At 40.1% G+C, this 72089-nt stretch overlaps 1 protein-coding gene across 2 annotated transcripts; it reads left to right on the forward strand.

The window, feature by feature from the left end:
- Positions 1-12238: 12238 nt before the first annotated feature.
- Positions 12239-29697, forward strand: LOC124711617 (TLC domain-containing protein 3A). 2 transcript variants are annotated; one of them, XM_047241783.1, is made up of 6 exons: positions 12239-12604; positions 12699-12964; positions 13394-13700; positions 26933-27034; positions 27115-27243; positions 27359-29697. In XM_047241783.1, the coding sequence occupies exons 1-6, from the start codon at positions 12569-12571 to the stop codon at positions 27476-27478; spliced, it is 960 nt and encodes a 319-aa protein (XP_047097739.1). In that variant the 5' UTR covers positions 12239-12568; the 3' UTR covers positions 27479-29697. The 2 variants fall into 2 exon arrangements, with proteins under 2 accessions (XP_047097739.1, XP_047097740.1); XM_047241784.1 differs by having other exon boundaries at positions 12702-12964.
- Positions 29698-72089: the final 42392 nt, after the last annotated feature.

Here is a 72089-nt window from a genome sequence, read left to right on the forward strand (position 1 = left end):
TGACACTGGAAGGCTTTGGCTGCCGCCGTTGCTGATGATTTTTATTCAATGTTTAATCAGTGGCAGGGTTTGAAACCAGTACTGAGGACGTTTCGATTACTAGTCAACGACGCTACCACAAGACCACAGATGCAGACTACCTCAGAATAATTATTTATTTTGCTGATTGCAACAGCAAAATATCACTTGACAACTGAAAAACAGAGAACTTGATCAAGAACAGGCTCACAAAGAATAAACGAGTAAACACTAGTCAGGCAACTAGCCAAAGAATAATTAAGTCTCTTCACTCATTGACCGAAACTGATGCTTCCCGCACAGCACCCGAATGGTAGAGCTCCCAGAATGTGTGGAAACTTGTGCAGTACTCATCGACCTGCCCTAACATAAGTCTCTAGCCTTTCTTGCTTCTTTTGTGCCCTCGTTTATCATGCTAAAGGCGGCGCTGCTCCTCTTTGTTCAATCTACATGTCAGGAGGAGTTGAATTCGCCGATGTAGCAGTCACATTTTTTTGCTGTTGAATAGGTATCTCTGTAGTCAGCACATACGCTGGTTTCTCCCACTCCCATGACACTGTTAGAGACCGGTCGTTGTACGCTATTTGGGAAAGTATGCACGCTACATTTTAATATGTCGAAAGGCCCTGCGTATAGTGGTTGTAACAGTATGTTGTACAGTGTCCGTCTGCAACATCATGTGGGAGCTTGTTTCAATCTCTTTATGTATAAACTCTTTATGAACCCTGTGTTGTGATGCTGGGCATGGGCACAGCCTGGAGCTTCGCCTGTGCTGTATATACAGCAGTTACAGTTCCGTAGACATCAGCTGTGTCGAAAATAACTCCGACGCCAGACGCAGTTTTTCCCTGTAAGACGTCTTGGCAAATGCCCCAGTGTCCAGGTTAACTGCTGTACAAAGTCGTAACGAGACTAACCGTAGAGCAACTGTCCAGCAACTGTCGTGGCAGGTAAGTCTAGCATTTAGTGTTTTATGTCATTCCTCCACTGTTCCATTGCTTGAGGGAGGATAGTAGGGGAGTGGTGGTATTGAAACAACATAATTTAGGTAGCTGGTGAAACAATGTTGACTCAAATTGTCTTCCTTGGTCGATGGTGACATGAGTGGTACATCCTAAGTGCGAAATTCTTGTGTTGAGGAATGCCATTTCCATTGTCTCTGCTGATATATCCCCAACAGGAGTTGCTTCTGCACTGCTTGTATATCTGTCCACTGCCATAAACAAACAGCAATATCCCTCCTGTGATGAGAGTGGGCCTATGAGGTCTATAAACACATGAGAGAATCATCTTGTTGTCTCAGGAAAGTCTTCCACTGGCTGCCAACTATGCACGAACGACAGGCCAAATACACCGTCGCCCACACGCAGCAGTCTTTCTTAGTACATGGATATACAAATTTCACAATAATCAGCTTGACAGTGGTGTTCATGCCAGGATGCGTGAGGTTGTGGATGCTGTGAGAAATTGACTATTGCTGTAATTGAATTGCAAATGATATATGCTGGGTCTTGGACACATCACACCAAACTAGGTATTTCCTGCTTAATAGTCGCAATTGCTCAAGCTTAAGAGATGTTGAGCTGTTTGGCAGTAACTTTAGTAGCTGTTCGTCTGTGGCTTGTTCTGTTCTCGTAATTTATCGTGGCGGATATTGCGCCAATCCCTGACAAAAATATGTCTCATATCGGTTTTAAATTGCCCAGTAAACTCCAGTTGATGGAACTGCCAAGAACACCCCTCTTACATTCTTTGAAAAGTTCGCACGACCGGCTTATGATCAGTGTAGATCGTAAACGGCCGACCTTCGTCATACACTCCTGGAAATGGAAAAAAGAACACATTGACACCGGTGTGTCAGACCCACCATACTTGCTCCGGACACTGCGAGAGGGCTGTACAAGCAATGATCACACGCACGGCACAGTGGACACACCAGGAACCGCGGTGTTGGCCGTCGAATGGCGCTAGCTGCGCAGCATTTGTGCACCGCCGCCGTCAGTGTCAGCCAGTTTGCCGTGACATACGGAGCTCCATCGCAGTCTTTAACACTGGTAGCATGCCGCGAAGGCGTGGACGTGAACCGTATGTGCAGTTGACGGACTTTGAGCGAGGGCGTATAGTGGGCATGCGGGAGGCCGGGTGGACGTACCGCCGAATTGCTCAACACGTGGGGCGTGAGGTCTCCACAGTACATCGATGTTGTCGCCAGTGGTCGGCGGAAGGTGCACGTGCCCGTCGACCTGGGACCGGACCGCAGCGACGCACAGATGCACGCCAAGACCGTAGGATCCTACGCAGTGCCGTAGGGGACCGCACCGCCACTTCCCAGCAAATTAGGGACACTGTTGCTCCTGGGGTATCGGCGAGGACCATTCGCAACCGTCTCCATGAAGCTGGGCTACGGTCCCGCACACCGTTAGGCCGTCTTCCGCTCACGCCCCAACATCGTGCAGCCCGCCTCCAGTGGTGTCGCGACAGCGTGAATGGAGGGACGAATGGAGACGTGTCGTCTTCAGCGATGAGAGTCGCTTCTGCCTTGGTGCCAATGATGGTCGTATGCATGTTTGGCGCCGTGCAGGTGAGCGCCACAATCAGGACTGCATACGACCGAGGCACACAGGGCCAACACCCGGCATCATGGTGTGGGGAGCGATCTCCTACACTGGCCGTACACCACTGGTGATCGTCGAGGGGACACTGAATAGTGCACGGTACATCCAAACCATCATCGAACCCATCGTTCTACCATTCCTAGACCGGCAAGGGAACTTGCTGTTCCAACAGGACAATGCACGTCCGCATGTATCCCGTGCCACCCAACGTGCTCTAGAAGGTGTAAGTCAACTACCCTGGCCAGCAAGATCTCCGGATCTGTCCCTCATTGAGCATGTTTGGGACTGGATGAAGCGTCGTCTCACGCGGTCTGCACGTCCAGCACGAACGCTGGTCCAACTGAGGCGCCAGGTGGAAATGGCATGGCAAGCCGTTCCACAGGACTACATCCAGCATCTCTACGATCGTCTCCATGGGAGAATAGCAGCCTGCATTGCTGCGAAAGGTGGATATACACTGTACTAGTGCCGACATTGTGCATGCTCTGTTGCCTGTGTCTATGTGCCTGTGGTTCTGTCAGTGTGATCATGTGATGTATCTGACCCCAGGAATGTGTCAATAAAGTTTCCCCTTCCTGGGACAATGATTTCACGGTGTTCTTATTTCAATTTCCAGGAGTGTATGTCCAGAATTGTTGTATGGCTTTATGAATGGCCAGTAATTCCCAATCACATGCACTCCACGTTGACTGTGCTTGTGATAGTTTTTAGGAGAAAAACCCTAGGACCTTCCAGCTGCCCTTTAAGTTTTGATGGATTGCTGCACGAAGAACCAATTGGCTGGCATCTACAACAATCATCAATGACTCGTTACAAACTGGGTTGGATACAGTACTGCTCTTCATAAATTAGTTCTTACCTTTTCGAAAACCTGCTGCTGGAGTGGTATCCACAGTATGGGCTGCTTGCTCGTTATATTGGTATCTGCTAGTGCCTCCATCAGCAGTGCCATCTCTGCTGCCCCAGTAGATGGCGTCTATAAAAGTTGACGATTCCAAGAGATCTTTGTAACTGCTGATAACTGGTCAGACTAGGAATGTTCCGTAAACCTTGCACTTCTCCTTGAGTGGATTGATACGAGCTGCTGATACCACATGACCAAAAAACGCCACTTGGCTCTGGTGGAGAACACTGCTTCATTCACCATGGGCCTAAAATTCTTCATCCTATCAAATACTGATTCAAGGTGTCCATCATGTGACTCAGCTGCCCGTCAAAATATTAAAATATCATTCAGATGTATGAAGCTGAAATCCAGGTCCCACAACACTTCATCTGCAAATCTTTGCCAGGTCTGGGCTGCATTTTTCAATCCAAATGGCATACAGAGATGTTCAAGTAATCTGAAAGATGTTATCACAGCCACCTTGTGAATGTATTCTTCAGCTGCCGCCGGCCGGTGTGGCCATGTGGTTCTAGTCGCTTCAGTCTGGAACCGCGTGACCGCTATGGTCGCAGGTTCGAATCCTGCCTCGGGCATGGATGTGTGTGATGTCCTTAGGTTCGTTAGATTTAAGTAGTTCTAAGTTCTAGGGGACTGATGACCGCAGATGTTAAGTCCTATAGTGCTCAGAGCCATTCTCCAGCTGCCACAATCTAGTTGTATGCTTCTTTACAATCTATCAAGCTGAAGATCATAGCCTCAGCTAAACCATTTGTAGAATCTTACAATTTTGGTATGGTATATCAGTCAGGTACTGTTGTGCATTCAGAATGCTGTAATACCAAAAGGGCCTCCATGTGCCAACTCTCTCCCTAAAAAGTGAATTGGCGATACCCGTGGTCTATCCCATCTTCTTACAATACCTGTATGCAACATCCTGCCTCTGTGAACCAGTTGGGCGCTAGTGTTCTCAGTCGTCAGGAGACTGGTTGGCCTCTGGTAGTCGTGATGTGGTGCACCATCGTATGCAATATCTTGCGCCCTGTTTCGGGTAAAGAAACAGTGTTCCTATTGTGCCTTGCCTGTTACTATCTCATTTCTCCACCTAACTTGTACAGCGCTCAGCTGTAACCCCAGTTCATGGTGGTGGATGAAATCTGCAGCAAGAGTCGGCTCATGCACATCAGCCAGTACAAGCTTCTATTTAAAAAACTTGCCGAAACCTACGTCCATGCTGGCCACAGTGATCGAGCGGTTCTAGGCGCTACAGTCTGGAACCGCGCGACCGCTACGGTCGCAGGTTCGAATCCTGCCTCGGGCATGGGTGTGTGTGATGTCCTTCACTGCCTCTTCCGTTTCTGATTCAATGACAGTATGCTAACACCCGAGCGCGAGTCGACCAGGTAATTCGATTAGCCTTTCCGTCTGTTCCATACAAGCAGCACAATATGAATGGGCAAGCTGGCTTAGATGTCTGCATATGCATTGAAGGAGTGTCTCAAATAACCAGGCTGTCTGTGGACATAATGTCTAACCGCTTTGAATCCACTCTAGCACTCTTGTGAAGTTACGTGGCCTGCTGCATCTACTGTAAGATGCTGGGGACATTTGTGAATGCACAGAGAACTGTGAGTCTTGTGACCTGCACTCCAAACATTTTGTAGTACCAACACACTCTACCATCATGTCTGCTCGTCGACTGACTTCCTTGGCTCCGGTAGTACAGCAGTGGCTTCTGTTGTGTTGTAGTTGTTGTCTACCTGTGTTATTCCTGAGGCGCTCGCTTGCCCCACTGCCACATGTAGTTTGTCAGCGATAGACAAAACAGAACTAATGTTGTCCTTCCATAAGAGACTAACTGCTGTTTTCACTAACAGTGGCAGCTGCATGCGCCACATATTCCAACGTGTCTCGTCCGACATTGCTGCTTCCTCCACAGCGCTCTGGAGAAGCAGTCAGAATCTGGATGGCATCCTGTCGCCAGTACGTTCGATCTGTAGGACCTGCTGCATTCATTGGTCTAAACATCACCATATCTCTGAAATGTTCAAACGTTTCAGAATGAGATCGGACAGCTTCTCCACTGTTCTAGCATCTAGACTATTAAGTGCCAGCGCTAATTTTGTATAATCGTTCGTGATGTTTTCGTGCGTAAACGCTGGCTCTAACATCACAAACCAAAGCAGGGGTTCTCCAGTACGAACTTTGGAACTTGTGTTTTCATCGTCGGCTTGACGGACGTGTTAAATCCGCAGTTCCTTCGTCTGCTATATATACTGATTGTAGACGCAAGTCTCCCTATCAAAGAGATGCATCTTGCATCTGCAGGTCCCTAACATGAACCATGAACCATGGACCTTGCCGTTGGTGGGGAGGCTTGTGTGCCTCAGCCATACAGATGGCCGTACCCTAGGTACAACCACAACGGAGAGGTATCTGTTGAGAGGCCAGACAAACGTGTGGTTCCTGAAGAGGGGCAGCAGGCTTTTCAGTACTTGCAGGGGCAACAGTCTGGATGATTGACTGATCTGGCCTTGTAACACTAACCAAAGCGGCCTTGCTGTGCTGGTACTGCGAACGGCTGAAAGCAAGGGGAAACTCAGTCATAACTTTTCCCGAGGGCATGCAGCTTTACTGTATAGTTAAATGATGATGGCATCCTCTTGGGTAAAATTTTCCGGAGGTAAAATAGTCCCCCATTCGGATCTCTGGGCGGGGACTACTCACGAGGACGTCATTATCAGGAAAAAGAAAACTGGCGTTCTACGGATGGGAGCGTGGAATATCAGGTCCCTCAATCGGGCAGGTAGGTTAGAAAATTTAAAAAGAGAAATGGATAGGTTAAAGTTAGATATAGTGGGAATTAGTGAAGTTCGGTGGCAGGAGGAACAAGACTTTTGGTCAGGTGAATACAGAGTTATAAATACAAAATCAAATAGAGGTAATGCAGGAGTAGGTTTAATAATGGATAAAAAAATAGGAGTGCGGGTAAGCTACTACAAACAGCATAGTGAACGCATTATTTTGGCCAAGATAGACACGAAGACCACGCCTACTACAGTAGTACAAGTTTATATGACAACTAGCTCTGCAGATAATGAAGAAATTGATGAAATGTATGAGATAAAAGAAATTATTCAGGTAGTGAAGGCGGACGAAAATTTAATAGTCATGGGTGACTGGAATTCGAGAGTAGGAAATGGGAGAGAAGGAAACATAGTAGGTGAATATGGATTGGGGCTAAGAAATGAAAGAGGAAGCCGCCTGGTAGAGTTTTGCACAGAGCATAACTTAATCATAGCTAACACTTGGTTCAAGAATCATGAAAAAATCCTGGAGATACTACACTCCTGGAAATTGAAATAAGAACACCGTGAATTCATTGTCCCAGGAAGGGGAAACTTTATTGACACATTCCTGGGGTCAGATACATCACATGATCACACTGACAGAACCACAGGCACATAGACACAGGCAACAGAGCATGCACAATGTCGGCACTAGTACAGTGTATATCCACCTTTCGCAGCAATGCAGGCTGCTATTCTCCCATGGAGACGATCGTAGAGATGCTGGATGTAGTCCTGTGGAACGGCTTGCCATGCCATTTCCACCTGGCGCCTCAGTTGGACCAGCGTTCGTGCTGGACGTGCAGACCGCGTGAGACGACGCTTCATCCAGTCCCAAACATGCTCAATGGGGGACAGATCCGGAGATCTTGCTGGCCAGGGTAGTTGACTTACACCTTCTAGAGCACGTTGGGTGGCACGGGATACATGCGGACGTGCATTGTCCTGTTGGAACAGCAAGTTCCCTTGCCGGTCTAGGAATGGTAGAACGATGGGTTCGATGACGGTTTGGATGTACCGTGCACTATTCAGTGTCCCCTCGCCGATCACCAGTGGTGTACGGCCAGTGTAGGAGATCGCTCCCCACACCATGATGCCGGGTGTTGGCCCTGTGTGCCTCGGTCGTATGCAGTCCTGATTGTGGCGCTCACCTGCACGGCGCCAAACACGCATACGACCATCATTGGCATCAAGGCAGAAGCGACTCTCATCGCTGAAGACGACACGTCTCCATTCGTCCCTCCATTCACGCCAGTCGCGACACCACTGGAGGCGGGCTGCACGATGTTGGGGCGTGAGCGGAAGACGGCCTAACGGTGTGCGGGACCGTAGCCCAGCTTCATGGAGACGGTTGCGAATGGTCCTCGCCGATACCCCAGGAGCAACAGTGTCCCTAATTTGCTGGGAAGTGGCGGTGCAGTCACCTACGGCACTGCGTAGGATCCTACGGTCTTGGCGTGCATCCGTGCGTCGCTGCGGTCCGGTCCCAGGTCGACGGGCACGTGCACCTTCCGCCGACCACTGGCGACAACATCGATGTACCGTGGAGACCTCACGCCCCACGTGTTGAGCAATTCGGCGGTACGTCCACCCGGCCTCCCGCATGCCCACTATACGCCCTCGCTCAAAGTCCGTCAACTGCACATACGGTTCACGTCCACGCTGTCGCGGCATGCTACCAGTGTTAAAGACTGCGATGGAGCTCCGTATGCCACGGCAAACTGGCTGACACTGACGGCGGCGGTGCACAAATGCTGCGCAGCTAGCGCCATTCGACGGCCAACACCGCGGTTCCTGGTGTGTCCGCTGTGCCGTGCGTGTGATCATTGCTTGTACAGCCCTCTCGCAGTGTCCGGAGCAAGTGTGGTGGGTCTGACACACCGGTGTCAATGTGTTCTTTTTTCCATTTCCAGGAGTGTAGAAGGTATCAGATAGATTATATAATGGTAAGACAGAGATTTATGAACCAGGTTTTAAATTGTAAGACATTTCCAGGGACAGATGTGGACTCTGACCACAGTCTATTGGTTATGAACTGTAGGTTGAAACTGAAGAAACTGCAAAAAGGTGGGAATTTAAGGAGATGGGACCTCGATAAACTGACTAAACCAGAGGTGGTACAGAGTTTCAGGGAGAGCATAAGGAGACAATTGACAGGAATGGGGGAAAGAAGTACAGTAGATGAAGAATGGGTAGCTCTGAGGGATGAAGTAATGAATGCAGCAGAGGATCAAGTAGGTAAAAAGACGAGGGATAGTAGGAATCCTTGGGTAACAGAAGAAATATTGAATTTAATTGATGAAATGAGAAAATATAAAAATGCAGTAAATGAAGCAGGCAAAAAGGAATACAAACGTCTCAAAAATGAGATCGGCAGGAAGTGCAAAATGGCTAAGCAGGGATGGCTAGAGGACAAATGTAAGGATGTAGAGGCTTATCTCACTAGGGGTAAGATATATACTGCCTACAGGAAAATTAATGAGACCTTTGGAGACAAGAGAACCACTTGTATGAATATCAAGAGCTCAGATAGGAACCCAGTTCTAAGCAATGAAAGGGAAGGCAGAAAGGTGGCAAGAGTATATAGAGGGTCTATACAAGGGCGATGTACTTGAGGACAATATTATGAAAATGGAAGAGGATGGAGATGAAGATGAAATGGGAGATATGATACTGCGTGAAGAATTTGACAGAGCACTGAAAGACCTGAGTCGAAACAAGGCCCCGGGAGTAGACAACATTCCATTAGAACTACTGATGGCCTTGGGAGAGCCAGTCCTGACAAAACTTACCATCTGGTGAGCAAGATGTATGAGACAGGCGAAATACCCTCAGACTTCAAGAAGAATATAATAATTCCAATCCCAAAGAAAGCAGGTGCTGACAGATGTGAAAATTACCGAACAATCAGTTTAATAAGTCACAGCTGCAAAATACTAACACGAATTCTTTACAGATGAATGGAAAAACTGGTAGTAGCCGACCTCGGGGGAAGATCAGTTTGGATTCCGTAGAAATATTGGAACACGTGAGGCAATACTGACTTTACGACTTATCTTAGAAGAAAGATTAAGGAAAGGCAAACCAACATTTCTAGTATTTGTAGACTTAGAGAAAGCTTTTGACAATGTTGACTGGAGTATTCTCTTTAAAATTCTAAAGGTGGCAGGGATAAAATACAGGGAGCGAAAGGCTATTTACAATTTGTACAGAAACCAGATGGCAGTTATGAGAGTCAAGGGGCATGAAAGGGAAGCAGTGGTTGGGAAGGGAGTGAGACAGAGTTGTAGCCTCTCCCCGGTGTTATTCAATCGCTATATTGAGCGAGCAGTAAAGGAAACAAAAGAAAAATTCGGAGTAGGTATTAAACTCCATGGAGAAGATATAAAAACTTTGAGGTTCACTGATGACATTGTAATTCTGTCAGAGACAGCAAAGGACTTGGAAGAACAGTTGAACGGAATGGACAGTATCTTGAAAGGAGGGTATAAGATGAACATCAACAATAGCAAAACGAGGATAATGGAATGTAGCCTAATTAAGTCGGGTGATGCTGAGGGATTTAGATTAGGAAATGTGGCACTTAGAGTGGTAAAGGAGTTTTGCTATTTGGGGAGCAAAATAACTGATGATGGTCGAAGTAGAGAAGATATAAAATGTAGACTGGCAATGGCAAGGAAAGCGTTTCTGAAGAAGAGAAATTTGTTAACATCGAGTATAGATTTAAGTGTAAGGAAGTCGTTTCTGAAAGTTTTTGTATGGAGTGTAGCCATATGTGGAAGTGAAACATGGACGATAAATAGTTTGGAAAAGAAGAGAATAGAAGCTTTCGAAATGTGGTGCCACAGAAGAATGCTGAAGATTAGATGGGTAGATCACATAACTAATGAGGAAGTATTGAATAGGATTGGGGAGAAGAGAAGTTTGTGGCATAGCTTGACAAAAGGAAGAGACCGGTTAGTAGGACATGTTCTGAGGCATCAAGGGATCACAATTTTAGCTTTGGAGGCAGCATGGAGGGAAAAAATCGTAGAGGGAGACCAAGAGATAAATACATTAAGCAGATTCAGAAGGATGTAGGTTGCAGTAAGTACTGGGAGATGAAGAAGCTTGCACAGGATAGGGTAGCATGGAGAGCTGCATCAAACCAGTCTCAGGACTGAAGACCACAACAACAACAACAACATGTCTCTGTAGCTCCGCTTGCAAGCACGGAAGTTGTTCTTTCGCCCAGTGTTGGCCATTGTCGAAACGCGAAGTCATCGCTTCGCTGTGCGCCTTGCTTGAATTTGTTGTTTCTTCTTGTGCTTTTGGGGTCACTATTTTATAGACATTGCTCATAGCGTAATCTACAAAAGACACACTCACAGTATACCGCGCAGTAACTTTTTATTTTACTGGTTACAACAGCAAGTTATCCGTTGACAAAAGATAAACAGAGAACAGACTCGTAGAGAATAAAATGAGTATACAATAATCACTGACTCTCAAAGCGTTCTGAAATCCATTAGTTACAGGAACTGGAACAAAATAACTAGTAAATACACCCTCGACATACTGGATCAAATCACATTCCGACATTCTATACAATGATATAGCAAATCAACTAGCGAGAGATGCGATTAACAGTGGAAGGCCTATGGACATTAAACTCCCATACACAGAATAGCTCCTAAAAATAAAACAACAAGCGATTCTCTCATGCCAGGAAGAATGGAATGAAAGCCAACAAACTAGAGGTAAAAGCTATGCACGTATACAGACATGCTTACAAGACAGACGTGGTTTGCAAACTTCAAACATTCAAGGAAAATTATAACGTCCATTGTGAGAATTGCGTCCCAGTCCAGGGTCTTTCTCTGCCCACTTACAAATGGTTCAAATGGCTCTGAACACTGTGGGACTTAACTTCTGAGGTCATCAGTCCCCTAGAACTTAGAACTACTTAAACTTAACCAACCTAAGGACATCACACACATCCATGCCCGAGGCAGGATTCGAACCTGCGACCGTGGCGGTCGCGCATTTCCAGACTGTAGCGCCTAGAACCGCTCGGCCACACGGCCGGAACACTTACATAGAATCGGCATGTCGGAGACACCCTACTGTCAATGTAAAGAGGAAACAATTGGCGACGTAAATCACATCTTATTTCAGTGTAGACGCTATGAGAAAGGCAGAGTCGACTTTTTCAAGGAGCTCTTAATACTTGCTCACTGCCACTCGCTTTGCACGATCCCAATTCTCGGAGATACAACCAGGAGTACATACGATGACATATCCCGGTTTCTAGCGAAAGAAGACGTAAAGATCTAAAATGAATTAAACTTAACTAAAGAACTTAATTAAAAAATAAATTTTTAGCAGTCAACTGTAGTTTGTAATCTGATTACAATAATTTGGATCTAAAAACATATGAATGTATGCCCTAAACAGTATGTATGACGAAGAAAAAAATATGTTACCTTGTTATATGTGTCAGTACATTTATTTGCGATCGCTCTAAACTTTGTATGCTAGAAGACAATAAAAAATGAGTAAACTCCAGTCGACCGGTGGCCAAAGAATAATTAAGTCTCTTCACTGCTGTCTGTAATGGTGCTTCCCGTAATTAATTATTCCGAATGGTAATAATTTATGATTCATTGCCCTGTGGTCTTGATCAACACGAAATTAAAAAGAATGACAGAACGTAAGGATTCATTTTTATCTCAAAACGCTTCTTTACTACGCTACGTTTTGCATTTTGCGTTAAAACTCCTTTTTAGCTCTTGGGGGTGTAGTTATAACAGTAGTCGAACGTCACTTTCGATAACTCGATTTACAAGCAGACGAAAATTATCCGTTTATTTGTTCAAAGACCGTAATGGCACAGTCTTTTCTATTTTTATTCGTTAATGAAGTCTTGTGATGTTATTTTCGGAAAAAAGTTTATTGATGGCAAGTAAAGTAACAGACGGCTAGCATCTGTACCTTGTTTTGACACGGAGTGATGTGTTAAGATTATGTCCTTCATATATAGTTGAAGGGCATAAGAACTCTTTCGTTTCCAATTAACGCTGTGCTGGAAATACATGTTTTGTTACGTAAAGAAATGATTGCTTTGCCGAGTTTGCAGTCGAAACTCCTTCACAGAATGGTGATATGCCGCTCGTGTAGTGTACGCATTGAAACAAGGCCACAAGTTTGCTGAAGCGGCAAAAATGCAGCGACTTTCCTATGCCGGAAGATACCCCGAGGTAAGATTGACAATAGGACTTGTAAGATGGAAGAAGTATGTGTGCTATCTGAATTTGTTAATCTCAGTATGTAATAATTGTTCATTTGTTTCAGCAGCAGAGTTTGAAGACTCCGCCGGCTTCCTTACTTCTGGTGTCAGTGTTGGGGTCGTTTGTTCTAGCAGCAGGCTCAGTAATTCTTCTGGCACCAGAAGACCGCATTTCAGTTGCCCGTGGGGCCTGGCTTTCGGGGCTTGGGCTTATCTTCTTCGTTTCGCTGTTTGATCTCCTTAATCATGTGGCATTGCAGACGAATGTGGGACATGTGTTCCGAAAAAAGTACGAACTAACATTGTATGAAGTCCTCGATATTTCCAACAAGTAAGTGTGATAAGTTGGACTTTTATATGTCTATTTTAATGTTGCTATGTACCAAAAATACACTGGTCTGCATCACCTTTGAAGCACGATTTTAGCATCCTCAACCTTCCCTCATGTTATGAAGACTTGGCAGATTAATAAAACGTTGAATCAGATTAATAAAACGTAGAGCATTTGAAACAACGGAACCTCATTTCGTTAATAAGCGGCTTTGTTTTCTAAGATTAGCGAAAAGTGTTTCTGTGAAGCATTCTTGGTTTACTTGGTGGTGTTACACATTTAAGTTGCATATACTGGTATGTGATTAGAACAGTTTACTTCCTAGGCCTTCTTAGGTCTCTGAAAATGTCAGTGTGTTTCAGGGTAGATCCAATACTTTTAACAGATGTAGGAATATATTTATTTACATATTGTGCCTGTGTGTTGCAGAACTGTGTCAGCAGTTCAGGCAGTATTATCGTGTATCACGGGATCCATTGTATGTATGTGGTCATGCACACGTGACTTCCTGCGATCTTCACATTTCATGTCAGAAGCGTATGCATGGTTTGGTGCTTCATACTTCTTCTATGATATATGGTCAATGTACAAAGTCCATACATCTGGCAAAAGTGATGTGGAGCGACAACAACACAGTGGTCACTGCCTTGCACAATGGAGCGATTACATTTGCAAACAGCCAATGATAGTACTGCATCATTTGTTTATTGGCTCATTTGGATTCCTCGTCATTGTTGTAAGTGTTGTAATTTATGTGTAAAATTGTTTGTCTTTAAATCTCAAGAGTAGACTATTTAGCAGCATATAACACTATACACTTGAATTTGCATTAGCACATACGCTTTTGAGCAAGAAAATGTTAGTCTAAATATTGTAAACTTGTTAGTTTGCTTCGTAGTGAGGTTTATTTTTCTTTTCTGGTTTATTGCATGTTTCAGTGGAGGTATTAGCAGATAAAGGCATATGAAAATCTCCTCTGCTTCCCGTGTTCAGATTTTACTCATGTCTCAACTCACTGATTCGCACACCATGTTTCTTGTTTTATTTTGTTTGATCAGTCACACAGCTGGCATTAATTGTCATGAAGTAAATGAAATATAATGAAATGATTATGGCACTATTGGGATTAACCACATGGAGTTATTCAGTCACTTAGTGCACATAGTTTTATTTGATGCCACACTTCCCTCCCTTACCAAATTGATGATCCCTTGATGCCTCTGGATGTCGTATCAACCAACCTCTTCTTTCAGTCACCACAAATTTCATGTTAATCCAATTAGATTCACTACCTCATTAGCTATTCGAGCTACCAATCTATTATTCAGCATTCTCCTGCAACACCATTTTCAAAAAGCTTCTGTTCTCTTCTTGTCTAAACTGCTTATCATCCACATTTCACTTCCGTATAAGGCTACATCCAGACAAATACCTGTAGGAAATACTTCCCAACACACAAATTTATATTCAGTGTTAACAAATTCTTCTTTTTAGAAGTGCTTTCCTTGCTATAACTAGTCTGCATTTTATGTTCTCCCTTTATCATTCATCATCAGTTATTTTTGCTGCCCAAATAACAAATATCATCAACTTTTACCGTCTCATTTCCTAATCTTCAGCATCATCTGATTTGATTCATCTACACTATGTTACACCTGTTTTACTTTTGTTCTACATCGAAAGCCATACACTGCAAGCCACCTTGAGGTGTGTGGCAGAGGGTACTTCTAATATCACTATCTAATCTCCCTTACTGCTCCATTTGTTAATGGTGAGGGCAATAGAAGAGTTGTTGGTAAACCTCCATACTAGCTGTAATTTCTCAGATTTTCATTTTGTTATACACATCTGGGAGTAAATTATATACTACCTAATTCCTGCAACAAACTTCCTGAATTTCAATAGTAAACACTTGGTGGTCATTTGTACGTAAGACATGCTTCCTTGTGTATACGAATGGTGTGTTTCTCTTTTACTGATGGAGGCCGTGGCCAAAAACTTCATGTAAGTATATTTTGTGTATCTTCTTTGCAGTAAGTAGCAATCTATCTCTTACATTGTTAATGGTAAAACTCTCCATGATGCAAAACACATAATCTTGTTGCATTTTCCATAAGAGTTTGTTGAGCATCTTTGTAATGCATTCTTGTGCACCAAATGATCCTGTGACAAAACGTGGTGCTCTTCATTCAATCGTGCCTACCTCTTCTATGGATCCAACTTGCTAAGGATCATAGACCGGTTAGCAGAACTCAAGAAGTTAGTGAACAAGGGTTTGTAAGCTGGATGCTTACTCATAGGTATTTTATGGTTTCCAAAGATTTGTCTTTAGTAAAGCAAATAATCATCATAATAATGTTTCCAAGACACTGTTCATCTGCTCAAAGTCCTTTCCTATCTGTGACTGAACTACTGTGTCATCGGCAAGCTTTGCAGTTTTTATTCCTTTTTCCTCTCCAGATTTCTCCATGAATTCCTTTACTCATAGCTAAGTAACATTGAGGATATGCTACAGCCTTGTCTCACTGCTTTTTAAACTATGGCTTCCCGTTTGTCTCCTACAACGCGTATGACTGCAGTCTTGTTTTTGTACAAATTGTAAATAACCTTTGCTACATGTATTTTATCCCTGCTACCTTCACAATTTTGAAGAATGTAGTTCAATAAACAATGTCAAAACATTTCTCTAGTTATAAATTAGGTCAAATTTGAAATTCAGGCAGACTATAACAAAGGAAATTAAATTGTCAAAGCCTCCCAGTTCATCTTATAAACTTGCTTCATGAGACTGTTGTGGAATATAAAAATAAAGTCAAAGAAGTTATTTGTTTATAAAATCTGTTATTGGAAAGAATTTGATGTCATATGTCGGAACATGAGATGGAAAATCCTAATGTAAGTTGTTATAAATGAGATGCAAATTCATATAGATACAAAATGGATAAAAGAGGAATATTCACATAAAAAACACAAATAAAAAATGTAGAAAGATGTAAATTCTGTGTAGATCTGGATATAGAAGCATGTGCTTGTGATATAATATAGGGGTCAATGGAAGTGTCAGATTCCACCCATCTGCTTTGACCCCATGACGTAAGTGTGTTGTCGTGTGTGATGTCATTATGGCGCGGCATTTGAGTTCTCTCTCTCTCTCTCTCTCTCTCTCTCTCTCTCTCTCTCTGTGTGTGTGTGTGTGTGTGTGTGTGTGTGTGTGTGTGTGTGTGTGTGTGTGTGGTTTTGGGACGGTCGACCTAATTTGCATCTGTAGTTATGGTTGACCTATGTAGGTCTAGGGAAATTATCGATGCCAACTTTCGTAGTTTTATATGTAGGTATTGGTGTTTTGGTATTGTCAGCTGTGCTCGAGGGAAATGTCTGATTCCAATTTTCGTGGTTTTTGGTGTAGGCGTTGCTGTTTTGGTATAATCAGCTGCAGTTGACCTATATAGATCAAGGAAAGTCTCAGATTCCTGTAGATTTTGTAATTATTGTTTTTTTTGTTCGTCGTTTTCTGTGTTTTGGGATCATCGTGTGTTTTTTTACTGTTATATTTAGCTTGTCCCCTCCCTAAAACCCCCAGTTTCCTGCTGTTGTCCTGTTAGTTTCATTGTATATTTGGAGAGAGACGTTATTGTATTATTTATACATATTTTTGTGTTTGTTGTCATGTGTATATAGTGACATAGGCACCATATTGGAGGCGCTTTGAATAGTCATTTCTGCTATGTGGATGACATCATGGGTCAAAGCAGACGGGTGGAATCCGACACTTCCTAATACCAGGGATTGTAATACTTGTAAATTTTACAGTATAATGATCTCCACTGCATAATTATGAAATTTTCATCAGAAATTTTGATGGTTTGTTGTGCAGTCTGCCAGACAAAAAGAAGGGATTATTAATTTTTGCTGATTTTGAAGTAAGATTCTTAAAAGCAACTGATATAAAAGAGAATCTAGGGGTAGTGTTAGTCACTTATTAATTTAATATGCTATAAATTTCCCTGGCAAAGTTGCTTAAGACATTTGTACCCTTATAGATAGTGCATTCATACAATAAGTGGAAGTTAGATATATGTATGCCTGTCCTTTTGTTAATGGGTTGTTAGAGCACGATGCATATAGTTACATTGTGTAACTTAGCTACATGTACAGTTCAGAAATAGAGAAAGAAAACAGTGAGGCTGATTAACAGCAAAACTACTGAAGTTTTCAAAGTGACTTTTTAAAAAATGTTGACCGGTAATAATATGATGGGCTCTTTCACTCACTAACAGGTATGGTTGTCTTCTTTGAAACTCAGTTCTGTGGGATCTTAAGTGACAGAGGCCAATCCTGGACTTGTTAATTTTTCCACCTTGTTGACACTGGTTGGGACTGGCTGTGTAGTGTTACTTATCTTCAGGAGTTCCCATTGTTTCCTAGCATTATGCTTGTCAGTTTCTGTTTTCCATCTCAATTGGTCGAAGTGCTGAATTCCTTCCCAAACATTGTGACTCCATACTGGACAATTAAGTGCAGCACTTTTCCAGTGACCAGTTTCAATTTGAGATGTTTTCAAGTTGCCCTTTAATAAATCTTTGTATTGTTTCTGTGGTCTTTCTAGTTTTCTTTGACAATCCTGACTATGTGGCCCGTCCAACGGAGTTGATAGTTAATGGTCATGGCTTCAATGATAGAAGAATTCGCTTCTTCCAGAACACTGATGTTAGTGCACTGATTCACCATTTACCCATAGCATCCTTCTCAGGCAGTGACAATGATACTTTCTCAGGCATGTGTGCCTTCTGCAAGTAGTCTGTGCCTCACACTCGTATATGAGAGATGGTATAACTGTAGCTTGACGTATGTAGCACTTGGTCTAAATGTTGATATTATGGTTATCAAAGCCCCTTACCCCAAAGGTGAACCCTCAGCCATAATACCTTACCGGAATACGACCAGAAGCCGTATCGGCAAGTCTGAGGCAGTGTTGTATTTCAGAATTAGTATTTGCATTTGCTGAAGGATGGCTGCCAAAGTATGGGAAGTGCTCTATGTTCTGCAGCAGTTTGCCTTGGGCTGTGATTCTTGGGGTGTATGGCGATAAGAGTTGGGTGCAGGTTGATGTAGGTTCTGCGTACTCTGGATGTTAAAGCTTATTCCAGTGCAAATGTTGAAAAAAATATAAGAGCACTCAAACAATCTTGCTTGATGTCCATTGTGATTTCCAGGCCTATTGTTGACAAGAACCATGCCAGTCATGATATCTTGCAGCAGTCTAACAATGTTAATGTACTTCACAGGACAGCCTATTTTAGGTAAGATCTTCACACAAGGCACCTCTCTTGACTGAGTCAAAGGCTTTTACAAGATCTGTCAATGCCATGTACAGAGATGTTGTTGTTTCTTTTGCATTTCTCCTGCATTTGTTTGGCACAGAAAATCATATCTGTGGTAGCGTGATTAGGTCAAAATCCACATTGTGTTTCAGCAAGAGGTCTTAGGCACATATTTATTCAGTGGCAGATAGAACGGATATTCCCAGTAGTTACCACAGTCGGTTCTGTTGCCTATTTTGAAGACAGAAACTATCAGTGCGCCTCTGAAATCAGGAGGAATTGTTCCAGTGCTCCATACTTTGACAATGAGAATTGGTATATGTTCAGCGAGGATAGATCAGTCTTCCTTGAAAAATTCTACACGGATTCCTTCTGATCTGGTGGCTTTGTTGTTTTTGAGTTCCTTAATAGCTCTCTCAGCTTCTTGTAGAGAAGGGACTTTACCAAGCTGAGGTTTTGTAGATTCTTTCGGAATTGTGGAAGGCATTGTTTCATTGGATCTCTCGGACTTTATTTGATAGTTTGTGGAAATGATCCATTATTTGTTAATGGAATTGCTGTCCTTCAGGAGGACGAAGCCATCCATAAGTTTAAATGGATTTAAATTTTGAGTTACTGGACAATATATAATTTTTGTAATGCTGCAGAGAGCTTGAGTGCTGTTAGTTTCTGCTAGAGGTTGCATTTCTTGAGGTATCATTGTCCCCCATTTGTTTCAGAGCAAGAGTTTTTGTCTGCATTTCCACCTTCGCGTTTTGATCTTCTCTTTTCTTGGTGAATGACTTAGGATTGCTCTGCCAGGCCTGGTGTCTCTTCTCTTTTTGTTTAGTATTGCCTGAATTTTTTAGTCATTTTCATCAAACCAGTCTTCGTGTTCAGTCTTGCAGTATTCAACTAATTCTTCAGCAGCTGATATTATTGCAGCCTTCCATGTTGCCCAGTATTCTTATGTGCTTTCAGAATATTCATACGGTAGCCTATCATCTGGGAGTTCTGGAATTTTCCTTTATTGTAACTATCCTTAAGATGGTCTATGTTCATTTTAGATCTTGCAAGTTCTCTCTGTTTCCTACATTAGAAGTGAACATGAAGGATCATCACAGTCGGTGGTCTCTCCAACGCTCATCAGCACTTGTCAATTCTTTCATGATTATGACATCTCTTTGGTCTCAGGCATGCACAATTAAATAATCAATCATGTGCCAGTGTTTTGATCCTGGATGTTGCTGTGAGGTTTTAATATTATCCTCCTGCCTGAAGATAGTATTAATGATAACTAAGGAAATGCTCTCCCCTACCCCCTCTGTTCCAATCACTTTGGGTCATAGTGTTGAGTCTCTACTGACTCAAGCATTGAAGTCTCCCAAGAGAATGATTTTTGTCAACATGGAGTATTCTTGGTAGAAGCATGTAAACATTTCAGGTTGGGAGTAGAAGGTTTTCTTTTCATTGTCTTCACAAGTGAGGGTCAGTGTGTATGCACATATAACTGTAACTTGTTTGTTAGTAGTAAGTTTGAGGTGTAGGCGCAAGAGTCTTTTGGTTTTGCCACAAGGTAGTTCATTAAGGTGAGGAGCAACTTTCTTTGTGATAGCAGAGTCAACACCATGAATGCAGAGTTCATGAATTTCTTTTCCTTTCTAAAAGAAAGTGTAGCCACCTCCAAGTTCTTTGATTTGTTCTTCGCCTGGTCCTCTAATTGTACCCACTGCTGCAGTACTGATCTTGAATCTTTAAAGTTCATGAGAAACGATAGTTGTTCGGCTTTCTGTTCAATTTACCACATCCTTATCCATTGGAGTTTTGGTGTTCTCAGTAGCAGAGTTCATCTTTACTTCTGTTGATTACATATGGTGTATCCTAATTTAAAAGGTGAACCAAGAGGTTCATCCTTATGAAATCCACAAACCACCTTCCCTACCCTCTGGCTCCTACCCTTGTAACCGCCCCTGGTGTAAAACCTGTCCCATGCGCCCTCCCACCACCACCTACTCCAGTCCTGTAACCCAGAAGGTGTACACCATCAAAGGCAGAGCCACGTGTGAAAGCACCCACGTGATTTACCAACTGACCTGCCTACACTGTGAAGCCTTCTATGTGGGAATGACCAGCAACAAACTGTCCATTCACATGAACGGACACAGGCAGACAGTGTTTGTTGGTAATGAGGATCACCCTGTGGCTAAACATGCCTCGGTGCACGGCCAGCACATCTTGGCACAGTGTTACACCGTCCAGGTTATCTGGATACTTCCCACTGACACCAACCTATCAGAACTCCGGAGATGGGAACTTGCCCTTCAATATATTCTCTCTTCACGTTACCCACCAGGCCTTAACCTCCGCTAATTTCAAGTTGCGCCCCTTGTACATCACTTGTCATTAAACAACATCTTTGCCTCTGTACTTCCGCCTCGACTGACATCTCTGCCATCTTATATAAAAAATGTTACGTTGGCTTTCCTCTTCAAGAAATTTTACATAGTTTTCTTCTTCTCTTCAGAGAGTTTTCAACTGAAAACAATTAATAGCATGTTTTTGCAACTAGTTTTAATAAAGTAAATGTTAAAAAAAATGGAAAACACATTATTTTAATGATACACTCTCAGTGTTCTAGTGCAGTTCTTTCTTAAAGTTGGTATGTAGTCCAGATTAACAACTTCAGTGGCACCTGGATGATCTAAATTGGAAGATTTCAGCAGTACTGCATCTGTTCTAGTTCATTAATGATTTCTGGGAGCAAACGCAACATTAACAGGTGAAGAGGATAATTTAGTTTCTTGTCGAGAAAAAAGGAAAGTAGTTGTTTTTCATTCTCATCTGGTCATGTAGCTCTTTGGAGCATTTTAGAACGTGTTGAGGCATTTCAGTGTTTGCAATCTTCTTAGCTGCGAACTTCCTTGCAGTTTTTGTGTACTCACACTTGGTTTCTTCATTTTTATCCCATGATTGTCATCAGATTCTCATGGCTCATATCCTCAGAATAAGATTTCTGAAAGTCTTTCACATTATCTTCACCAACGTATGTGAAGCCAGTTTGCTGTGTAGTGCCAGTATTCTGCAGTTGCATTGGTAATGTCACTGCCCAGTTTATTTTCTGACAGTGATACAGCATCAGGCAACACTTTTCTCCATACACAATTTCATATTTAGGAGTGGTCATTCCATGCATCTCTAATTGCACCATGTTCAACTGTTACCAGACTATCTTTGTCACAGACTTGACTCATCATTAGTCACATCCTTCAACATGATTTGAAAAAGTCCACAAGTTGCAGACTATTAAATGTGGCAGTAGTCCTGTGATTCTTGGACTGCTGTATGAAAGTAGTATTAGGAGACTTAAACTTAGTATTTTCATTTAACTTCATATTGGAAGGTGGATGGCAAGAAACAGTATTGAGGATGAGAATTTATGTCATCCGGTTCTTGTCCCTGTAAGTCCATGGTTGTGTGACCTCACCTGTTTGTTGTAAATGTCAAGTCAAAAACATCTTCAGCCATCTGTATTTCCAATTTTATCAAATTTTTGTTACCAGTTTCAGCAATACAGTAAGCCATCTTCAGGACCTCTTGTACAATCAAAATAGGGGCCAGCATACAGTCACTGGTATCTGTAGACTTCCTTTTAACAATGCTATCCCTTTGCTCACCGCTTGCAGTCAGGTGGTTAAATTCTACAAGCTTGCTCACCTTGGCCATTGTCAACTGCCAGTGGGCTGCTGGTATACCCTTATATACACTAGCTGCCCTGCCTACTGTGACATCTCTGATGCTAGCTGCGTTGACTTGGTGTTTGATGTGCCCATTTTAACTTTACGATTGCCGTATCCTGCACTGTGCTGAGCTGCCATCTCTTGTTAAGGATGTTATCAATGATTTTTGTTGCAATGGCTTCTTTAATTACAGCCACAGAAGTTGGTAGCACAAGCCAAGACAGAAGTTTCATTAAATTTGATCCAGTGATTGTTTTCTAAAGCATGCTCAACTGAAGTGGGTTTCTAGGGGTAGCTTTGACGATAAAACCCCTCATGCTCCTCCTTGCATTGTTCTACAGTGCATACTGTTTGTCCAGTTTAAGACTGGCCACATTGCGAGGTGTTTTATAGACCTCAGGAGTTCTGAGACCTGCTGCATCTTTAACGGATGTCAGTAATTGCCAGATTGTTGTTGAAGGTGCAAAGACCTTTTTGGTCTTGTCATATCAGCAGGTGGCTTATATTGCCGGATACAGAGCTGCAGAAGGGCAGAGAAGAAAGTTTCTTTCTGTGCTCCTCGTCGGTGGTCTTCCTGTGATTCTTTCTTGAGATTTCATTTATGTGGTGAAAGTTGCACTAGTAGCTCAGCTCATGGGGCAGGTTATTGGGGTCTGATATTATTCTTTCACAATGTGCCCTAACACAGTGTGCTTCTGTGGCAGATGGTGATGGCTGATGTGAGCGCAAGTATAGATTGACAAGAGTAGGTTTCTGATAGACACTGTGGCCAAGGCATCCATTTTGTTTGCAATGGACAAAGATGTTAAGAAAGGACAAACAATTATCTTTTTCTGCCTCCACATTGAATTGAAGTTTGCTGTTAGTGCTGTTGAGGTTTTCCAATATCTCGTCAAAGTTTCTCACTTTGGTGGGGCCTTGACCAGTCTTTCATCAACATGTCTGAAAAAACAACTAGGCTTTAATGGTGCCATGTGTAAGGTAGTGGCTTTAATGGTGCAATGTGTAAGGTAGTGGCTTTAATGGTGCAATGTGTAAGGTAGTGGCTTTAATGGTGCCATGGGTAAGGCAGTATCCTCAAATTCTCCGCGAGGAGATTTGTAACAATGTTATGAAGAGGACAGTTGCTACTCAGCATGTAGTAGAGATGCTGAGTCGCAGATAGGCACAACAAAAAGACTGTCACAAAGTGAGTTTTTGGCCAACTAGGCCTTTGTCAGAAATAGATAAAAAAGCACACAAACACACACACACACACACACACACACACACACACACACACGTACGTGTGTAACTCACCCACACATGACTGCAGTCTCAGGCTGCAGAAGCCATACTGTGAGCAGCAGAACACGATTGGAAAAGCAACCTGTTGGTGTGAGTATGGAGGAGGCTGGGACGGGGAGGGGGAGAGATAGCAGGATAGGGGTGGGGGACAGTAAAGTGCTTCTTGTGGGAGTGTACAAGTACTAGGTGGAGAGAGGGTGGGGCAGCTATGTGCAGTCAGGAGGTTAGATGGAGGGCAGGCAGGGGAGGATAGCGGAAAAGGAGAGAAGTGGTGCGATGGTGTAGTGCTGGAATGGGAACAGGGAAGGGGCTAGAGGGTAAGGACAGTGACTAACAAAGTTTGCAACTAGGAGGGTTATGGGAACACAGGATATATTGCACAGTGTGTTCACACCTGCACAAATCTGGATAGCTTGTGTTGGTGAGTATGATCCATATGGCACAGGCTGTGAAGCAGTGATTGAAATGATTAACATTGTGGTGGGCAGCATGTTCACCAATGGGATGGTCCTGCTGTTTCTTGGCCACAGTTTGTCGGTGGCCATTCGTGCGGACAGACAGCTTGTTGCTTGTCTCACCAACATAAAATGAAGCAAAGTGTTTGCAGCTTAGTTAGTAAATCACATGTGTGGTTTCAAAGGTAGCCCTGCCTTTGATGGGATAGGTGATGTTTGTGAACGGACTGGAGTAGGTTGTGGTGGGAGGATGTGTGGGACAGGTCTTCCATCTAGGTCATATTACAGGCATATGAACCATGAGGTAAGGGGTTGGGGAGAGCAGGGATTGTATAGGAGTGGACGGAGATAGTGTAGGTTCGGTGGGCAGTGGAATACCGTTAGTGGGGGGGGGGGGGGGGGAGAGGGGGAGGAAGAGAAGGATAGTGGGTACAACATTCCTCATTTCAGGCTACAACCACAGGTAGTCAAAATCCTGATGGAGAATGTGATTCAGTTGCTCCTGTCGTGTGGTACTGAGTCACGAGGGGAATGCCCCTCTGTGGCCGGATGTTGGTGCTGTGGGAGGTGGTGGATGACTGGAGAGATAAGGCACGGGAGATCTGGGTTTCCCCGTGAGGGGATTTGCAACAGTTGAAGCTAACAGGCTTCCCATTGCAATGCCATCTGCCTGATCATAATACTGGCCATTGTATAGAAAATCAGACGTAAGAGTATGCCCACATAGCTTGAACCACACCACTAACTGGGATACTAGGACCAAAGATCCTTTGGTATTTACATTCGTAAATAGTGCTACCACACTGAAACTGATCATAGTGTCATTCTTACTAAGTAGAAGACAGTTTGGCTGATTAAATTGGCTGATTTTTTTAAATATGATGTTGACAGTGTCCCACATGTGGAGCAAGGATTTGGCCAAGTACTTACCAGCTTTTGTGTCGGTGAGACAATGTTAGATACAGTGTGGTGGAATGTCATCCCATCTTTTTGGGTCTTCGGTAAACTGTAAGCAGTAGATGGTCTGGGTGCCTGAGGGAGAAGTTTCTAGACCACACCATTTTCCAGAAAAGAGTGCTTAAGAGGCTAATATGCCTTTCTTATTATTCTCAGTGTCAGATCTTGTAAGCGATTGCAGTAACTATCTTAATCCAGTAGTGCATAAATCTTTGTATCATAGATCACATATCCCATAATTATGACTACATTGCCCTTGTCGGTACAGGAAGAATCCCGATGCTTTCATCATCGTGTAGTGCACACAAGCCATTGCGCTCAGCCCTGGTCATATTGGGTGCCTGTAGCTCCTCTTTCATGAGCATACAGCTCTTTTTATGTCATTTCCCCCTCGCTCTATTTGTGATTGGAACAGGAAAGGTACAGGGTACCCACCGCCACGCACCCTACGGTGGCTTGCGGAGTATCTGTGTAGATGTAGATGATAAGCACCATGTATTATTTCACAGACGGCATCCTGCAATGAAGGTATGAAACCCTTTCTTATGTGGTAACATTGCACCCATGTCTGTGTTTCTTAGTGTTAAGTGGATGACGGTGTTGCTGAGGATCTGCAGTCCACTCTGTTTTGTTGTTAAAGGTAGCCGAACTTTCCTTTCTGCCTCTCTTTAGCTTTTTTCTGTGATGATGTTTGAAACTGTAGTCATTGACTCAATCTTTGACAGCTGCAGATGTAAGACCATAGGAGCATGTCAATCATATAAACATCAAAAACTGTGACAAGCTAGAGATTTCATAATGGATTTAAGACTATGACCATGCACATAGTAGCTTCATTTGATAATGGAAATAAAACAATAAATCCACTGATGATAGTACAAAATGTTCTTAAACATGACTAGCGTATTTTGCATCAGTTGGAATGCCCCTCCAGTTGTTATTAGCAAGCATGGAAATAAGAATAACTGCAGCATATACAGGATGATTAATATGCTTATCTTTGTCACAATGACCACAGAACCTGTAACATCTATTCTGACAACCAAGATTACATGCAGAAAAAAATAAAGTGCTTCAGGAATTTCAAATAAATTGGCTGGTTGCTCATAGCAAAATGAACAGAACTGACTATTGCCTTTGGCAACAATAGTCAGTAAATGTCTGATGAGGGCCTTGTAAGCTGAAAACAGGCTAATAAGATAAATTAATACTGTAAAACAAAAGCAAACTAGCACTTTTCACTGATTATGATGTCGCTCTACCAGGAACAAACAGAAGATTCGTTAACATGATTTTATAAAAGTGGTTACTTCATTGCTGAACTGTCTGGAAGGATTATATAGGTGTTTTGGACATGGTACTCTGGGTATGCAGTCTCCAAGGGGACATGGCACTCAGAGAAACTTTGTTTTGATCGGTTTGATAAAAATAATTTTACTCCTTCCCCCAATACCATATCATCTAACATCACTGCACAGCAGGATCACATTCAATATCTGAGTTTAGTAATGGGATTAGCACACTCACCCCCCCCCCCCCCCCCAAAATCCTATACACATGCACACACATAGCCACATCCAACTGAGGGGTGAATGCTAGGTTAAGACTGTGAAAAAACTGTGGTCCAACCAGCATGTAGTCCTAGGACGTTTTGGTTTTGAGGCATGTGCTGAACCACCAGACCCAGCTCAGATTCACTGATGCCTGGAGTTGGATTCTGCTCCAGACTTACTGCTGTCTGGAGTTGTAGTGGCTGCACTACTAAGTGACAGTGCCATCATTTTCTGTGGGCCAATTCATCTTAGTTCAGCCGATTTCCATGAAATATTTATATAAATTATATGCACTACCCTGCCTTATGAAATTTTGTATCTATTGGGCAAAACTGGATCAAAATCCCACACTAGTTCCTGAGGTTAGCCTGTACATACAGAGAGAAGGAAGTGGGGAACTTCGTTTTATTTTTATTTATGTAGAGATGTTGGCACCTGTGTAACAGGGTTAACCTCTCCTAAATCAGTGAGGGGGGGGGGGGATATTTGAAGGGCACATATGTGACTTTGAGGGACTAGTTATTTACTGCTAGGAGGATTTTTGTTGATTCTGTACTAAATGGTGATTCGTATAAATATCAAATCCAGTAGAAACTTATTGACTAGATAATATTTAGCACATTAATACTCTTTTAGATTTCATAATCATTCTGTTTTTTCCCTGGTGCTTTAATTTCAGCATCTGAGAGGTGACTTAGGGGACTGTATATTTGGGGTTGTGTACCTTATGGAACTCAGTACACCTTTTGTCTCTTTTAGAGGCATCCTCAGTAAGTTAAAGGTTGGTAAACTGCTTCTTTTTATGTGCGTCATTACTGGTTCCCCCTCAGAAAATTGAATAGAGAACAATTATTGTTACAGATGAAATCATCACAGCTTTATGTGGTCAATGGTCTAGTCATGCTAGTCACGTTTTTTCTCTGCCGTGTAATTACGCTCCCATATGTCTGCTATAAGTACAGTGACTATGTAGGATTGTCATTTTGGGAGGTAAGTACCTGGCTGTTTTGAACTTTGATTGCAACGTTTTTCTCCCAAAGTTTTGTGTTTAAGGATGACACTTGTAACTATGTTTGTGTAATGACATTTTTTTTTTCTTTTCCAGGCTTTCATATCGCTGCCTACTGGTTGTAAAATTAGCATAGCCATATTGATGTTTCCTCAGATATATTGGTTTATTCTGATGGTAAAGGGTGCATTTTCAGTTTTTTTTCCAGTGAAGTAAAACAGTATTGCCAGTTAAAAAATATAACTATTGCGCAGTAAATACCCATTAATTTAGTTGTGAATGTTTTACCTTATGCCAGTGGGAAGAGAGCATTAAGAATTTTCTGTCCTTGTAATACAGTTGTACATAGCTATTCCTGCCTGTGGTATTTAAAGATCTGACATTCTCTTTCCTTCATAACACGCAGGATAAAGCTAAACTGAAATTTCATGTGTGTGATAGATTGGTTTGTGGGGATTAGAAATGCTGTGTTACGATTTTCAGATACAGATTAAATGTTGTGTGCTGTTTTTTTATGAAATGCATAAAGTATTGGCGACAATAGTTCCTATATGTGCGTAGATATGTGTATATGTGTCTATATGCATGGCTGTCATGCTGCCAAAAAATGTGCATTTAATATGATTGTAGTTCAGTATTGACAACAAAACATTACCAGAGTCAAACGCCTCAACCAGATTCGCACACACCTGCAGAAAACCTAAACATTTTATGGAGAAGAAATAATTAACTAATAAATGTGTGTAGAGAGAGGGTGGTAACAGCTGTTATAAAAATGATCAACAACATTCCACAGCTCCTTGTTAATTTCTGTGTTATGCTGTGGAACATGGCTGCTGTAATCATTTCAACGCTCTTATTTCCACATAGCTACAAGAAATAATTTTTTAATATTGACAACTTCTGAGATTAATGTGTTTAGCATTTATTATTACATGGGAGATGCTTAGTATTGCTCTGTCAGTTTTATTGTTACTGCAACAAGCAATAAACTGGAGAACATCTGTCCTTATAGGTGTGTGGCACTACCTGTTAGGAACACAAGATTGACGTAGCTTTCTCTCTGCATTGTAGAGGGTTTTGTTTTGGCTTCGAATTTATGATAATTGGCTTAAAAGAATGAAAATTAATCCAGTATATTATATTGCTGTTTCATTAAAAGACTGAATAAAATGTTACAGAATTTTCCACACTCTCTGGAGAGAAAAACACCTATACTTTCACTATGCAGATTTAACAATATTATTTGATAAAATTTTTAGGTGAATGTATGAAATAAGATTCATCATTCAAATAACACATTAGAAGACTGAAGATGGGAACTTGAAATTCACAAGCCTGTGGACAGAGGTAGTTACGAAGCAGTTGCCACAAAAAGTGCAGACAGAGAAAAAGAAACTGATATTTGAAGAAAAACTATTTACTTCCTGGACTAATATAATGGAAAGAAATAGTAGAATGAGTAGTCACTTCGTACTTAACTCTCACTTTGTTAGTGGGAGAGATACCCCTATCATTGCTTAAAGATTTTCGTTAATATACTCAGTCTTGTGAAATTGACATCAGGTCTTTTGTCGAAGTTCACTCCCAGGGTTATAATATGTCATTCAGTAAATAGAAAGTTCCTGTCATAGGGATGTATACTCTCCTCCTTTGCTTGTTTATGTACTCAGATATTGTTCTATTTGTCATAAACTGATATTTTCTCTTTTCCTTTCCCATCTCAATTTAGAAAATAAGGCAAACTTCCTTGTATGTTATCTTTAATTTGATACATCAAAATCACTTATTGTTCTGTTTATAATTATCAAAAAAGTGTGAATTTGTAAGTTGTGCATTTTATATTTGTCAAATTATCAAATTCGAATTTGATGCCACAGTGCAGTATTAATGTGTTGAGAAGTGAAAATCAACTTATTACACGTCCAGGAAATGTTAGATTCTTATGAGCAAAACCAAAAATTATGTTGGTCATTTAATTACTCTGGTTTGTGCTAAAGAGCTTGCTTTTTTACTGTTAAAGTATCCCCATTAATATTTTTTGTAGCTTTTCATCTCGTGGGGCAGTTTAATGATTCTGAAAACATTTTGATGTTGCATCCTAAATAAAAGTTTGCCAACACTAATTTCTGTTTGTACAAGAGTTGCCCAGAAAGTAATGCACCAAATTTTTTGTTCAACAATTCTTTACTGAACATAATGAGAATTACACATACAAAAGAATGGTGTTTTATCTACACACCCTATTTTCCGCATAATCTTCATCCCGTTCTACAGCCTTCGTCCAGCACGAAACGAGGGTGTGTATGCCTTGTCGGTACCAATCCTTGTCCTGGTGGCAGAGCCCATGCTTCACTGTGTGAATTGCATCCACACTTCCTTTGCTGATTGACAGATGCAGCGCCAACTGCCGACTCATAATGCGTCTGTCCTCGTGAATGGCAACATTGTATCGCTGCAACATGTCAGGTGTGCCAGCTGTGGATGGTCTCGCCGACCACTGCAAATCGTGGCGCTCCAGCAAACTGCCTTCTGATGACCTCAACCTCCATGTCCAGTGACTAACTGTATTTCTGTCGACAGCAGATGCCCCATAGACTTTGCACAAGCATTTGTGCATATTCCCCACTGTTTTTTTCTCTGCAGTGAGAGATTCAATGCTGGCATGTTGCTTGTAACGTATGTCACTTACAGACGCCATTTTGAAACTGTCCTGCAGCTATGCTGTCTGTCGGAAGTGACGGAAACTTGGTGTGCACACTCAGGAGACTTCAAATTATACATACGTAACTTTTGTATTCGTAATGTTGTTTCTGGCTAAGAAAAAAAGGCAATGCCTTACTTTCTGGGCAATCATTGTTATATACGCTTGGATTATGACTTCTTTATAACCCCATGTTCTTGTGCCGTAAATCGATGAACTTTTGTTAGTGGGTAGTGAAAAATGTGTTCATTTATGCCCATTTCCTACTCTGGTTTGTTCTGGGAATTGATAGCTTCTGGTAATCAAGTGCTGTATTCTGCACTCAGTAAACCAAACATCTACCAATCTGTAAAAGATGAAGATTAAATAGCAGAAGAGCTAGTATTACTTACGAGTTCCATCTTGCATTAGTTAAGTTAGTTATTGTCCAAAACATCACTTTAGGAAAGTGAGAGTTAAGTGAATTAGAAATTTGATAGCATCACACCATCCTTCTGTTTCAGTAATCTCTTCTAGACCATTCTGAAAATTCATACCAAATGCCAGGATAAAAGAGTACTTGATATTGGGCAATGCGTTGTTTCCTCCAAGTTCACCATCTACTATCGTGTGAAGCACACAGTCATGAATGAAGTGTTGACAGCCAATAAATCATGGTTCTTCTGGTGTTTATAACTGAACAGCAGTGCCATTTTTCCCTTCCAGTGTTCACATTTGTAGTGTCAGTGGCAATCCTCTTTATAGTTGTCCATAAATTTTATTCATTGAGAACAGTTGTTATTCCTTTGACCACAGTGTCTGCCTTCCCATTTGGTAAGTCTAATGCTTCCAACTTGACTTCATTCATTTTTCAACACCAATACCTGACATTCTTGGTTATCAATATGCTTACCATCAAAATGCAGCAACCAGCTTTCTAGGTGTTGTGTTTTCTTCATTTCTCCTTTGCATTTAGCAGCTTCTTTAATGGTAGATCTGTAAATACCTGGTTGTGAAGGGGTTTCATTGTCAGTCTCACCTTCAGATAACTGTCTGCAAATGGTTGCCCTTGCTGCTGCTGAAGTATGCGGCAAAGATATTTTTCTTCTTTTGAATAGATGGATAATCCTCGAACTCAGTCTTCCCAACTGTGTAACTAACATGCTCTTTGCTTTTAGTCTGAGCATGATACAACCTTTTGTCCTCACTGCACACCCATTCACAGTTTTCTTTTGTAATGTGAAAAACTTCACTCAGTTAATCATATTTTCCTCATTTTACACATTGAAAATAGGTTTTTAGTACCGTATTGAAGCATGTACTACTGGAATTGATAAGATTGAGCCATTTAATTCCTTTTGCCATAAAATTAATAGTTCCTTCACAGTTTACTGTACACATTCTTCCCTGTCTGTCGTGAACTCTCCAAGGAATATATAACAACCAACAATGTGTATTTTGTGCTGTATCCTGTTCAAGTTTTCAAGTGATTGTTGTTGTAGTGGAACAGTTATTATTTTTCTGTTTGATTCTTGAAATTGTACTAGATTCTTTGTCCATATCTTCTTGTTTATTTCAGTGGTAGAAGCACTTATTTTAAAATTCATTATGATTACAAATTATACATCAGCAGAATGATGGCTAAGCACTCAGTTAATTATTCATTGCATCATCGCAAAATGACAGTAAAGTCAGCTGCACTCACAAAGCAGCACAGCACAAAATACATAAAGTTTCAGGTTTTTATGTTCCTTTATTCCTGAAAGGAGCACTTATTCTCAAATGTTCTGTTGCTGACCAGCTTTCCCACCTGTTAGCACGAGAGAATAGAGAATTATGAAGCATAAGTGTTTCTAGAAAGTCAGTACTAATTGCAAAATTCATTTTACAAATTTTGTGTTTGGGGGTAATCTTGAACTAAACACACTTAAGCCCTGTATCATTCATTTTGAATGAGGTTCATTGGTTTACGACACAGGAAATTAAAAATGTTGCAAAAAAAAAATCATAACATACACTGTATGAATTTACCTTTGAGCTGTATTGACCAATTACGAAACAATGTCATTTGAAAGATAGTCTTCCTGCCTACACACACAATCATTTTTATACTGTCTTCCTGCATCAGTGTTCTTGCTTACGACCATAGAATTTCTACCTTAGGAGACAAAAGGGGAGAAATAATAGGCATATGTTACAAGCAGTCAAATTGTTTTGATGTTTTTAGCTTTACAGAACACTAAATGGATCTTGTCACTTTAGGGGAGGTGTGATCCATCGTGCTGCTTTATGTCTATTACTTCATGGTGAGGTTTAACAGAATCTATACAACATTTACATTTTTATACTATGCTGATAGCATTTTATTGTCATCACAACCTCATCCTCCTCAGTACCACATGCTAAACTAATAAGTTACTTGCATATTTAGTTTTATGTTTTACGTATGAATTTGCAGTCATTTCCTATTGTTTACTTCTCATATTTGTAGCTGTCTATAACCAGGGTGTGTGATTTTAGGTTTAAAGTTTTATGTGGCATATGTGATTTGAATACCACTACATGATCAGCTGCATACCTGTTGCTTGGAACATGTTTTATAGAAGCAAAATAATCCAGTGGTTCAGCATCAGTCACTTATAAATGTCTGCTTAATACACTATGCATGTGCTGAACAGTGTCCTCATTAGAACAGTTACTGCCAGGTGATAGGTGTTAGTAGGATCTGAATAATATATTGAGCCAAGAGGTTGTAGGAAACAGTTATTGGTGGCTGTGGAATTGATATTTTAGTAAATGGAGTTTTCTGTTAATTTTGTTGGAATAAATTCTAGATGATGTACTGGAAGTAGATTGAGAATTTATTGCATGATAACTATGTGTTTTGTACATATTGTACAGTTGTAAAATATGCCATTAAATGTTTTGTACATGTAGTCCATAATCATGATCTAAATGTGTGTGTGTATACCATACTTCTTAAACCATCTGTGATATTGCTAAACTGTAGCAGGTGTAAAATATCTTGGGCTTGAGATTTCAATCAGTAATATATCATTGTAATTTGTTTGGACTGGATGGAAAAACATATATATTAATACAAGTTTAATTTACAGTAAGTGGATTCATCTGCCTCTGAGTATTTGCAATTACAGTCAGAGGACAGACATATCTGGGATAGTTAGGCATTGCTCACCCAAGTCTGTATTTCATTCTTGAAAATGCGCCCATGGAAGTTACATAAAGACTTTAACCCGTAAATTGGGTTGGAGAAAATTAACTACATACTTGCAATATTGGTTCAAATCGTAATAATTGAACTGTTGCAAGTATGTGTAAAGAATGTGTTAAACAAGGAGCAATTGTATTGTTGAGATGCAAAAAAAGGGCAAGAATGTGTCAATCACGGTCATAGTTATTCAGAAAATTAAAATAGTGTTCATCATGCAACAATCTTTATTTTGTTATTTTCCATGCTTGCTGGTTACTTGAAAAATGTAAGTGAAGAGAGAGAGCAGATTCAAATACGTCAAAAATTAAACAAGAGATTATTTTTATTTGTCATGTTACTGTGACATAATAAATGAACTTAGATGAAGTAATTGGGAAGAAGAGGAGTGGAAGGGGGGGGGGATAGGAGGGGGGGGGGGTGAATTACTAATTTTGAAATGATCACTTAGTTCCAGATGTAGTGGAGAAACTATCTCAAAACAGAATCTCTGATATAGTTGTGATGATCCTTTCTCATTGCCAGATGCTCTTCATGCTGAGCTCTGCCCTGTGGGGGCCCCCATACTTTGAAGCGTTCTGTGTTCTCAGGGATTCGTGTTTAACTTCTGAGCTTCAATTGTCCCCATTGTTAATATTTGAGAGAACAATCTGCTATTGCCTTCTGTAGTGCACTTTTTCCTGTCAGTGTTGTAATTTATCATAATCATCGTCGTCATAATCATCATCATCATTTTCCTTGTCAGATCTCTCATCTGCAAAGTACCTAACTACGCGTCTTCACTAGATAATTGGCCAGCTGCTTGCATTACAGGTCTTGAACTGTTCCTATCTATCTTGTTTTCATGGACAGTTCTGTGCTTCTAAAGCTAACACACACACTATAATTCTTGATTCAAAATATGTATTTGACATATTATTGAGGACTGAATTTTATACTATATGACATCCTTTTTGATCTTCCCAAATTTAGAGTTTCGTGTTGCTAAGGTATGAAATACATATGCTACAACTTACCTATTATTTTCAGCAAGAATAATTAACATAATAATTTAATGTGACTCTTGAATGATGTGTCAAGAGTATGAAAATTGAATGTATGGCATGTAATATAACAGATATATTTTCAAAAAATTCTTCATGCTTGTTAAGTAATTTCATTTTCCTTGTTTATCATTGTGTAAACCTATTAAGCTGAAGTTCACTGGACAGCAAGGAAGAAGCAGAACTTCGCAGACCAGTTATAGACCAGTGCTGCTAAACATACTGCTTGCCAAGTTTTTGTTAAAAATTGTAGCCTTCCATAAGACTAAAAGATTGTAATCTTTTGTTCTTCCTGTTAGAAAAAATTGCAGTTAAAATATACCTGTTCTGCAGGTAATGTCCAAGGCAAAAGATTATAGCATAGATGGAAATTCCTGGAAATAATTTCAATGTAAATTTTTGTTCAGTATGTAACATTTGTGAATGGGGCTTTAATCCTAATACCAAAAATCCACTAAACAGCTTGCAATATTATGAATCTCATTTAAGATTTTTATTTTTTTATTTTTTTCCCTCGGATAAGCTGGATTATTTTTCTGTCAGTGAATCTCACACCACTTGTTAACTGAGCATATAAATATATTTACCTTTGTATTTTCTGGATATTTTAGTGACATATATTCTTGGGGATATGTTAGAGGTAGAAGAAAACTGTGCAGTGATTTTTAGAAATAAATTGCAAATTATTTTGTGTAATTTTGTGGTGGTAATATTTGGTAAGAACTCTTTTGGAGCATTGTGGGTAAATTTTTATATAATAATGACATGATGATTATCATGATATCTGTGTAGAGTTGGAAAAGGTCTAAGTCTGTTTCTGTTCATTTGTCTAAAACAAAACCTACAAATACTTCCATTTGACTTTATTTGTTGTTTTTTCTGGACAATCATGTATCATTGAATGTTGTCTGCATAGTTTAGCAGTTAGTAGAATTAATGTACATCTAGTTGTTGATCCATGGAAAGCCTGTGTAATATTAAGCAGAAACAGTTTTATTTATATTATACTGCAGAAGGGACTCAATATAACTTAATTGTACAAATATATTATACAAATGAGCTATGATGTAGGTGAATTTCACCTAAAATTTTGTAATATAGCACAACTTTAGCTGGCATTGATGTGGACTGATTGTAAATGGTAGCTGTTATATCGCTGTTGCATTAGATTCTGTGACCAAATGTTCACTAAAAAGAAAAAAGAAAAAAAACAGTGTCTAAGTATTTGTATTGTTGTACTATAGATCGTGAAATGTGAAAAGTACAAAGACTGCAAAATGATAATAAATATGTTGTCAGAAACTTGTTAGTTATTCTTTTTCCACAACAGCCACACAGGATCACATTAAGTTACTGTTTCAGTGGGCAGTTCACAAATTAACAACAGTCACATAGATATATTTTAGTAAGCAAATAATAGTGTGTACAACATTAGTAATATATGAAAATATAAGAAATTGGATACTTAAAAAAAAAAAAAAATCTGCTCACCAAATGGTGGCAGGAGAACACACTTATAAAAAGGTATTACAATTTGCTAGTTTTCATAGGCAATGGCTCCTTCTGTCAAAAGGGTTCAAGGGAAATGACGAGGGATGAATGGAAAGGAGTGGTGAGCTTTAGGAAAAGGGGTAGAGTTTGGGAAAGTCGCCCAGAACCATGGATCAAGGGAGACTTACCGGACAGGATGAGAAGGGAAGAGTGATTGTTTAAGACAGCACTGGACGAGATTTGATAACCTGGGAGTTTAAAGGTGGGAGATAGGTTATATGCAAGACAGAGATAACTGCTAAAATACCATACATGAGTTAATAAGAGCAAAAAAGCTAAGGGCATTGAATGTGATAAGAGGTGAGAGGGGGAAGGCAAAAAAGATATTTCAGAAAACGAAAGAGGTAGAAAACTCAAAAGGGAGTGCAGAAAGGAATAATTGTTGTGAAAAAATGCTGAGACCAAAGAAATTAGTGTAAATTAAGGCCAGGTAGGGGAGTGGTGATTGTTGTTGTTGTTGTTGTTGTTGTTGGTGTTGTTGTTTTTGTTGTTGTTATTATTATTATTATTATTATTATTATTATTATTATTATTATTTGAGGTGAGGGATGCTCAATATCATGCTCGTCAGCATGCCAGTCTCACGGATGGGGACAAAGGCTGTCCCCCACATGCGGAGCAGTGTATAATGTATTAAAGTCTGCCTCCCTTCCCGACCAATTTAGGGATGAGGCCTGACATTTCACAAAATTTCAGCACTCTTGTAACACTACAATTAGTATTGGTGAGGATGGTGGGCAGATCTCGATTGAGACTGAGGACACACATTGCCAAAATATGCTGAATTGAAAATGGCACACCCCAAACTTCACAGAGTGGTGGATCCTCCCACCGGATGAGTAAGCCACAAAAGAGGGCTATGTCGAGAGTGCAGTCTGGTAAGCAGAACCTCCTTCCAGCGGTGAGGCTGACATGAAGTCTGAAATGCGTGTATGGTGGATTTGAGCGACAGTGGATTGTTTTCTGTCACCTGCATCCATTCTGTCTTCCACTGATGCATGATGCACCTGTCAGAAAATGAGGTGATGGTGTGCAATGGGATGGGATATTGACAAAGAGCACCATCCCGACATGCTTCCAGGGCAGCTTTGTCGGCCTTGTCATTGCCCTGTACCCTGATGTGGCCAGGTACCCAACAAAAGATCACATCCTTGCCACAGTGTTGGACCCTATGTAAGGAGTCGTGGACGAGCTGAATCAGCAGCTCTACTGGCTACATTTGGTGAAGTAGTTCACTAAGCAAGTTGGAACAGACAGGCAACCTTGTATGGTGATGCTTGTGAATCCTCTCCAAAGCCTTCAGAATGCCACATAATCCCGCATCATAATTTGTAAATTATTCCAGAAGATGCTCTTTCAAAACCCTATCAGACACCAGAATAACCAAGGACATTCTGTTGCTGGGATTCATCCATATAAACAATGATAAAACTATGGTACATATTTAAAATGGAGGAAAACAAAGTTGTAAAAACATAATCTGGAATAAAAGTTTTCTTCTAACGTGTGAAGCGTGAAAACACTTTAGGTCTCTGAAGATACCAAGGTGGCAACGTGTTTCATCCTTGGCTGTGTATTAGGAATTCTGATAGATCTGGATCCTTGAGACAGTCAGTAGCACGTAACTCAAATGGCATGGTCATGTAGGACTGACTCCTTAACAGCTGTTCAAAGGTGGGTTGGACCACTGCACTAAATACCGATGAGTGAGGTGACGAGATTTTCAGTGCCGAGCCAAAAGGATACGTCGCTGAATCCAGAGTGGTGGTTCACCAGCCTCTGCACACAGATTCAGAACTGGGCTGGTCTGAAAGGCTCGAGTCTATATCTGAATGCCCTCATGGTAGACAGTGTCTAACATCTTGAACTAGGAAATGGGCTGACCCATAGACCATACTGCTGTAATCTAGACATGATCGGACAAATGTCCCGTGTAAAACTGCAGAAGATGGGACCTGTCTGCTCCCCATGTTTTTCCGCTGAGGCATTTTAAAATAATGACTGGAAGCCTTTTGTTAGTAGCTCTTTCAGGTGTAGCAGCCAAGTTAATTTTGGGTCAAATAATAAGCCAAAAAAGTGCACAGTTTCTTGAAAATGTAATATATTGTCCCCCACTGTCGGCACTGGTTGGTTAAAACTTTGACTGGCGCAGTTAGCATTGACACATGCAGTCTCTGCAGGTGAGAACTGAAAACCAGTTGTCCTGGCCCAGCTTTCCAGCCTCCTAATGGTCAGCTGTTGCTGCCTCTAATCATTGTTGTAAGATCAGAGAGAGAAGAAGAAGAGTGCAAAGTCATCCACAAACAAATAGTATTCGACAGGGTTCCTGACTGCAGAGGAAATGCCATTGATAGCAATGGCAAACAACGTGACACTGAGGACACTGCCTTGGGGGACCCCATTCTCTTGTATACACCAGTCAGACATGGCATCGCCAATGCGACATCGAAAACAACGATCCTCGAGAAAGGATTGGATAAGAAGTGGCAGTCGTCCACATAGTCCCCATTCATGAAGTTGGCAAAGGATGTTGTACCTCCAAGTAGTGTCATATGCTTTTTTGCAGTAAAAATACACGCAAACCAAATGGTTTCAGCTTAAGAAGACTCCTGTATTGCCATCTCCAGTAGAATTAAGTCGTCAAGGGTGAAACGGTAGCGCCTGAAGCCACACTGGGAGCAGCTCAGGTGACCTCAGAATTCGAGCAGACAGACAAGCTGGCAATTGACCGTACATCAAGAGTCTTACCCATACAACTGGTACAGGCTACACTCCGGAAACTGTTAGCGGTGCCATGGTCCTTGCCTGGTTTCCAGAGAAGAATTAATAATGCCTCCTTCCAAGTTGTGGGGTACTGCTCATCAAACCAGATCTGACTGAAACAAGAGAGGGGATCTGTCCTTTCACTTCAGAGCACAGATGATGAAGCATGGTATAATGAATCTCATCGGGTCTAGGAGTAGTGTGTCTGGCCACGGACAAGGCTGATTCCAGTTATCACTTGGAGAACGGAAGGTTGCAGACTACCTGATTATGCAAGAAGAAATGAAGCTTACTCATTTCTGCAGTCCTATGGAACACCTGAAAATTAGGAGTTTGTCTGGATGACAGTAAAAAATGTCCAGCTAAAACCTGAGCCATGTCTTCTGTCGTGCTCACCAAGACCCCATTACTGGACAAGGCCGTAAGGGGACATGTATTGCCCTTTTCCAAGATCCACCTTACTGAGTCCCAAACTTTTGCAGTGGAAGTGGACCAATTAATGGAAGTCTTGAATTCCTTCCAGGAAGCCCTCTTCCGTTCTTTTATCACTTGCCTTGGATGTGCTCTCGCAGATCTGAAGGTGTGAAGGTTTTCTGCAGTTGGGTGCTGTTTAAAGTTCTGCAGAGCTGTTCATCTGGCCCTGAATGGCATTCGGCAGTCATCATTCCACCAAGGTACAAGCTGTCGTCTAATGTGGTTCCTGCGGCAGCCTGTTCGATCTCTCAAATAATATGGGCCACTGTCTCCTGTGCACAATCCTTTTGTTCAGAAAGCCCATTGACCGTACTGCAACCAATTTGCCCTTTGTACAAGAGTTGAATGAAAAGTAATGCCTCCACCTTCGTTAATCGGGTTTGGATGAGAAAATTTTAATAAATCAAATGCAGAAATAATACTTAGAATGTAATCTTTAATGACCAATATTCACTTTTCCACATAATCACCAGCCAATTGGATACATTTCTGCCAACAATGAAAAAGTTTTCTGAAGCCGTCATGGAAGAAGTCGACACTGTTTCCGCAACCACAGACTCACAATTCTCTCAATGTCTTCATCAGAAGCACGATGATGTCCCGAAGATCATCTTTCATTATCGAGAACAGATGGAAGTCAGGCGTCACCTTCATTCTCGTAATGCGAGAGGAGTTCCTGGCAAATTTCCAGTCTGTGCGCTTTCATTTCAGAAGTCAGAATCTGGAGTACCCATCGTGCACAGATCTGATAACCAAGCAAAACAATAATTTGACCCACACATTCTTGTGAAATGCCGATTGTGCTTGCAATTTCTCTCTGAGTGACGCAACGATTGTCAATCTGTCAACATTTTACTTGTGAAACTTGGTGGTTGCTGTCACAGGATGTCCAACTCCTTTTTTCTGCCACACAGGTCAGATGTTCCCACCTCAACACCTTTAAAAACTCTTGCCCTGTGACGCACAGTACTCACATCAACACATTCACCATGAACTGCTTTCATTCTCTGATGAATCTCCTTTGCGGTGACACCTTTAGCTGTCAAGAATTCAATGACTGCATGTTGCTTAAATCGCATTGACCGGCCATCTGCGCAGTTAACGTTTCTCTAACTACTCTTAATAATGGAGTTGATTGTAGTTACTCTTTGTTTGCTGCAGTTCATGGTCCGAAGTTCATTTACAGTTACTGTAAAACAACTACTGGAGAGTTGATTTACGTTTATCTTGCATTAAGTTTCATAGTTTTTTATTATACTTTCAAAACAAAATTAAGGTATTATTGCAAGACAAACAATACTTACAATACTAAAGGAGCAGCTACATGCACACTGCTCAAAAACCAAAACCAGACTAATTTCCTATGCCAATATGGCAGTCACTATTTATAATTTCTTAACAATCCCGAACAATCGTCAGCATTGTTTAAAATTATTATTTCATTAGTTAACAATTAGAACTCTCACCCTAAAACAAATTACACATGTCATTGATTACCTAGATTCTTATATAGTAAATACATGAGTGAATTCTAATCTTTATATAAGCTGAAGCAAGTATAAATGCTTAGGTATCAAATGTTAACAATACACTTGTTACATTTACTAATTACAGGAGATAGACATCATATAAAATGTTCCTACCAATTAACAGACTTGTACACATTAGTGTAATTAAGATTCCGTAATTATTTCCTACACCTCTATATCAGAAACTACTGTTTATGGTTAAAATTTATGCATTTTTATTAGTTTGAATTGGACTGTTACATTTCAACAACCCCCAAAAGGATTTGTGCAACTGAAAGTTGAACAAAACCTTTTCTGACAGATCTATGTAACAGTCCTTATTTTACAATAAACTGGAGGAACAAGCATTTTATTTATGGTTTGAGATATATCCTATGTTTGATTAAAAATGTAAATTAATTATGAAGCATTATGCATTAATTATTACTCAGTAGTACAAGGGAAGAACAAGTTATTTCTTAACTGTATGAGCTAACATGCAACTTAGAGTTTCAAACTAGTACAAAATCCATAAGTGTAAATGCACTAATTTCTGTACTTTACATAAATGTAAATAGTCTTGATGTTTGCAGTTTGCAGACTGCTCCATAGTGAATCTTGAAGTTTTCAGTACGCAGACTGCTGTTTGGGATGAAATTTCTGACCAATGACCAATCTTACTATTTTTATTTGTCAAGACACTTCCAACCCTACTTTCCCACCTTTACAGTCATTCAAACATGATACGTAAGAGTGCAGTTACATATAACTCTGAGCGACAATATAAGTGACTGATACATCATATTGGCTGTGTTTTATAAGTAATTGAAACAGCACTAACAATTATGCGGTTGTGCCTTATATACAGGTATATGTTCATCACTTGGGGTGAATACACAATAAATGATTCATAAGTGATTGGTATAACATGACAATTATATGGTTGAGCATTATATATATATATATATATATATATATATATATATATATATATATATATATATATATATATATATATATATATATATATATGTTGTTGTTGTTTTGTTGTTGTTGTTGTGGTCTTCAGTCCAGAGACTGGTTTGCCGCAGCTCTCCATGCTACTCTATCCTGTGCAAGCTTCTTCATCTCCGAGTACCTACTGCAACCTACATCCTTCTGAATTTGTTTAGTGTATTCATCTCTTGGTCTCCCTCTATGATTTTTACCCTCCACGTTGCCCTCCAATACCAAATTGGTGATACCTTGATGCCTCAGAATATGCCCTACCAACCGATCCCTTCTTCTAGTCAAGTTGTGCCACAAAATTCTCATCTCTTCAATTCTATTCAATACCTCCTCATTAGTTATGTGATCTACCCATCTAATCTTCAGCATTCTTCTGTAGCACCACATTTCGAAAGCTTCTATTCCCTTATTGTCTAAACTATTTATCATCCACATTCCACTTCTATACATGGCCACACTCCATACAAATACTTTCAGAAACGACTTTCTGACACTTAAATCTATACTCGCTGTTAACAAATTTCTCTTCTTCAGAAACGCTTTCCTTGCCATGGCTAGTCTACATTTTATATCCTCTCTACTTCGACCATCATCAGTTATTTTGGTCCCCAAATAGCAAAATTCATTTACTACTTTAAGCGTCTCATTTCCTAATCTAATTCCCACACCATCACCCGATTTAATTCGACTACATTCAATTATCCTCGTTTTGCTTTTGTTGATGTTCATCTTATATCCTCCTTTCAAGACACTGTCCTTTCCGTTCAACTGCTCTTCCAGGTCCTTTGCTGTCTCTGACAGAATTACAATGTCATCAGTGAACCTCAAAGTTTTTATTTCTTCTCCGTGGATTTTAATTCCAACTCCGAATTTTTCTTTTGTTTCCTTTACTGCTTGCTCAATATATAGATTGAATAACATTGGGGACAGGCTACAACCCTGTCTCACTCCCTTCCCAACCACTGCTTCCCTTTCATGCCCCTCGACTCTTATAACTGCCTTCTGGTTTCTGTACAAATTCTAAATAGCCTGTCGCTCCCTGTATTTTACCCCTGCCACCTTCAGAATTTGAAAGAGAGCGTTCCAGTCAACATAGTCAAAAGCTTTCTCTAAGTCTACAAATGCTATAAATGTAGGTTTGGCTTTCCTTAATCTATTTTCTAAGATAAGTCATAGGGTCAGTATTGCCTCACGTGTTCCACCATTTCTACGGAATCCAAACTGATCTTCCCCGAGGTCGGCTTCTACCAATTTTTCCATTCATCTGTAAAGAATTCGTGTTAGTATTTTGCAGCCATGGCTTATTAAACTGATAGTTCGGTAATTTTTACATCTGTCAACACTTGCTTTCTTTGGGATTGGAATTCTTATATTCTTATTGAAGTATGAGGGTATTTCGCCTGTCTCATACCTCTTGCTCACTAGATGGTAGAGTTTTGTTAGGCCTCGCTCTCCCAAGTCTTTCAGTAGTTCTAATGGAATGTTGCCTACTCCTGGGGCCTTGTTTTGACTCAGGTCTTTCAGTGCTCTGTCAGACTCTTCACGCAGTATCATATCTCCTATTTCATCTTCTTCTACATCCTCTTCCATTTCCCTTCTTTACTCAGAACTGGGTTTCCATCTAAGCTTTTGATATTCATGCAAGTGGTTCTCTTTTCTCCAAAGGTTTCTTTAATTTTCGTGTAGGCAGTATCTACCTTACCCCTAGTGATATGCGCCTCTATATCCTTATATTTGTCCTCTAGCAATCCCTGCTTAGCCATTTTGCACTTCCTGTCAGTCTCATTTTTGAGACGTTTGTATTCCTTTTTACCTGCTTCATTTACTGCATTTTTGTATTTACTCCTTTCATCAATTAAATTGAATATCTCTTCTGTTACCCAAAGATTTCTATTAGTCCTTGTCTTTTTACCTACGTAATCTTCTGCTGCCTTCACTATTTCATCCCCCAAAGCTACCCATTCTACTTCTACTGTATTTCTTTCCCCCATTCTTGTCAATCGTTCCTTAATTCTCTCCCTGAAACTCTCTACAGCCTCTGGTCCTTTCAGTTTATCCAGGTCCCATTTCCTCAAATTCCCACCATTTTGCAGTTTCTTCAGTTTTAATCTACAGTTCATAACCAATAGATTGTGGTCAGAGTCCACATCTGCCCCTGGAAATGTTTTACAATTTAAAACCTGGTTCCTGAATCTCTGTCTTACCATTATATAATCTATCTGAGACTTTCCAGTATCTCCAGGCTTCTTTCATGTGTACAACCTTCTTTCATGATTCTTGAACCAAGTGTTAGCTATGATTAATTTATGCTCTGTGCAAAATTCTACCAGGCGACTTCCTCTTTCATTCCTCATTCACCTACTATGTTTCCTTCTCTTCCTTTTCCTACTATCAAGTTCCAGTCACCCATGACTATTAAATTTTCTAGTCCCTTCACTATCTGAATAATTTCTTTTATCTCATCATACATTTCATCAATCTCTTTGTCATCTGCGGAGCTAGTTGGCATATAAACTTGTACTACTGTGGTAGGCGTGGGCTTTGTATCTATCTTGGCCACAATAATGCGTTCACTATGCTGTTTGTAGTAGCTGACATTCCATGCTCCAATCCGTAGAATGCCAGTTTTCTTTCTCCTGATAACAATGTCCTCCTGAGTAGTCCCCGCCCGGAGATCCGAATGGGGGACTATTTTACCTCCGGAATATTTTACCCAAGAGGACGCTATCATCTTTTAACCATACAGTAAAGCTGCATGCCCTCGGGAAAAAATACGGCTGTAATTTCCCCTTGCTTTCAGCCGTTCGCAGTACCAGCACAGCAAGGCCGTTTTGGTTAGTGTTACAAGGCCAGATCAGTCAATCATCCAGACTGTTGCCCCTGCAACTACTGAAAAGGCTGCTGCCCCTCTTCAGGAACCACATATTTTTCTGGCCTCTCAACAGATACCCCTCCATTGTGGTTGCGCCTACGGTACGGCTATCTGTATCACTGAGGCACGCAAGCTTCGCCAACGGCAAGGTCCATGGTTCATATAACATATTTAAGTAAGTTCATTATCTTCAATAGTGCAGAAATACTAGCTTTTTTTCAAATTCTCCTATAAAATAGGCTTTAGTCAACAATGACAAGTGTTGACTCGATAAATTAGAATAATCTCACCAATAGAGGTAAATACATGTGGACAGGGGGAAGAATAGCTTTGTACTCTGATGAGAAGTAAGAAATGAAATAGAAAATTCGTAGTGTTGGAGCTGAAGAAGACTTGCATATAAGTGAGTGTTCACAATTTTGAGTGCTGGTACATATTAAAAGAAAAAAAAATTACATACAACAACCTTGGACATTGATAAATACAGGGCTATTGCAAATGATTGAAGCGATTTCATAAATTCACTGTAGCTCCATTCATTGACATATGGTCACGACACACTACAGATACGTAGAAATACTCATAAAGTTTTTTTCGGCTGAAGCCGCACTTCAGGTTTCTGCCGCCAGAGTGCTCGAGAGCGCAGTGAGACAAAATGGCGACAGGAGCCGAGAAAGCGTATGTCGTGCTTGAAATGCACTCACATCAGTCAGTCATAACAGTGCAACGACACTTCAGGACGAAGTTCAACAAAGGTCCACCAACTGCTAACTCCATTTGGCGATGGTATGCGCAGTTTAAAGCTTCTGGATGCCTCTGTAAGGGGAAATCAACGGGTCGGCCTGCAGTGAGCGAAGAAACGGTTGAACGCGTGCGGGCAAGTTTCACGCGTAGTCGCGGAAGTCGACGAATAAAGCAAGCAGGGAGCTAAACGTACCACAGCCGACGGTTTGGAAAATCTTACGGAAAAGGCTAAAGCAGAAGCATTTCTTAAACAGGAGATCGGAAAACCAATGGATCGGCTGTGGTGGAGATCATGATCAACAATTCATGTCATGGCCTCCACGCTCTCCCGACTTAACCCCATGCGATTTCTTTCTGTGGGGTTATGTGAAAGATTCAGAGTTTAAACCTCCTCTACCAAGAAACGTGCCAGAACTGCGAGTTCGCATCAACGATGCTTTCGAACTCATTGATGGGGACATGCTGCGCCGAGTGTGGGAGGAACTTGATTAACGGCTTGATGTCTGCCGAATCACTAGAGGGGCACATATCGAACATTTGTGAATGCCTAAAAAAACTTTTTGAGTTTTTGTATGTGTGTGCAAAGCATTGTGAAAATATCTCAAATAATAAAGTTATTGTAGAGCTGTGAAATCGCTTCAATCATTTGTAATAACCCTGTATAGAGAGTAGTGTAAGTGAGCCATGCCTCACGATAATTACAAATATTAGTAAGTGAGCCATATCTCACGATAATTATTAGTAAAATGTTTATCAATTCGGTGGCAACGTACAACAAAATTAGACATAAATAAATAATATAGTATGACAGAGTATGGCTACATATAATAACACAGAAATGCTAGTTTGTTCCCCGGATCCTCCTATGAAATAGGTTTTAATCACTTAATAAAGCTAACACGGTAAATAAGAAGGGTCTCAGCAATAGAGACATATGCATGTGGACAAAGGGAAGGTTAGCTTGGTACTCTAATGAGAAGTAAGAAATGAAATAGAAGGTTCAGAGTGTTGGAATTGAAGAAGAAAATATGACAGACCTCAAAGACAGGAAACCCCTCTACCCAGGATTGCCACTGTTCCAGTACTTCACTGTGACGCGGGTGGGAGAAGAGTGTTCAGCATTCCCTGCAGAATGGACTTGCCACAGCTTCATCTTCCCAGTCCCCGAAAATTAACCCCAACGCTCCCTATTGATTGACCAATGAAAGGGCAAACAAATAGCATTCTGCTGGACGGAGCAAAAGACAAATACAATACTGAATGCGTTAACCAAGTAATAAATGCTAGATCCTACCAGCTGACTTATAAGCAGTCCCTCTAGTATCTGGGTTTGATCAAACATAATCAATTACATAAACATATAATATTGAAACCTGTGACATACCTGAGACATACACATGAAAATTACTAAAGCTAGGTACAGAATTACTGTGTTCCTCTGATATCTGTTGCTGCTCAAACATAAATTATTATATAAATATAACAATATAGAAATAAGGTAGCCAAATGCATCAAATTACAGTATATCTCATATAAAAAAAATAAACAAATTCAGCAGCCTCATTGGGCAGATCATCCACGTGTTACAATGTTCACATTATGTGAAGTACTTTTATATGCATCAACATATCTGCTAAACATCACAGAGTCAAGTCTGACAATGACAAAATAAATTTTTGTTACATTTTCAAAATTAAGCAAGAGGCAGGTCTGAGATATAAAATTAAAGTTACTGGAATCTCAGTCAAGTGATATAAAAGTTCCTTTTCCAAATGTCATGGCATCTATAAGTCTTACATTAAGTTGAAGGACATATTTCATGTGTTTATAATGTTACAAAATTTTATATAATGCAAAGACTATAGTTTACCACAAATACAATGAATAATTTCAGAGAACTGGGTTGCATGTGACAGCACATTATAGTATATGTCAGTACACCAGTAGTTCTATTTTTGTGCCTGTAAGTTGTAGATTAATTATAGTAAGTACATTTCTTTTGGAAAGAAAATAGCATTGATAATAAGTGATTGCTGAGAACAGTATATCATCGTATTAAGTATAGGCAGAAAATATTACAAGTAGCAGTGCATATGAATAAACACTCAAAGTGTGAAATTACATTGACAATAGGTGATTATAAATGAATATATTGCATGTAACAGCTGTATTAAGTATAGCCAGAAAATATTACAAGCAGCAGTGCATGTGAATAAACACTCAAGGTTTGAAATTACATTAACAATAGATGATTATAAAGGAATATATTGCATGTAACAGTATATCATTGTATTGAGTCTAGACAGACCAGATTAAACAGATGATTACAGTATGCACCGAGTCATGTATAGGTAGTTGTCAAGCAATTTACAAGAAACAGTAATTGTTAGCCTTTTCTTGGAAAAATTATGTCAGTTTTCAACTGTTGAAATGTACATAGACATAATGACTGTACCACTTGTAGGACCAAAAGGCCTCATTTCTTTACAAGTTAAACTCCTGCTTTAGAACAACTGAACCTAGAACAACTGAACCGACATGAACATTTCAGGTCAGGAAACCACAAGGACGGATAAAGGGATTTGCGCACAATAACTGTCAAAGGCACCTTGTTCTCGTAGCTTGAAAGTCGTCATCCTAAATTTTTTTTCAGCATCTTCTTGTTGAGACTGAGAGCCACAATGGCCACATGCCACTGTAGAATCGGGTTTACATTGGCAAATTAAGTATCAGCAGGTTACTTCCAGAATACATACTGTTCAACAACTAGTTGACAGATTTCTCATTGGTCATCACACCATTAGACATGATGTAGCAACATAAGATCAGACAGTAATTAAAATTGGGCACTGATAAGGTAAATTCCAACACAGGTTAAGGCACAGGGTGAAGTACTAGTGTTTAAATATGAATGGCTTAATACTAGGAGTAAAATGGTTAGTTCAGCCACTCTAAAGGTATGATAAATATATATTCCCTTATCAGTTACATATTAATGAATCAACTAGTCTTCAATTGAAAGTAGATGCCTGCAAGACCTATAACTATATCATGAATACAAATCCTCAATCGTTAGTTTTTCCTTTGCTACTCATTACACATGAATCGTTAGTGCTCATCAGAATATTTTCAATAAGATATTGGAGAAATTTAACCAGTTTTCATTAAGAATTAGATTGTAAGCTAACATTTGTCTGTATTGATAAGCATTGAGTTGTTGTAACATACAGCAGTATTGAACAGTTCAGATTTGTGTAGACACTGTAACAAAGAACTCCTCTTATCTATACTAAGGAGAAAGCATGACTTGTACAGATACCAGACATGTTGTAAACATCATCCATATCTTATAGTATTAAGATGGCAAAAGAATAATTAAATAAGACTATCAATGGTTTGATCATTGAAGTGGTAGAAAATTACATGAAAATAATACTGTGTGACTCTTTAAATCCTGGGAATCAGAACACCTCTGTCCCAATAACTATCTCCAACATAAAATTCCACTTTCTTTATTTCCACAGATGAATTACAGAAGTAATACAAACATGATAAATTTCTTTCTGATAAATGTTCCTTTTCCAATTACACATTAGATCTAACACATGTTAAGGACAAGATCATGACAAAGTATTTTCATACTTGATAGTAAATCAATGTCTATCCAGTGACTTTCACATAATAGGTATAGTAACAGGACCAGCCAAATGAGAATACCAATATAAGGCTACAAACAGTCTGACCTAATTGTAATCACATCTCAGTTGTAAAGTAATAGTATATTGTTATAACAGTACAGACATCTTAAGTAAACTTCACACCAGTTCTAAACATTTCCGCAACTTTTCACAAAATCATCAGCAACATGAGATTATAACTTTATCAGCATAATGAGAATAACTGTAAGGTCATCATGAGTAAATATTACACCAACTCTCCTCAAAATTCATACTCTGGTTGTATTATTAAACCACACATTATTAAATCTGCCCAAAGTTTGTACTCATATCCAGATAACCAGAAAAAGGCACCTTGCTTAGTATAAAATACGTGCACCAATTCCTTTTGGCACCCAGTCTCTAACTACCTGTCCGAATCAGAAAATGGAAGAGGGTGAGTTTGTACAGATAAGTAAGAGAGGATGTGACTTGAAAAGGAAAGAGTCACACCAGCTTGGAGCCTTGGGTTCGCCACCCCCAAATTGCAAAAAGAGCTTGCAACCTCCTGAGGAATATTTCGTTAGAATGATTAGAGGCTGTCATCATTTGAAATAGCACCTGTTCTTACTGTCCTCATACAATTGTTGTCACTAAATGTTTCATCAGAATTCATAGCTTTGATAGAATCACACAATTTTTTTTTTTTAAAAAAAACATCATCTGTCAGAAATTTAATATCCATACCACAGTAAAAGTCAGTCACATCATCTGCTTTTACATTGAAAATTTCATGTAATAAATCTTATTCCTTCACATTGAAGAACCGTATACTAAATTATTCTATTCATTTTTACTGGTACACAGTAGCAAATCACTACATGAATCTTAATAGGAAAAATGGATATCATTTTGAAAATACAGGTTGCTAAAAGAATTGAAATTAGTGTTGTTTTGTTCTCCCACACACTTAAGATAAGTGTCTGATCAAGATTTAGTCTTGCTTCTTACAAATTGCACACTGTATACTCTAGGATAGTAGAAGGATCCTAACTGCTCTTACTAACTACATAGGATAGTAAAAGGTGGGTGATTCCAGAAAATAAATATGGAGTCACTGGCTGGGGCAAGGTACCACATGCCACATGGTGTATCTATGAATGTACCACAGATCCCCTACCCGTTAAATTTCACCACAAAACTACTAAAAAAATGCTTCTGAGAGGATGCTCACCCCCAGATGTTGCCTTGACTATACTGTGCACAGAATGAATTCTCAACTATTTCAGCTCCTCATATCACTATTTAATTCATAATTTATGATGGAGATAAAAATTTAAAAAAATGCTCAAATATTCAGTGACAACAAAAAATGAAAATAAATTTCCTCTTATTGGTTATTTCACTTTCACTGGGTTAAATACTCACTGTAGAGTTTGCTAAAGTATACAGTATGACCCTGACTGTGTAAAGTAAGATGCATAACAAATTTCCAATGGTGTGTCAAATATCAAAGAACAAATATCATGATGCTAATTGGGTGATTAAGGTTGTCTGCACAATATCAGCTGTGTCACATTCCAAATTCAAATGGCCCTACATAAAATCAAACAACTCCCAATCTATGCCAGGTAAAAGCATACACTAATGTTCAAATATACCCTTTTCAACCCACACTCTATGAATAGACAAAATATAGGTAAAAATATGCAAATATTCACACATAAAAGAAATATGAATATAAACTACAAAAACTTGTCAGTGTTTGCATTTGCAAAAGGCAGTGGACATTAATTGAGCTTTTTATGAGTTGTAATTTTCTTTCGGTTTGTATCTTTTTTATTATTGGATCAAAGTATTCATAGCATGGCATGACAAGGTATACAGCATGGGTTTGTCTGTGTGGCATAGTATACGTCCTTCAACACACATTTACTATTTGCTGGTTGTTTATTCACTTTTGTGGTACTTTCATTAACTAGGTAATTGTTTTTGCAAAGCTCCTTCAAATCTGTCTGCAAGCTACTGATTTCAACACACACATTTTCCTTTCCTATATGCAAATTTTGACAAATTTCATTTATGGTTTCAAACTTTTGCCCACTGTGGTTACATCTGTCACCATAGTTACTAACTATTTTCACCACTTTCTCACAATTACTACCTTTTATTACAGATTCTACACATTTACTAATCATATTACTGCCAGGAGAAACTGTTTCATGTTTTTCATGGACATTTTATCATCTGAGTACACACACTGACAAATTTCACTTAAGACCTTACACTTTTAATCACCATACTGACATTTGCTACTATAGTCATTGACTACACTTAGTACTCTATCACTAATTAGATCTTCCTTTCCATTTTCACAAACACATTCAGACACAACATCACTGACATCAACTGGTAACATTAATCTATCAGGCACTGCTCTACTGGTTTCTAACTCATTACTCGAACACTCGCCAGAAATTCCAGAATCATTAAACATCAAATCATTAACTTAAACTTCTACATATATCATCCAATCTAATTCTGTAAGTAACACATCATCATCATCTGAATCATTCTCATTAGAAACATTATCATCACATTTAATATTATTTTCAACACCAAACTTATTTCTCTCTTCACACACTTCTTCAACAACCTCAGCATTGTGACTACTCTGTTCTACCACATTCTCACTTTTCTGTTTATTATCTACTGTAATTTCACCTGGAATTACTCTGTCATTCTCACTTCCATTGCCTAGCACATGAATATCAGCTTGCACACATACAGCACCAGTGTCAGCATTTTCACTCATTTCACAGTCACTCAACATTCTCACTAAACCATACTCATCGGAACTTTTCTCATCATTATCAACAGCTACTACTGCATTACTACTGTTAAAGAAATTTGTCAAAGTGTTTTATTCTAATTCAAATTCAGATTTTTTACATTTTTGTTCATCTTTGTTTTCAGATAAAAAAATTTCCCAAAATTCCCTATCAAACTTCATTCTACTCACTTCAGGTTGTATTCTGGGTACAAAATTTTGGTATGCTCTATTTGTTCTGCCCCTTTCCCCTTCTGAGATTACTACAATGTGCCTGATTGTAATTCCCATGTCTATTTGCCCCATTTCGCCAGGCTCCAAAAGAGGCAGGTCTTAATTTACCGGACCATTTCTTCTGTTTTCAAAATTGTTACTATTGTTTCCCTGATTTTACCCCCACTGCCTATTTCTTGGTTCAAAATTCCTATCCTCAGGTTTCTGCCTATCATTCCTCTCCTCATTTCTTCTGTCACCACTTCTAAATCTGCTATTGAAATGATCATTGAAAGCTCTGTTATTGTTATTCCTGCTATCATCAGGTCTGTCATTACAGCTGTCATTTCTCTCCCATGCTAAATCCAATTTATCTATATATCTAAGAAATTGTTCAATTGTATCATCAGGTCCGTAGACAAGGCTCCACTATACCCTATTCGGTAACCTATGTTTTAGGGCATCTATTTGGATCATTTCATCAAGTGGTTTATCGAGATGTCCTAAAGTTCTAAACTGTTGTTCAGAAAAAGTTTTCATGCATCCACTACCCGGTTTGAAATTCGGTCCATTAAAAAATTCTGACTTAATTCTAGCTTGTTTAGTTTCCGACCAGATTTGTTCATGAAAGCTCGTTCTACTTCATTAAACGACATTTCGAGTTTGATTGCTTGGTTCGCCCATGGCCTCCCCATCTAAGAACTTTTTAAAAAAATTAATTTTCAAATTATCGCTCATTTTATCAGTCAAATGTCTTTAATCTGGCACATGAAATCAACTGGATGTATATTGCCCTCCCCTGAAAATGTTTTTATGTTAACAGTACTCCACAATGGACTGTAACTACGAAAAGATTTCACAGCAACGGAATATCGATTTCTTGAAATTTAGATTTGAAGTTCAAAATTTTGGCTAAACAAGTGCCTACATCTTCTTTTAACACCGCAAAATTATCATTGGCAAGTTTAGTGAAATTTTGTATATTTTGATACATTTCTGTGAATTTCTTTACGAAACCTTTGTTGAGTTTTTTCAATTGTAACACTTCTGCAGTAGCAACTTTTTCGAAATTTTCCACGGAATCTAGGCTCTCTTCGAATGTTTGGTTTTCCTTTTTTAAGGTAACAATTTCTCCTTCTATAGCCAACACATTTTTGGTATTCTCATTTACTTTTTCCCAACATCAATCTTTTTTGTTCTTCCATTAACTGAACTAACCTATTCAAGGCTGATACATTACATTCAGATCCAGAAAGGGTGAACATTCACTACTATGATCACTATCCTCTCGGATTTCACTGTCCCGATTAACTACATTATTAGCAGTAATATGTATGCTGTTTTCCAAGTTTCCATTAACCTCCCCATTACCATCAACTTGCCTATTGTTGTTAACCTGTCTATTATCCTCCATAATGACAAAGCAGATGAAAAACAGTTTCCAAAAGTAAAATTCAAATAAATTTTGTACTTACAAACAGTTGGTTCTCCAAGTTGCGTTTTCACATAAGTATACTTTTTAGTGTTGCTCTCATTCTTCTTTGTACTGTCCTCGTAAAAATGGAATATTATTTCAACAAGCGGGTTAACTCTGAAACAAAAGACAAGATTAGTTTACAGATTTATACCTTATTCCAGCTCCTCCACCAACTATGACATTCCTCTAACTACACGTAATAATGGAGTTGATCATAGTTCCTCTTCGTTTGCTGCAGTCATGGTCCTGAGTTCATTTACAGTTACTGTAAAACAACTACTGGAGAGTTGATTTAGTTTTATCTTACATTAAGTTTCATAGTTTTTTTATTATACTTTCAAAACAAAATTAAAGTATTATTACAAGCAAACAATACTTACAATACTAAAGAAGCAGCTACATGCTCACTGCTCAAAAACCGAAACCAGACTGACTCCCTATGCCAACATGGCAGTCACTATTTATAATTTCTTAACAATCCCGAACAATGCTTGGCATTGTTTAAAATTATTATTTCATTAGTTAACAATTAGAACTCTCACCCTAAAACAAATTACACATCTCATTGATTACCTAGATTCTTATATAGTAAATACATGAGTGAATTCTAATCTTTATATAGGTTGAAGCAAGTATAAATGCTTAGGTATCAAATGTTAACAATACACTTGTTACATTTCCTAATTACAGGAGATTGATATTATATAAAATGTTCCTACCAATTAACAGACTTGTACACATTGGTGTAATTAATATTCTGTAATTATTTCCTACACATCTATGTCAGAAACTACTATTTACGGTTAAAATTTATGCATTTTTATTAGTTTTAATTGGACTGTTACATTTCAACAAGGTTCCATACTTTACACTGTAATGACACAACCTTTCAGCGCTAAGGCTTCTGGCCAAATGGAGCTGTAGAGAACCGGCTACCGAACAAGCCAGTGCCTGCTGCATACCAATGCTGCCAACTGTTGAAGAGATATGAAGGTGGAGGCATTACTTTTCAGTCAACCCTCGTATCATCCATCTTCGTAGTCTCCCGTCAGCCACCACCATAGTCGGCAGATGGATCCACACTGGGTAGTGGTCACTAGAATGTAAATCTGTAGCCACTTCCCACTGAACTGAGTCTGTAATAGCTGGGGAACAAAAACAATGATCAATAGCTGAAAAAGACCCTGTAGCTGTAGAAAAGAGTGTCATCTGATCCACATTTAGGAGACAGATATTCTCAGAAAGGACGAGTCGCTCGATCGTCCGACCCCTGGAGCAAGTGGTAGCCGAGCCCCACAGCACACTGTGTGCATTGAAGTCCCCATACAAGGAGTAATGGGTGTGGGAGTGCCTGGAAGAGTTCTGTCGGTGCGTCTGCATCCAAAACAACATTCGATGTTACAAAAAACACACTGTGAAGTTATAGGGTGCTAGAACTCTCATGGCAATTGCTTGTAACGTCACGGTAAGAGGGTCAGGAGAGGAGTGGAATCTGTCATCAATGAAAACAGCCACTCCGGCCCCAGTAGCATCGTCCTTTCTTTAGGGGTGGTACCCTCATAATGCAGGTGTGTTGGTGACTTTAAGATGAGTTTCTTACAAGCAGATGCAGAACGGTTTCTCCTGGATCAGGAACTGTAATTCTTCCAAATGTGAGCAATATCCATTTAAATTCCACTGCAACATAGAATTCCCTGTGGGTGTCATTGTTTAGCAATGTTTGGTCTTTTCTCTCTCCCTTGGAGAGGGACGTTAGCCAGTTCCCGGCTCTCCAGTTCCTCTGATTAAGTCCATATCCTCAAGAGCATAGTCCCCTTCAGAGGGGGAGAGAGCTCGTCAATCTGAAGGTTTAACTACCTCTTTCTCGTACTAGGAACTACCTTTCAAAGAACTTTTTCCTTACTGATGTGAGGAGTTGGTTGCCTGGATTGAGGAGACGGCTTAGTTGGGTTCTGATGGCGGGCATTGGTATGTGGCTTTGGTGGTAAGCCCATTGCCGATGGCTTCCGAATGACTTCTGTTTCAAGTGTAGGATCCCCCCCCACAGGTACACCAACAATTGGATATGCTGGTACATGAATCTGTGGCCTTAGTTAGTGGGGAGGCACTGCACTTTGCGATTGGCGTCTTAAGGGCTGATGCAAAAGAATCTATGGCCTGAGTTTATGGGAAGACACAACACTTTGCGATTGGTGTCTTAAGGGCTTATGCAAAAGAAGTACTGAAAACTAGAGGTTGCATAGCTTTGAAAGCTTTTTTTGTTTCACCATAGGGTATGCGTCTCTTGACTTCCAACTCCTGAATTTTCCTTTCCTCGCTCCACACTGGGGGTGATCCCTGGAGCAGTTTACACATTTCAGAGGAAGTGTACAAGAATTTTGTGAATCATGAGCTAAGTCTCCACAATTGCCACACTTAGTCCTCCCATTACATCCCATAGTGGTATAGCCAAATCTTTGACATTTGGAACATTGCATTGGGCCAGGAACAAACGAGTGAATCTGAAGATGGATATAGCCTGCAATGATATGTTAGGTAATTCTGGAGTACTAAACATTAGAATAAATGTTGCCAATTTTTCCAATTTGCCGTTGACTCTCCACATGTAGTCCTGCACTTCCATATCACCCATATTTTTCCGTTCTTCTTGTAACTCTGCAGGGTCCACCTCTATTACGTTGGAGCAAGTAACTATGTCCTTACTAAAGTTAAGGGTGGTAAGCAACTCAGCCTCGATTGATTAGTCACCTAAGGCCATACATCCTAGAAGCTTAGATACTTGGTTTGAGTTGACAGTTTCAACTTAAAGTGTTCCATTATGAAGTGTTATGCCACACTAATGCCTTGTTACTATGATTCTGAGACTTCTTTACAGAAGGACTGACCAACTGAGCTCTTTTTGATGAATGGGTGTAGGTACTACCTGACGGGACACCCATTCCATCAGGAGTAGTAGTTTGATGAGACCGTTCCATATGGTTACGAGACAGTAGTGAAACAACCGTCAACCCAGGCAGACCCTGCATGACTGAGCAAGCCTTATACAACTAGGGGATGGCAGGTGCCCCAGAGGTTGCCCACAAGAGACTGTTTCACTTCAACAGCCATTCATCTCATCAGCACGTAGCACACCTTGTTGAGTTTTTTTGTATAGAGGTATGTAACTTCCCCATGGTCCAGGCAGTGAAGCCAACGCCCCCATTCTCCAAAACACAAAGTTCCACCCCTGTGGCACATGGTGGTTGCTGAAGCATGCCCAGAGCTTATGGTAACAGAGGAGTGATGGCACTTTACCAGTACCCAGCTCATGAATCCGGGGTTGCCAAGCCCGTACCCAGCAATCAAATGCTGAGACCGAGGTGGGTGGAGAGACTCGAGGACATGTTGTAGCATCGGGTGCGAACATGCTGTAGTCATGCAATGACATCCATTTGTAAATCCCAAAGCAATGACAGTACGTAGTTTAAAAACATCACCGTGAGTAAGCCAGGTCGTAGACCTGCTGAAAGAATTTTAGACCAGAAATTTTAAGAATCTACATCAAAGTGAATTTTAAAATTATATAAAGATAACAAGGGAATAAAGTTCGAATTACAGGTCAAGGATGCTATATTACATCGCTAACTGGCACCCCATAGCATATGTAGAAGGTCAGTCCTTCGTAATTGACAATAATTCAAGAATAAAATCCAAGAAGATTGTACCCAAGTAAAAAAAAATTAGAACCATAAAAATAACAGGCCAATGATGTTAAAATTTAGAAGACTGGGAATCTGCCTTATACAGCTAAGTGGCAACATACCATATGCAAAAGACAAATCAAACATGAGAATCAAATGATAAAAACCATAAAAGTACAGTTTAGTCCTAAAAATATAAGTAACATACTGTAATGTAGCAGGATGGTGGTGGTAATGGCCCATTGCAAGAGTAAAAGTTGCATCAAAAGCTCATTATTTGCAAATGTATAGCACATATCATAGTGGGAACAGTATATGCAATGGTTCCAAAAATTGTTAGTATTACCATAGCTGTAAATGTACAAACCAACAGTTCGTAGTAATTTTATAAATAAAGCTATGTAATCAACAGTCATAAAATGAGAAATAACATACCATGGCGTACAAAGGAGTGTTCCTGCATGATGTATGAAAAAGTCATCTATATCAAATGTGCACAGGTTGAAGAATAAGAGGAAAATGCCGCAGGTGCACCAGCCTGACAAGACACATCAAAACTAACTGAATTATGCAAAGGCTCCTACTGGCTGACTGAAGTAGCCAACAGGGATGAAAGGTGGCGTGGGAGCAATTGCGGTTACAAAGACTGCCACCATAAAAAATAAATTAAGGCTTTCATGTATTTGTGGGGAAAGAAGTCCATAAGAAGCTGGGTCAACGGAGTAAAAAAGGGATTTAGAAAGAAACAATGTAAAAACAGAAGATATAAACAACAGAGAAGCCTGTCAGGAAAAAGTATTGAAAATGGAAGGATTCCAAGGCAGGGTAGCTAAAATGACTGGTTCAAAATAGTCTGAAGACAGAAAGAAGAAACATAGTGAACAGATGAAAGCATACTGGTAGAGAAGAAAAGAACAAAGAATGAACAACCAAAACTGGAACATGGTCCTTAGATGGCCTATTAGCAGGAGAGAGAGAGAGAGAGAGAGAGAGAGAGAGAGAGAGAGAGAGAGAGATTGTATATGTACTGTAAAAGAAACATAACAATGATGACTACAAAAAAGATAATGGTTAACTTATTCCTAATGTGATAACACAGGAGAATAATTATAAAAAGTGACCAGAGATCAAATTCTCATTAATAAAATGTAGGTGTGTCTATAAAAATAGAACATCCAAATAGACATAAGGCTATAAATAGCAAGCATGGACTATGATGACGATCATATAATTTTACAATGAAAGGTAAAAATGTTCACTGAGATGAGGCAACAGCTAATGGTGATGGGCGTCACCTTGCATGTAGTGGGAGGAATTCTGCTAGCAGGATTGCAGGCAGACACAGCCAGATGGCCCAGGCCACCTACTTCCTGACAGTGACAGGTTGCACGGTTATCTGAATTTGTTTGTTGATGGTCTCTCAGCATAAGTCCAGAAGTCAAGAGTCTACACACTTCTATTAGAGAGGGGTGCGTGGCATGGAGCAGCTCAGCCCGGCACGCTGACTACTACAATGTAAGGAGAATGAAAGCCCCGTCTTCCTCACACAGTGTAATTGCCCAGACTTTGTGCTTTATTCTGAGCATCTCCCCTCCCTATAGATAGTGCATTCTTTTCCCAGGTGTCATCTTGATGTAGTGCCTAAGATGGAATGAGAACAGCATTCATTCTACACAAATAGCTATAACAACGTAGAGAAAGGAAATTTAGCATTGAACAGAAGCTAACACAGTGCTGCTGCAAAACAGTTGCGTTTGATCATTACGATGGCAGTGACTGGATAGAAATCTGTAGTGGCCTGAAGTCTCCTAACTTCTACTTCATTGTAATTTGTACATTTTCATTTGTATTCTGCAAACCGTTGCATTGGTGAGGTGCAATGGAGTGTGCATGTAAGTATATCATACTCCATGTTTCTCTCATAGACACTGCACAGGAATATCAAATCTCAGTACACTTCTACATCTTTCTCTTTACTTATATTCTGTCAGCATACTTGTTGGCACTAATGCAGTCCTTGTTCCTTCTCTGAAGACAGATTTCTTGGAATTATAAGACAACTCTTTTTGTGATGCACAGCTCCATTTTTGCAGTATTTTCAAGCAATGGAAAATCCAGGATGCGATAATGATGATATTATCAAAATGATAGACTGCTGCTCACCATATAGTGGGGGATATTGAGTCACAGACACTCACAACAAAATAACTGTTACACAAGTAAGCTCTCAGCCAAAAGGCCTCCTTCTGGAGTAGGGTGGGGATAAGGAGGAGGAGGCTAGGGTGGGGTGGGGGAGGGTATGGGAGGGGGAGAGTTCCCACCTGCACAATTCAGGGAAGCTGGTATGACAGGAGGGCTCCAAATAGCACAGGCTGTGAAGTAGTCATTGAAGTGGAGAACACTGTGTTGGGCAGCATGCTCAGCAACTGGGTGGTCCAGCTGTTCCTTGGCCATAGTTTGTCGGTGGTCATTCATGTGAACAGACAGCTTGTCAGTTGCCGTGCCCATGTAGAATGCAGCATAGTGGTTGCAGTTTACCTTGTACATCACATGACTGCTTTCAGAGGTTGCCCTGCCTTTGATGGAATAGATAATGTGTAATTAGGAGTAGGGGCAGACAAGGATACTGTGTAGGTTCAGTGGACAGCGGAATACTGCCATGCAAGGGGTGGGAAGGCGAGTGGGTAGGACATTCTTCATTTCGAGACACGACGAGAGGTAGTCAAAATCCTGGTGGAGAATGTTATTCAGTTGCTACAGTCCTGGGTGGTACTGAGTCAGCAGGGAAATGTTCCTTTGTGGCCAGATGGAGGGACTTTGGGAGGTGGTGGGTGATGGAGGGATAAGGCGAAGGAGATCTGTTTCTGAACAAGTTTGGGAGGATGATTTTGGCATGTGAAGGTGTCAGTGAGACCCTTGGTATATTTTGAGAGGGACTGCTCTTCACTAGAGATGTGACAGCCACATGTGGCTAGGCTGTGTAGGTGGGTGGCAGCTGTCGAAGTGAAGGTATTGCTGGTGGTTGGTAGACTTGATATGGACGGAGGTACTGATGTAACCATCCTTGAAGTGGAGATTGACGCCAAGGAAGGTGGCTTGTTGGGTTGACAAGGACCAGGATGTTGGGTTGACAAGGACCAGGTGAAGCAAACAGGGGAGAAGGTGTTGAGATTCTGGAGGAATATGGATAGTGTGTCCTCACCCTTGAACCAGATCAAGAACATGTCATCAGTGAATCTGAACCAGGTGAGGGGTTTGGGATTCTGGGTGGTTAGGAATGATTCCTTTAAATGATCCACGAATAGGTTGGTATAGGATGTTGCGATGCACATGCCCATTTCTGTACCACGGATTTGTTTCCAAGTGATGCCTTCAAAGGCGAAGTAATTGTAGGTGATGAAATCGCTAGTCATGGTGACCAGGAAGGAGATTGTAGGGCTGGAATTAGATGGGCACTGGGAAAGGTAGCGTTCAGTAGTAGCAAGGCTATGAGCATTAGGAATGTTAGTCTAAAGTGAAGTGACATCAATAGTGCATGATAAAGGAACAGGAATTGTGGAGAGTCGATGGAGAAAATGGTTTGTGTCTTTTATGCGGGAGGATAAGGTGTTGGTCTGTGAGAGCACAGATTCTCGCAGTGGGTGCACAGTAACTGGCCACAACATAACATCCTGGGTGGTTGGGTTTATAGACTATAGGAAACATGTAGAAGGTAGGAGTGCGGGGAGTGAAGGCGAGGAGAGAGATGGACTCTGGGGAGATGTTCTGGGATGGATCTAAGGATATGAGGAGAGATTGGAGATCCTTCTGGATTTCTGGAATAGGGTCACTGTGGCAGGCTTTGTAGGTGGGCGAATTTGACAGCTGCCAGAGTTCTTCTGCCAGGTAATCCTTGTGGTTCTAAACCACAGTGGTGGAACCCTTGTCAGCAGGTAGGATTACAAGGTTGGGGTCAGTTTTTAGGTGAAGGACAGTGGTTCTTTCAGTGGATGTAAGGTTAGCTTGCATGTTGAGGGATCTGAGGAATGACTGTGAGACAAGGCTTGAGTTTCTTCCTTTGTTCACAGATGTGAAATCCTGCTCACTATAGAAATCTACAATGAATATGTAGCTTGCTTTTAATCTCTAATACTTCATCCACCAGTGAGTCTGTTGGCAGATGAATAATATCTACATCTACATACATACATTGCAAACCACTGTGAAGTGCATGACAGTGGGTACTTATTATTGTACCTTATGTTATGGAATCTTACTGCTTCAATGGCACATGGAGTGTGGGAAAAATGACTGCTTAAATTCCTATGTATACACTGCAATTACTTTAATCTTGCCTTTAGAGTGATACGTAAGGGGCAGAAGTATATATTGAGTTTCTTCACTTAATACTGGTTGTAGATAGACTTTTGTAGGTTAATTTGCACATGTCTTCAAGCTTCTACCAACTGAGCTTTTCATAATTTCTGTGTCACTCTACCATGAGTCAAGTGAACCTGTGATCTTTGTGTTGTCCTTCTCTGAAAATATCTTCAATATCTCCTGTTTGTCCTATATGGTATGGACCTTGCATACTTGTGCAATATCCTAAGATGGAACACACTAGCGTTTTTTAAGCAGACTCCTTTGTAGACTTGCTGTTTTCCCAATGTAGAGCCCTTCAGTTGAAGTCTTTCACCTGCTGCACGTAGAACAGCCAATGAGTTCATTCCATTTCATATCCAAGCAAACTGTTGCACACGGATATTTCTGTGATTTTAACAATTCCAGTTTAGATTAGATTAATACTTGTTCCATAGATCATGAATACGACACTTCGTAATGATGTGGAACGTATCAGGTTAATAAAAGATGTCTGTACAATATGTTACATTACACAAAATATTGCATGACACTAATGTTTAAGTTGGCTTTTTCATTTTTTTCCCCTCCCTTAATTTATATCTAAAAATTCAGCCAATGAGTAGAAGGAGTTGTCATCTAGAAATTCTTTTAATTTATTTTTAAATGTTGGTTGGCTATCTATCAGGCTTTTGATGCTGTTTGGTAGGTGACCAAAGACTTTTGTGGCAGCATAATTTACCCCTTTCTGTGCCAAAGTCAGATTTAACCCTGCATAGTGAAGATCATCCTTTCTCCTGGTGTTATAGCTATACACATTGCTATTACTTTTGAACTGGGTTGGATCATTAACAACAAATTTCATAAGTGAATATATATACTGTGAGGTTACTGTGAGGATCCCTAGATCCTTAAATAGATGTCTGCAGGATGACCGTGGGTAGGCTCCAGCAGTTATTCTGATTACACGTTTTTGAGCAATGAATACTTTTCTACTCAACGATGAATTACCCCAGAATATGATGCCACACGAAAGCAGTGAATGAAAGTAGGCATAGTAAGCTAATTTACTGAGATTCTTATCACCAAAATTTGCAATAACCCTAATAGCATACATAGCTGAACTCAGACGTTTCAGCAGACCATCAATGTGTTGCTTCCAGTTTAACCTCTCATCAATGGACACACCTAAAACTTTTGAAAATTCTACCTTAGCTACAGACTTCTGTTCAAAGTCTATATTTATTACTGGAGTTGTGCCATTTACTGTACAGAACTGCATATGCTGTGTTTTATCAAAATTTAAAGACTTTTTGATATATTAGTTGCAGTATACTACCTGTCTTCATTTTGTGAACTGCACAATTTTACATTTCTGAACTTTTAAAGTAAGTTGCCAATCTTTGCACTACACTGAAATCTTATCAAGATCTGACATGATATTTGTCCAACTTTCTTCAGATATATTTCATTATAGATAACTGCATCATCTGCAGGAAATCTGGGGTTACTATCATTATTGTCTACCTATCTTTAATATACAACATGAAAAGCAAGAGTTCCATACGGTTCTCTGCTGAGCACCTGAATGTACTTAAACTTTCATCAGTGGTTCTCCATACATAATAGCATGCTGCATCCTCCATGCCAAGAAATTCTCAATCCAGTGACAAATTTTTGTTTGATACCTGATACTACCATACGTCCAATCAGGCTGGACAAATATAGCTGCACCAGATCTCATCAGGGGCTTAAGAGAAATAGCCACTGGAATGAAAACATGGTGTATGTTATTATAGATGTTAAAGTACACTAGTTTGGTGAAGTTAAACTTGGAACCACCTTGTTTGACTCTTGATGATGAAAGATATTTTCTGTTTCTATATTTGGCTGCCAAGAGGAGAGGATGGCAGTGTGGCTTGTGATCTCTTCCAGTATCTTTTGTGGTGTGGGCATGTCACACTCTTGATGATGGTCCACTTGTTTAAATTAGGTTATCCCCTCTGTGCTGCTTGAACAAAGTTGGCTATGTGCCCCTTGCTTTCATTTCAAACTCATCCACAACAACACTACACATCATGAGCATTCAGTCATGCCCAGTAGGAGACAATATTAAAAGCTTGCCATTGTAACATTGAGGTGTTTCTGCAATGACATTGCCTAATTTAACGACTGCAATGAAAAAGATATTTTCTTCATCAGTGTTTGTAAACAACATTTATTTCTAGAAGCCAGCTGAATCACAAATTAGTTTGTTGTGAAGCATTTGCAGGATATTTGGAAGATCACTCTGTGTACCAGTGTTGGCGACACTAGTATTGCGAACCATATTTGATGGAGTTAATGGGTCATGATCTGGGTTGTGTGTTTGGTGGCCAGTGGAAGAAAGATGGTGTATCAGTCTGTGAGGCACATAGGTAAGGCACTATGTTTGAAAGTCTGTTGTGACTTGATTCAAAGGTCCGTAGTTGCATACACTGCTTTCTATAGTAATACATTTATTCAGGGTCAAACTTCCGTTGTTGGCACTGTGTGTGTAGACCTTTCCTCCTCTTTTTAATTAAACCCTTATCAGACCATTTCCACTCATAGTATATATACATATTGTGAACTTCAGTCTCTCATCATGTTTTTCTGTCTGCATATTGAGACTAATTTCAGGAGCTACTGTAGGGATTCTGATACAGTTTCACTAACAGGTAGACTGATTTAGGTGGTGGTGGTGGTTAGTGTTTAACGTCCCGTCGACAACGAGGTCATTAGAGACGGAGCGCAAGCTCGGGTTAGGGAAGGATTGGGAAGGAAATCGGCCGTGCCCTTTCAAAGGAACCATCCCGGCATTTGCCTGAAACGATTTAGGGAAATCACGGAAAACCTAAATCAGGATGGCCGGAGACGGGATTGAACCGTCGTCCTCCCGAATGCGAGTCCAGTGAGACTGATTTACAAGGAAGGTTTATCTACATAATTTATTACCACCCAGGCAGACAAAGATGACATGGCAATATATCCTTTATATGTGTGTTCTCCTGCTGCCACATGGTGAATAGATTTTTCATCTATACACCTGCATGATATATCCAGAATGAGGTAGAGATATTATTTGCAGTGCTATTTCTAGAACCATTGTTGGTCTTCAATTTCGTGCCAGAGGACAGTTTAAACCAGCAGCTCTGCTGATTCTCTGACAATCTTAGGTGCAGATTTTTGAGTTGAACAGGTCAGATGTACACTACATCCAGATAACAGCTACTTGGGTACCTGATTATATATTGGCGTTTTGAGTGTCTGTAGGCTAGACATACTCATCTGTAGAACAGATGGAAGCTCTTATTTTAATATTCAAAAGAATGGAAAACCCTTTCAGATCAGGGAGGAAAATGTAACTTTGTCATAGTTCACCGCAGGGGCATCTGTAGTAAAGTCCCAGATTACCTGTGCTTTTATTGGTGCTATAGTCCAATCCACGAATGATGGTGGATTGCACAGGCCGAGACAAGAACAGGGATTGCATTGTTGTCGGTTGCAAGCGACTGTTGTGGTACGTGCATACAAGTGCTTTGTGCATGATGAAAGCATGTTTCCCACAAATTATGTCTCTCACTTGCCTGCATAGCATTTGTCGTACACCACCACCATCAACCAAGACAACTCACAACAAAGGGAATAAAAATTCACTAAATAACTCTCAACAATTGCGTATAGTGCTCACATTGCATACAACATTCACAGCAGAGTGCTCAGAACACTACAGAACACTCATTGGCTGTCAGAGAATGTATGATGTAGATGTGCAGAACAAGCCTGAACTCGACTGCCATTGTTTGTGATTCCAAGTATAATAGCCATGTAGTGCTTGGACTCATAATGTGGCAGAATTAGGAAAAATAGAGAAATGAAAATGTTAATTCTGGCTGATACATGTGTGAGAAAATTGGTTTGGAAGCCAATGGTGGTGCCTTACTTATTGCAAAGAAAGAGAGAGGTAACCTTACACAATTTTGGTGATTAAATTGTAACTGCTTTTTCTGTTGAATTTTGTGAATCAAGTATGAAAAAAGCTGTATGCTTCTGAGAAAACGTCTAGAAAGAATAAATTTACTGATCGAGCCACAATAATAAGGGCAGATTCAATTTCTCAGCAAAAGAGTAGATGACGTATGTTTAGTGTGGATGGTAGAGAGATAAGGGTTGGTGTGATATGTCTCTTTCACAAATGAGCAGTGAGTGATCCAACTCACTCATTTAGATATCTTGCAAATAAACTTCAGTTCATTGAAAGTAGATGAAGGAATCACTTGATCATAAGGCTCTTATAGCATGATTGGTTGAACCTGATTAAAAAAAAATAAAAATTAAGTCGAAAGGAAAATACATTACACACCTGCAAACACATAGCACATATGAACTGCAAAGCACAGAACCTCATGGGGGGAAAAAATCTGTTAGTGAGCTAAGACATACACTTCACACACTGCAGTCAGATAGCACATGACAATTATTCAGCCACTGGAGGACTTTTCTGGAGACATTGTGGATGTCTTTTAACTCATCCTCCTTTGAAACCATAAATTAAACAATTTAAACCATTATCCATAGTTTCAAGTTCAACATGCTCACAGGAAGGATCATTTGATAGATCCCACTTTGTCATTCAGCATTTACAGCAACCCGTTCCATTTCTTATTGTGTTTAATCTTGTCCACAACCAACTTGTAAGGTCAAAACCAGGAACTTGTTTGGTCATCTAATCTAATATAATCAGCAATAAAGGATTCATTTTGTGCAGTGTTTCTTCACTGTTGTTTCTGACAATCCCCTTCTTCATCAAACACTCATACTTTTTGAGTGGTTTTCCAGAGAGGCGTCCTCAACTTCAGTCGATTCTTTGTGTGTAAATGATCATAAACTGGGCGATCACATTGACTGGATATCTTCTTCCACTACTTTGTTATTGCAGCTTGGCATCTAATGTCTGGTGGTTGGATACTAGCCACTGGTGGCCCAGCTGCGGGGGTTGGTGCTAGTGTTCCATTTGTGATCCTCGTCAACTCACTAAGCTCCGCATCAACTTTTTTGTGTGGGCACTCTGCCCAGACTGGGGCACAGTATTCTTGAGTATTTCATACCAGTGTCAGTGTTGATGTGCGCAACGTGTTTGTTTCACTTTTTCGTGAATTGCTTGATAGTTTGGCTAGTATAGTGTTTTTCGGTTTTAGACTTTTTGCTCCTCATTTTTTAGGTGCTTCTGTAAGAAAGATTATGGTCAAGTTTAATTCCGAAGCATTTAGGGGTGTTGTGTGTTTAATTGGCTCCTCTTTGAATTTAAGGCTCAATTTCCTGTTACTTTCTTTGTTGTTGAGGTGCATAGTGATACTTACAGATTTGGAAGGATTTGGTTTCAAGAGCCATTTGGTGTAATTCACATGAAGAGTATGCAGATCGCTATTCAGAGTAGCTTCTAGCTGTTTAAATGACTCATTATCTTGTGATTGCTAAATCACCGGCACAAATTTGTTACTGTGTGTTGGGTAAATGGTAATATACAAGATGGTAAAAAAAAAAAAGATAGAAATGCATTGCACATATCACTGGACAAAGGAAGATTCAATGTTTTATGTTTGCACAGGCACTATACCATACACTCAACATGAGCATAATGCGTTGCTCATGTTTATTGAATTGATAGCTTCAACAAATCAGTTTCTCAGACCTTGAAGAGTGGCTGCTATAGGCTGGACAAAGACTCTGTCTTTTATGCACCCCCACAGAAAAAAAAAAAAAATGCAAGGTATGCGGTCTGGTGACTTGGGAGGCTGAAAACAATGAATAAGATCTTTTTGTCCATTTCTTCCAATCCATTATTGTGGGATATTGCTGAAGATAACACTGCACCTCAAGCTGAAAGTCGGATAGGACACTGTCACACACAAAAATGAAATCACTAGAATCTTCTTGAAGATGAGGAAACAACAAATTTTGGAGCATATTCAGCTATGACATTCCTGTCACAGTTTCTTCTGAAAAAAAAATAAAGGGAAATAAACATTGTGAACAGAAACGGCACAAAACACATTCAGTTTCCGTGAGTCTCTTTCACGTTTGAGGACGACGCCAAGAATTTTGTGACCTCTAACTTCTTACATTGTGGCAGTTTATTTTACCTGATAGATTAAATATCAACTTGTCTGAAAAGGTGTTTTGTTCAGAAAAAGTGTCCTCTGCCACATTCCTGAGAAAAGAAATGCAAAATTTGTACATTCTGTTATGGTTGCCAGGAAGTGATTGCTGCAGTAACTACAACTTTTAAGGCTTCATATGCAGTCATCATTTCAGTACGTGTCACATCATTGTTTGAGGAAACTGGAGTTCCTGGCCTGCCCTCTTGGTGCAGCTCCAAGGGCTCCACGTGAACACATTACAGGTATGTTACGCTCAACATTTTCATCACCTGGGCATGGCTGACAGGTGTGCTTCCCTCTGCATACACAACCAACTTCCAAGAATTTGTTGTGCCAGTCATGAATATGCATGTGCACAGGTGGCTTCTTGCTGAATTGAGGTGGAATGCATGTTACACGTTAACAATGTACTGACTTCAAGCAACTTCCAATACACAAAATGGCTTCTCTTGTGGTGTAGTTGCCTTATTGCTACAAACAAACAACAGTGCAGCTGTGTAAAAATTTTGATCCTTCCTCTAGCCAGTGACATGCATAATGGGTTTCTATCTTTATTAGTTTGTCTATAATAAACAAATGAAGTCTGTTCGTTGGTACCTTGGTACTTGGCCAATTCGAACAGTGACTCATTGACATTATAGTCATAGGATACTACACTTTTTCTCATCTTGTGAAGTGCACAATTTTACATTGCCGAACATTTAGAGCAAGTTGCCAATCTCTGCACCACATTGAAATCTTCTCAAAATCTGAATCTGACAGAATATTTATGCAGCTTCTTTCAGATAGTACTTCATTGTAGGTAACTGCACCATCTGGGGGAAAAAAAACCACCTTATTTTACTATTGTCTGCAAGGTCATTAATACACAATATGAACAGGAAGGGTCTCAACACACTTCCCTGGGGCACACTCAAAGTTACTTCTACATGACTCCATCGAAGATTACGTACTGTGTCCCCCGTACCAAAAAGTCCTCAATCCAGTCCCAAATTTCACTCGATACCCCATATGAACGTACCTTCGACAATAAGTACAGGTGCAATACCGAGTCAAATGCTCTTCGGAAATCAAGAAATACTGCCTCTAACTGGTTGCCTTGATCCTAAGCTTTCAGTATGTCATGTGAGAAACGTGAGAGTTGGGTTTCACATGATCAGTGTTTTCGGAATCCATGCTGGTTGGTACGGAAGAGGTCGTTCTGTTCAAGACACCTCACTATGTTTGTGCTCAGAATATGTCCTAGGATTCTGTAACAAATTAATGTAAAGGATGTTGGACAGTAGTTTTGCGGATCATTTCTACTACCCTTCTTGTACAACGGTGTGACCTGTGCCTCTTTTGAAGAACTGGGCATAGATTGTTGTTCAAGGGATCTATAATAGATTATAGTTAGAAGAGGGGCTAACTCAGTATAGAATCTGACAGGGATTCCATTGGAGTGTGGAGCTTTCTTTAGTTTTAATGATTTCAGCTGTTTCTCAACACCACTGACACTAATACTTATTTCTTCATCGTTCTAGTGCTATGAGGATTAAATTGGGGCAATTGTTTTGGGTTTTGTTTTGTAAAGAAAGATTTGAAAACACAGTTAAGCATTTCAGCTTTTGCTTTGCTACACTCAATTTCAATTCCTGTCTCATTTGCTAGGGACTGGATGCTAACTTTGATGTGACCAGAATTTCTTTAGGTTCAGAGGAAGATCACTTGACAATATTCTACTGTGGTAGTCACTGAAGGCTTCACACTTTGCTCTCAACAGCCAAACACATTTCATGGAACACCTATCTACAGCCCTGTGCTTTGTCTTACACCTATTATGCATTAATCTTTGTTTCCCGAGAAGTTTCTTTGTGGTGACTGTATACCATGGAGGTTACCTACTGTTATGAAATGTTCTACTGGGTACATATCTATCCAGTGCATGGTCAACTATTCTTTTAAACTTGAGCCAGAGGTCCTCTAAATACCCCTGCCCTGTGCTGAAAGTTTCAGATTCCTCATTGAGATGTGACTACAGGGTTTTTTATCCAGTTTACTGAACATATATATCGTTAAGCTTGGTTTAGTTATCCCTTGTACTTTGATAATCATTGTTGCCACAACCACGTCAGACCACTGATACCAGTTTTGATGTGGAAATCCTCAAAGTTGTCATGTCTATTTGTTGCCACTAGATTCAATATATTTCCATCATGAGTGGGGTTCGTAACTACCTGTTCTATGAAGTTTTCAGAGAAGGAATTTAGTAAAGTTTCATAGGATGCCTATCATGCCCACCACTTTAATGATTGCAGGATTGGAGAACCCCGTACAACTGAACTGAGGTTTTCTCTAAAGTTTTTAGTTACACCAGGAAATGAGTCTGGTGGGTGATAGCAGGATCCAATCATTATTTTATGCCCACCCCTGATACTGAGTCTTGCCCAAACAATCTCGCATGCAGTTTCAATTTCTACCTTGGTGGATTTGAGTTTCTTACCTACTGCGGCAAATACACCACCTCCATTTCCCATTTGCCTAGCCTTTCGACATACACTTAAATTTTCCCCAAAACTCTCACTGCTATCAATTTCAGGTTTCAACCAGCTTTCGGTACCTAGTATCATGTGAGCTTCACTGCTTTTCATGACCACTTCAAACTCTGACAATTTGTTTGGCAGTTTACAATTAGGATTTTAATACTCTCAGCTGTGGGAGGCATTTCTTTCACTATTATACTGATACTTCTTGGTTTCCTACAGCCACTGTCATCTGGATTGGATGGAGAACCGCCTAATCTAAAAAACCTTTGTGTGCACCCCACACACGGTCAGCTACCTGAGTAGCAGCCTCTGTTGTATAGTGCACACTTAACCTATTTCGGGGTATACCACATTTGTCAACCCTATGGCACAAGTCCAGAAAGTTACAGCCTAGCTTGTCACAGAACCTTCGAAGTATCTGGTTCAGTCCTTCCACTTGACTCAGAATAAAAGGGTCACAATCAGTCCTGGGGATAATGCTGCAAATTATGAGATTTGCTGAAACTCAACACTTGTCTTCTCAACCTCCTGTGCCAATCACTGGAATGACCCCACGTATGACTTCAGAGCCCATACGACAGGCATCTCTATGGTGCTTTTACATGGGTCAAACAAACCTGTTACCATTCAAGCTTTCCTCCTTACAGGCTACCGGTACCATTAATAGCTTATTACTACACATTTTTCAGCTGACTCACTGTCCTAATAGTCTTATTCCTGCTTCGCCTGCAAACAACCTTCAATTACCACTTTTTTTAATGTAAAAAATAACAAAACAGCAATTTTTAAACCATTAATTATCTGATTTTAGCAGCACATAGTAAGCTAATGAACACTCCAGTTTACAATTAGTTATTAAAAAAGCAAGATTACATGCAATATATTACAATATGATTTAAACGCAAGGACAGCATGGAAAAGTTCTCTCTCTGCCTGCCAGTAAAAGATGTCCTTTTAAGAAAAAATGCACTCTTGCCCAAAATAACAAGCTTTTTCATTCAAGGAAATTCATCTAATTTTTTACTAGCAATTAGATCTTTATCTGTAGTGTGATTATGGAATGACTACAAAATACACAAGTACAGCTTACATAATCACTTCATTAAAATCAAACTTTTTCTAGCTGCAAATATCTTATTACACAGAACTGGGAGGAAATCTAAGTGTCAAGTTCCAGCACTTTATACTTCCAATCAAACAATGGAAACGCCAGGCTGAAATATCCACAATACAAGGAAAGACTGATTACTACTTACCACAAAGATGAAACATTAAGTTGCAAACATTCAGCCACAGCCTTCATCAGAAAAGGAAACACAGACATGCATTCACACACGCAAGCACATCTCAGGTACCCATGACCGCCACCTCCGGCAGCTCAGACCAGTATGCATTCCAGTCAGAAGTTTTTCCGTTGCTGAAGCTCCTTTCATACTTGTGATGAAAAAATCTTTTGTGGACCAGGCTACTAAACACATTTTCCATCCATTTAGTCTAAGATTTGCTTAGTGTGTGTTACCTTATATTCTGCTCTTTGGAAGGGCGGAAAATAAAAGTAGCCACTATAAAAAAAACTGGACCTGTATCCAGCGTGTGACAGCTCAAAAAACAAGCAGCACAGTGCTAGAATTTGAAATGTGCGCCTTTAAGAGAGAGACACTGAGGTAACAAAAGTCACGGGTTAGCGATATGCACATATATAGATGGTCGTAGTATCGCAACACAAGGAATAGGAAGGGCATTGCATTGGCAAAGCTGTCATTTGTTCTCATGTAATACGGTTCCCAAAGTGATTATTGCTGCATGACAGGAATTAACATCCTCTGATAGTGGAATGGTAGCTGCAGCTACACGCATGGGACATTCCGCTTTGGAAATTGTTAGGGAATTCAATATCCACAGTATCAAGAGTGTGCTGAGAATGCCAAATAATTGCATTACCTATCACCACTGACAACACATCCTCTCTGGGGCCCGTGATATCAGTCGGACACTAGATCACTGGAAAACCGTGGCTTGGTCAGATGAGTCCCGATTTCAGTTGGTAAGAG

The sequence above is a fragment of the Schistocerca piceifrons genome, chromosome 8 (assembly GCF_021461385.2).
Source record: "Schistocerca piceifrons isolate TAMUIC-IGC-003096 chromosome 8, iqSchPice1.1, whole genome shotgun sequence".
NCBI classification, from domain to species: Eukaryota; Metazoa; Arthropoda; class Insecta; order Orthoptera; family Acrididae; genus Schistocerca; species Schistocerca piceifrons.

What these genes read in the sequence shown, in the direction of transcription:
- LOC124711617 (XM_047241783.1), top strand. Translation starts at nt 12,569, where the DNA reads ATGCAGCGACTTTCCTATGCCGGAAGATACCCCGAG. An exon ending in GTCCTCGATATTTCCAACAA is followed by an intron (nt 12,965 to 13,393) that starts GTAAGTGTGATA and finishes TGTGTGTTGCAG; the next exon opens with AACTGTGTCAGCAGTTCAGG. An exon ending in GCATCCTCAGTAAGTTAAAG is followed by an intron (nt 27,035 to 27,114) that starts GTTGGTAAACTG and finishes TTATTGTTACAG; the next exon opens with ATGAAATCATCACAGCTTTA.